This window comes from Oncorhynchus mykiss, unplaced genomic scaffold (assembly GCF_013265735.2).
Source record: "Oncorhynchus mykiss isolate Arlee unplaced genomic scaffold, USDA_OmykA_1.1 un_scaffold_173, whole genome shotgun sequence".
Lineage (NCBI taxonomy): Eukaryota > Metazoa > Chordata > Actinopteri > Salmoniformes > Salmonidae > Oncorhynchus > Oncorhynchus mykiss.
The window spans coordinates 275,165-326,482 of record NW_023493670.1 but is presented as its reverse complement, the minus strand read 5'-3'; the positions used below and the strand labels follow the sequence as shown (position 1 = coordinate 326,482).

The following is a 51,318-nucleotide window of genomic DNA, read 5'->3' as shown; positions in this document are numbered from 1 at the left end:
AGTAATTATGACAACTTCCGGAGGACGTCCTCCAACCTATCAGAGCTCTTGCAGCATGAACTGACATGATGTCCAACCAATGAAAGGATCAGATAATGTATCTAGTACTGAAAGCATAAGCTACAGCTAGCTAGCACTGCAGTGCATAACATGTGGTGAGTAGTTGACTAAAAGAGAGAAAAATACAATAGTTGAACAGTTTTGAACAAATTATTTTATTCCAAAATGAAGGAGAAGCGAGAGAGAGATATTTTGTCATTTATTTTCCACTTTCAGTTTCACTTACTTAGCTAGCAAATGCAGCTATCTAGTTTAGTCTACTCAAACACTTGGCTCAAACAAAGGGATGCTATGTTAGCTAGCTGGCTATGACTATCCAACACAACACTAGAACTCTTCCAAGTCAAGGCTAGCCTTTGGTTTTACTAATTTATTGCCACTGGGACCCGCCAAGGTAAGTGCTAAACTGCTTACTGACTGTACACTGTAACGTTACTGCATGATTGTAGCAGGTTTACTCACGAGTTAGTTATTTTAGCTCTGTTGACTATGATGTTATTTTAGCTAATATGTTGACAACAATGTAAGCTGTGTGTAGCAGTTATGAAATGGTTTGGCTTGGAAAGGTTTTTTCTCCTGGTGACATACAGCTGATGTGTTGTGCATTGAAGTACAGAAACAAAGGGAGAAGGTGATAAGAGGAGAGCACATAGATGCAAGAAGGAATACAACGTGTCTGTAATGAAAGTGAACTGTGTTTATGCATGATCAGGGGTGTATTCATTCCGCCGATTCTGTTGACAAACGTTTAAATGGAACAAAACGGGGATAAACATACCTGAATTTGTCCAGTGATATCTCTATTTTAGCTAGATGCAGGCGAGAGTGTGCAAGGCAGTATTGAATGTGTCACTGTCTGTCTATGTGTCACTGTCTGTCATCGCAAAATGTTATCTCGACCTGTGTGAACCTACATTCTAAACTTTCATTCATAGGCTAGGTTGCTACCTCATGATGGGTATAGGGACAATTAGAGTATCATGTAGTAGCCTAAACCTATTGCTGTTACATTGAACAGGGTGAGTGAAATATGAATGACAGTCGTCCAATATGCTGTAATAGAATTAAGGCCATGCTCATGAAAAAACAAATCGTCCTGCCTCATCTTAAACGGCACTGACCTCCACTGTTTGGGTGGTGGACCACTCTTGGTACACATGGGAAACTGTTGAGCTGAAAAACCCAGCAGCGTTGCAGTTCTTGACACAAACCGGTGCGCCTGGCACCTACTACCATACCCCGTGCAAAGTAACTTAAATATTTTGTCTTCCCCATTAACTCTCTAAATGGCACACATGCACAATCCATGTCTCATGTCTCAAGGCTTAAAAATCATTATTTAACCTGTCTCCCCCCTTCATCTACACGGATTGAAGTGGATTTAACTAGTGACATCAGTAAGGGATCATAGCTTTAGCCTGGATTCACCTGGTCTGTCTAAGTCATGGAAGGAGCAGCTGTTCTTAATGTTTTGTCTACCCAGTGTAAAGCACTACAGATAATCAAGTGCTATTTGCATGTGATGCATTTGTTCTGTTGTTTACAGGATGATTTGTATCTTATAGAGCGTGGCTTTAAGGGAATAGTATGGTCACATGTAGATAAAAAAGAATGTGAAAAATTAACAGAGAAAATGTATATCAACACACTACCTATTCATATAAGTATTTATTAATCATCTACATATTCATATTGAGCTTCTACGTCTGTGTACAGGAACTTATTATTTGGAAGAGAAAATGTATCAGCTTATTGTTAAATAATTATGACGTTCTTTCCGATACAAAAAGTGTTGTAACTATTGTTTCCAAACTGCGTTACCCACTCCAGTCAGCAGATGGCGATGAGCGTCTTTCAGGTGATGATTCTTCCGTGACGTATAATGGACTGGCCGGGACCCTTCTTCAGGAACAACAAGGCGCCAACTCTTCCAACCACGTCGGTAGCTTGCTAGCCAACATAAAAGTGAAAGATTGACGCTTTAGACCATGTTAATGTACATTATCTAATCTCAGTGTTTTAAACACAGTTCTGTTGACGTATTAACTGGTTAACTGTAACCTAATTTGCAAACTTGTTAAAGATTGATGCTGAGCCTAGCACTAGGCTAGTCGCTAATGCTAACTAGCTAGCTAACATCCCTGACCATGAGCTCATTAAAGTACTCATCCCCTGCTAAAGAAGAGGAGGTCTGCTGTTTGGAGAAAGAAGTTCTGGCGCTGAACATTGAAGAAGAGGATGAGGTTACAGTGAAAGAAGAGAAAGAAGCTTTTAGAATGAAAAAGGAGGAAGATGAGGCTGTTATAGTGAAGGAAGAAGATGCTGTTATAGTGGAAGAACATTTCAGAATGAAAAAGGAGGAAGAGGAGACTGTTATAGTGAAGGAAGAAGATGCTGTTATAGTGAAAGAACATTTCAGAATGAAAAAGGAGGAAGAGGAGACTGTTATAGTGATAGAAGAGAAAGAACCGTTTAGAGAGGAACAGGATGATATCTCAATAAAGGTGAAGGAGGAAGACGTTTTTGGAGTGAAAGAGGAAGAGACAGAATATCAGATTAACACCAGTGAGTACTGTCTTCAACAGGGACACAAACTATGCCGTTGTTGAACTAATGTGTGGTTTTAAAGTGGCATTCTACTGAAGTTCTACACTTGAATATGTTGTTCAGTACTGTAGGAATTGTTAAAGGGTCAATCTGCCATTGGTTCATATATTTTAGGGACTTTTCAATTAGATGTATTGAATTCTCCATGTTGTCTATATTAAAGTTCCCCTCATCTAGTATAACAGGCTTTTAAAATTCAATATTGAAGCATATGTTCTACTTAAAATATCAAAGGGAGTTTACTACTCATTTTGATGTTCTCGTTCACACAGGAGAGAGACATGACTATGGTGGATCCTCTGGGGAGCCTCAACAACATCCTGATGCTGACGAGGCAGAGAAGAGTCTCTCCAGATCAGAACACCAGATGGTACAGCTTGGTCTGGACGAGCAAACAGCTTTCTCTCGCTTGTGGGCTGGGTTTCTGTAAAGCACTTTATGACAACAGTGACATCAGCATCCATAATGATGTGCGTCTGTGTCCCCTCTTTATGGTTAGCAGGACAACACTTGCCCTTCCTCCCTCCCGGAGTCCCTGTATCGTGCCTCTCCCGGTAGCACCTTACTGCTGGGTATGAAGAGGTTGTCTGTGCTGCTGGTGGACTGCAGGAAAACAACAGGGCTGAGTGGAACTGTGAGAGGAGGAGAAGAGAAGAAAGGATCAGATTTGACACATCAAAGTAAGTGCTGTAGTTTAGTTTGAACAAATACAATAGATCTGCCCACTGGTATCTGTTACCAGGATAACCAGCAGAGTTATGTTAGTTGACAGGAAGTTAGAGTAGTGTATATGGATGTAATGAATATCATAACACTGAAAAAGGATTCTGCCAATGAAAAGAGAGAAACCAATAGACCATATAAAACCTTGATGAAAGTCAGCTTTGGAGAGAAAGTTTCTAGATGATCCAATGTAAGGTGCTTGTTTTACAAAAACTTTTCCTTAAAACATTATGGATGTTACATTGCCTGTCCCAGTCAACGCGGCTATCTTTACAAGACTGTAGAACAGGCAAACTAAACTCAAGACTTTGGTCATTAATTAACTAGTACTGAAGAAAAACTGTGATCAGGCTGCCTACTCAAGCAAAAGCTTCAAACTGTAACCAGTGCCGGCAACCTGGTTCAGGTTATCAATCAACCTACCAGGGTAGTGACAAACAGTAGAGGAATGAAATCATCAACATGTTTTGATCATGTCTTTACTAATGCTGCAGAAATGGGTTTTAAAGCAGTATCCAGATCCACCAGATGTAGTGATCACAATATAGGAGCCATGTCTAGGAAAACCACCGTTCCAAAGGCTGGGACTAATATTGTGTATAAGAGGTCATACATTTTTTTGTAGTGATTCCTATGTTGTTGATGTAAATAATATTTGTTGGTCCGTGGTGTGTAATGATGAGCAACCAGACACTGCCCTTGACACATTTGAAACTGCTTATCCCAGTTACTAATAAGCATGCACCCATTAAGAAAATGACTGTAAAAACGGTTGAATCCACATGAATTGATGAGGAATTTAAAAAATGGTATGATGAAGAGGGAGGCAAAAGAGATGGCATATAGGTCTGGCTGAATAACTGATTGGCAAACCTATTGCAAATTGAGACATCATTTGACTAAACTGAGTAAAAAGAAGAAAGTACACAATGAAACAAAGATAAAATACATGAAGAATGATTGTAAAAAATCTTTGGAGAATCTTCAATGAAATGTTGTGCAAATAAAATCAACAATGACAAGTCACTGGTGTCTGACAACGAGGATGGAAAATTGAGGATAATAGCGGCCGATATTGCCATTCTTATTTGCCTTGTCTTTAATTTAAGCCTACTAGAAAGTGTGTGCCCTCAGGCCTGGAGGGAAGCTAAAGTCATTCCACTACCCAAGAATAGTAAAGCTCCCTTTACTGGCTTAAATAGCCAACCAATCAGCCTGTTACCGACCCTTACAATTTTGGAAAAAAAGTATTTGACCAGATACAATGCTATTTTACAGTAAACAAATATAGACTTTTAGCTTATAGGGAAGTTCATTCAACAAGCACAGCACTTGCAAATGACTGATTGGCTGAGCGAAATTGATGATAAAAATGGCTTTACACCCCCTGCTATATTGTGGATAAAGAGTTTTTCTTTTAAAATGTAACCTTTATTTAACTAGGCAAGTCAGTTAAGAACAAATTAATTTTTTTCAATGATGGCCTAGGACTGCCTTGTTCAGGGGCAGAACGACAGAGTTTTACCTTGTCAACTCGGGGATTCAATCCAGCAATCTCTCGGTTACTGGCCTACCGCTCTAACCACTAGGCTACCTGCCGCCCCAGAGCTACCTGTCTAACGGAACACAAAGAGTGTTCTTTAATGGAAGCCTGTACAACAAAATCCAGGTAGAATCAGGAATTCCCCAGGGCAGCTGTTTGGCATTCACTTTTTTTCAATCTTTACCAACAACATGCCAGTGACATTTGAGTAAAGCCAGTGTGTCTATATATGCGGATGACTCAACATTGTACACGTCAGCTACTACAGCGACTGAAATGACTGCAACATTTAACATAGAGCTGCAGTTAGTTTCAGAATGGGTGGCAAGGAATACATATTTCTGATTACCTTAAGTTACATGGCCTACTACGCTAATTCTGTAGCGGTATTGTTAGAGGGGGGTAAATATGAAGATTTTGTTGGGGCGCCAGGCAGGTATTAACCCTAGTTATTAAAGTTAGTTATTACCTATTATAACATTATTATTATTATTATTATTAAATATTATTAAAACTGAAAGGATGAGAGTAGAATAGATAGAGTAGCGCTTCCAGACACATTCTAAACACGATGGAGACTTAAAGGAGGACTGTAGCATCTAATGATGAAACATTATGGAGTCTTAAAGGAGGACTGTAGCATCTAATGATGAAACATTATGGAGACTTAAAGGAGGACTGTAGCATCTAATGATGAAACATTATGGAGTCTTAAAGGAGGACTGTAGCATCTAATGATGAAACATTATGGAGTCTTAAAGGAGGACTGTAGCATCTAATGATGAAACATTATGGAGTCTTAAAGGAGGACTGTAGCATCATGAGGTAGTCACCGGGAATGAATTTCAATTAATTGCCTTTTTAGAAGTTAAGTTGTGGAATTTCTTTCCCTATAACCTGTTTGGGATAGGGGGCAGTATTTTCACGTCCGGATGAAAAGCGTTCCCAAAGTAAACTACCTGCTACTCAGGCCCAGAAGCTAGGATATGCATATAATTGGTAGGTTTGGATAGAAAACACTCTAAAGTTTCTAAAACTGTAAAAATAATGTCTGTGAGTTTAACATAACTTATTTGGCAGGTGAAACCCCGTGGACAAACCATCCAGGAGGAACTTTTTGTTGTTGAGGTGACTCTGTTTTCAAATGGTTTTGTGTGGCACTTGGTTGCAGTTCCTATTGCTTCCACTAGATGTCAACAGTCTTTAGAAATTGGTTGATGTTTTTCTTTAGAGAAATGAAGAAGTTCGGCTATTCAGAACGAGGGTCCAGCCTAGTGCTCTCTAATGTTTTGATGCGCACTCCAGGTCACGCGCTTCACGTTGTTTTTATCCGGTATTGAACACAGTTTATCCCATCTTAAATTTTCTCGATTATTTATGTTTTAAAATACCTAAAGTTAGATTAGGAAAGTTGTTTGAAATGTTTGGACAGCGTTTACAGGTAACTTATTAGATGTTTTGTAGTCATGCTGGGCGAGTTGGAACCAGTGTTTTTTTTAATCAAATGCAACAAATAAATGGACATTTTGGAAATATAACAACAGAATTAATCGAACAAAAGGACCATTTGTGATGTTTATGGGACATATTGGAGTGCCAACAGAAGAAGCTCTTCAAAGGTAAGGCACAAATTATATTGTTATTTCTGAGGTTTGTGTCGCGCCTGGCGGGTTGAAATATGATTGTTGTATGTTTGTTTGATGGGGTGCTGTCCTCAGATAATTGCATGGTTTGCTTTTCGCCGCAAAGCCTTTCTGAAATCTGACACGGTGGCTAGATTAACAAGAAGTTAAGCTTTGCACTTGTGAATGTATGAAAGTTAAAGTTCAAATAAATAAATATTTTGCACTCTGCAATTTCACCGGATGTTGTCAACGTTCCACTAGCAGGTTTTAATGTGTTTTAACCTTTTGGAACTACTCCTCCCGTTTCCGGGAGAATTGTCATCAACTACACTAATTAGCATAACGCAACAGACAAACATTCTTACTAGAAAATATTCATATTCATGAAATCACAAGTGAAATATAGTGAAACACAGCTTAGCCTTTTGTTAATCACCCTGTCATCTCAGATTTTGAAATTATGCTTTACAGCCAAAGCAAGACAAGCATTTGTGTAAGTTTATCGATAGCCTAGCATAGCATTATGTCCAGCTAGCAGCAGGGAGCTTGGTCACGAAAATCAGAAAAGCAATCCAATTAAATCGTTTACCTTTGAGCTTCGGATGTTTTCACTTGCGAGACTCCCAGTTAGACAGCAAATGTTAATTTTGTTCCATAAAGATTATTTTTTTATAGCCAAAATACCTCCGTTTATTCTTCACGTTTTGTTGAGAAATCCACCGGAAGTTGTGATCACGACAACGCCGAAAAAAAACTCCAAATTAGATCCATAATATCGACAGAAACATGGCAAATGTTTTTTATAATCAATCCTCAAGGTGTTTTTCAAATATCTATTCGATAATATATCAATGGCCGCCTTTGTCTATTACGCACAAATCACTCTGAGAGCCACCACCTGACCACTGACGCAATGTTGTCGTTCACGCTCATTTTTCAAAATAAAAGCCTGAAACTATGTCTAGTGACTGAAGACACATTAGGGAAGCCATATAAAAAGGAATCTGGTTGATATCCCTTTCAATGGTAAATAGGGATGCATAGGAATGCAGAGGCTTCAAAATAAGAGTCACTTCCTGATTGGATTTTTCTCAGGCTTTCGCCTGCAATATCAGTTCTGTTATATTCACAGACAATATTGAGTGTTTTCTATCCTAAGCTGTCAATTATATGCATATTCTAGCACCTGGTCCTGAGAAATAGCCCGTTTACTTTGGGAACGTTATTTTTCCATAAATTAAAATAGTGCCCCCTAGTTTCAAGAGTTAATGTGCCATAACAGGTTTTAATGTGTTTGAGCCAATCAGTTGTGTTGTGACAAGGTATGGGGGTATACAGAAGATAGCCCTATTGGGTAAAAGGTGAAGTCCATATTATGTCAAGAACAGCTCAAATAAGCAAAGAGAAGCAACAGTCCATCATTACTTTAAGGACCACCACAAGAATGGAAGACCCAGAGTTACTTCTGATGCATAAGTTCATTAGAGTTACCAGACTTAGAAATTGCAACCCAAATAAATGCTTCACAAAGTTCAAGCAAGAGACACATCTCAACATCATCGGTTCAGAGGAGACTGCGTGAATCAGGCCTTCATGGTCGAATTGCTGCAAGGAAACCACTACTAAAGGACACCAATAAGAAGAAGAGACTTGCTTGGGCCAAGAAACACGAGCAATGGACATTAGACCGGTGGATATCTGTCCTTGGGTCTGATGAGTCCAAATTTGAGATTTTTGGATCCGAGCGTCATGTCTTTGTGAGACGAGGAGTAGATGAACAGTTTATCTCCGCATGTGTGGTTCCCACCGTGAAGCATGGAGGAGGAGATGTGATGGTGTGCGGGTGCTTTGCTATTGACAATGTCAGTGATTTATTTATTCAAGTCACACTTAACCAGCATGGCTTCCACAGCATTCTACAGCTATATGCCATCCCATCTGGTTTGGGCTTAGTCCCACTGTCATTTGTTTTTCAACAGGACAATGACCCAACACACTTCCAGGTTGTGTAAGAGCTATTTGATTAAGTAGAAGAGTGATGGAGTGCTGCATCAGATGACCTGGCCTACACAATCCCCCGACCTCAACCAAATCAAGATGGTTTGGGATGAGTTGGATCGCAGAGGTGAAGGGAAAGCGGCCTACAAGTTCTCAACATATGTGGGAATGCCTACAAGACTGTTGGAAAAGGATTCCAGGTGAAGCTGGTTGAGAGAAAGCAAGGGTGGCAACTTTTGAAGAATAAAATCTATATTTTGATTTAACACTTGTGGTTACTACATGATTCCATGTGTTTTTTAATCATTTTGATGTCTTTATTATTCTACAATGTAGAAAATAGTAAAAATAAAGAAAAACCCTTGAATGAGTAGGTAAGTCCAACCTTTTGACTGGTACTGTACATTACATTTCCTAACAGCTCCAGTGGACATTCCTGCAATCAGCATGCCAATTGCCCGCTCCCTCAGAGACCTGTGGCATTGTTGTGTGAACAAACTGCACATTTTCGAGTAGCCTTTTATTATCCCCAGCACAAGGTGCACCTGTGTAATAAGCAAGCTGTTCAATCAGCTTCTTGATATGCCACACCTGTCAGGTGGATGGATTATCTTGGCAAAGAATAAATGTTGACTAACAGTGATGCTCATGAAACATCCAACACTTTACATGTTGCGTTTATATTTTTGTTTTTTGTTGTTACTATCAGTTTTAGGAACATTTACCCAAAATATGACATCAGCGATAATCAAAATGTTGAAAATCTGTGAATGTATAAATAAGAAATTGGTCGAGCAATGTGTCGAACCCTTTCAACAACGGGGAGATGTTACTGATGTTCTTTGTATCTTCGACGTAAAAACAAGTTTTGGACTTCCACACAAAATGACTTCTTTAGTTATTTTATGTTTAAGGAAGTGTGTAGGTCACATTCTGTATCATACAGCTATGCATGTTATATATTTAGAACCACCTGTTCAATTGGAATCCAGCGACGTCTGTGTCTTCGGTGTCCTAGAACTGTCCAGGTTTTTGTGTTCTGACTTGTAAAACAGGATGAATAAAATAAGTAATGTAAACATATCAGTAATTACCAGGAAGCTCTACATTTGTTTTAAAATCACACTAAGATTTTTAAAACTGGCCTCGGGTTATTGAGAGATCTGATTTAGGATTTACCCTCGTAGCAAGGTTTCTTTATCATGTCGTTTCATTTGGGTCTCTATTTAAAAATAACACTATCTTTGGCAGGAGAAAGACCAGACTCAGAGGAACCAGAGCCAGGGACGTCCAAACCAGCAAGACGACACCAGTGCTCCCAGTGTGAAAAGAGTTTTAAACAGAAAGCACAACTGAAAAAACATAAGAGAATACACACAGGGGAGAAGCCTTACCACTGCTCCCAATGTGGAACGTCTTTCGTCCATTCGGCGGTGCTGAAACGGCATGAGAGAATACACACAGGAGAGAAGCCTTACCACTGCTCCCAATGTGGAAAGTGTTTCAACCATTCGGGGATGCTGAAACAACACGAGAGAATACACACAGGAGAAAAGCCGTACCACTGCTCCCAATGTGGAAAGTGTTTCACCCGGTCGGGGATGCTGAAACAACACGAGAGAATACACACAGGAGAGAAGCCGTACCACTGCTCCCAATGTGGAAAGTTTTTCAACCAGAGTGGACACCTGAAACAACATGAGAAAATACACACAGGAGAGAAGCCTTACCACTGCTCCCAATGTGGAAAGTGTTTCAACCATTCGGGGGACCTGAAACTACATGAGAGAATACACACAGGAGAGAAGCCTTACCACTGCTCCCAATGTGGAAAGTGTTTCACCCGGTCGGGGATGCTGAAAGAACATGAGAGAATACACACAGGAGAGAAGCCGTACCACTGCTCCCAATGTGGAAAGTTTTTCAACCAGAGTGGACACCTGAAACTACATGAGAGAATACACACGGGAGAGAAGCCTTACCATTGCTCCCAATGTGGAAAGTGTTTCAACCATTCGGGGGACCTGAAACGACATGAGAGAATACACACAGGAGAGAAGCCGTACCACTCCTCCCAGGGTGCAAACCATTTGCCCATTTAGGAAGCCTGAAAGAACACATTAGACTGCACACAAAGGAGAAGGCTTAGAAAAGCTCAGACTGTGGGAAAACATATTACTCATAAGTCGCTTAAACGTCATTAGAGAATCCACACAGGAGAGAGAAATTACTTCTCTTAGCGTGTATGTTGATATTTCACATCACATTGACTTAAAAATCATCGGAGAACATACACAGTGCTCCCGTTGTCTTATATTGTTGACTGACAATGTGTTTACCTGTCTTTACCATATGAAATTAAATGGTACAGGGTATACTCAAACATATATTTGTTTGTTTCTATTAGAAAACATGAAGTGAATATGGAGTCTTTCAGTTTGAATATAAAGGAGATCAGGTTCCTTGTTTTAAATTGTCCTTTTTTAAAACTCTGTGTGTTTATCTGGGTGTGTCATTCCTCCAGCACTACAGATAATCAAGTGATATTTGGATGTGATGCATTAGTTCCATTGTTGACATTTGCATTGTTGGCCCACTGATGATTTAATGAAATGAAAATGTTCAGACTCTGTAATGGAAAATGTTAATTGTTTGTGTGTCCACATAACTGAGTATGTGACTAACCTTGTGAAACTGTCCTATTATAAGCTCCTGTTCTTGGGAGTATCATTCTGTGTTGCAAACCAATTTGCACCTGTGTCCTTGTATGAATAAAGTCCAGCCCAGGAACAGGAAACTATAAAGATATGTGCTCATCACCCAATGCTTCAGGAATTCAGACTGTCTACACTGCGCTGTGTAACTCTGTTATTCTCTCTGAGCTCAGAAATAAAGAATCTTGGTTTGACTTGGACTCCAGCAGATCCTTATTTTATAATATCCACCACAACTCTCCCACAGATTGCTGTTTATCATTGTCTCAATGAAGAGTTCCTCTTTCGACTTTCCTGGGGGCATTTACAACGCTCCCACTGGTTGAATAAACATTGTTACCCGATTGATGAGATTATTATGGATGAGAGCAATTATTTTATTTGTCAAATTGCAACCAAGCATCGGTCATCATGTCACCCTCAAAATGTATTGGAATGGAGCATCAAGCTCATTACATGTAGTTTCACTACCCTGTGAAGTTCATAACTTATTTCATCTGTAGCCTAATAAACTACATGGTTTTCCAAGTTTTAGAGGGAGGACCACACAACATATCATCACGTGACTCCAAGTTAACTAAGACATGATGGTTATTATATGAATATTTGTACATAAAGGAGTTTCCATCACCATTTCTCACTAAAACGTTTTTACTGACACAACCCACCATGTCAAACGAACTAACATATCGTCTGTCACCATTTATAAAAATGTTCAGGCATATCCTGTTTCCATCAGCCCAGTCATTACTTTTGAAATGGTTGGATCAATATCCACCTTCATGATGTGGATGAAGCCTGATTTGGAATGTCTGAGTAGTTCTATATGATGTCATAATTCACCCCTCTGATAATCAAGTGATATTTGGAATGTCTGAGTAGTTCTATATGATGTCATAATACACCCCTCTGATAGTGATACATTTGTTACTTACAGAGCACCACTGCCCCTGACCAGCTGAATGCAGGTGGGCTCTCCTGTCAACATGGGGCTCCTGCTGCAGGTAGCCTAGCGGTTAACAGTGTTGGGCCAGTAACTGAAAGATCCCTTGTTTGAATCCCAGAGAGGACTAGGTGGAAAATCTGTCAATGTGCCCTTGAGGGCTGCAACAGGAGCCTCATGTTGACAGGAGAGCCCACCTGCACTCAGCTGGCCAGGTGTCTTAACAGGAACAAGCTTTGGCACACCTGTATTTTTCTCCCATTCTTCTCTGCAGATCCTCTCAACCTCTGTCAGGTTGGATGGGGAGCGTCGCTGCACAGCTATTTTCAGGTCTCTCCAGAGATGTTTGATCGGGTTCAAGTCCAGGCTCTGGCTGGGCCACACAAGGACATTCAGAGACTTGTCCCGAAGCCACTTCTGCGTTGTCCTTTGTCTGTGTTCTTAGGGTTGTTGTCCTGTTGGAAGGTGAACCTTTGCCCCAGTCTGAGGTCCTGAGTGCTCTGGAGCAGGTTTTCATCAATTATCTCTCTGTACTTTATTTTTATTTAATTTATTTATTATTGAACCTTTATTTAACTTGGCAAGTCAGTTAAGAACAAATTCTTATTTACAACGGTGGCCAACCAAAAGGCAAAAGGCCTCCTACGGTGGCTGGGATTCAAAACAAGAATACATCCCTAACCAAGGCCCTTCTTCAGTGGCTTCTTCCTTGCTGAGCGGCCTTTCAGGTTATGTTGATATAGGACTCATTTTTACTATGGATATAGATATTTTTGTACCTGTTTCCTCCAGCATCTTCACAAGGTCCTTTGCTGTTGTTCTGGGACTGGTTTACACTTTTCGCAACAACGTATGTTGATCTCTCGGAGACAGAACAAGTCTCCTTCCTGAGCGGTATGACGGCTGTGTGGTCCCATGGTGTTTATACTTGCATATACTATAGTTTGTCAACAAGACATTTGTGGAGTGGTTGAAAACCGAGTTTTAATGACTCCAACCTAAGTGTATGTAAACATCCCTTGTATAGCCTTCACTCTGTACTGGTACCCCCTGTATATAGCCTCCACATTGACTCTGTACTGGTAACCCCTGTATATAGCCTCCACATTGACTCTGTACTGGTACCCCCTGTATATAGCCTCCACATTGACTCTGTACTGGTACCCCCTGTATATAGCCTCCACATTGACTCTGTACTGGTAACCCCTGTATATAGCCTCCACATTGACTCTGTACTGGTACCCCCTGTATATAGTCTCCACATTGACTCGGTACTGGTACCTCCTGTATATAGCCTCCACATTGACTCTGTACTGGTACCCCCTGTATATAGTCTCCACATTGACTCGGTACTGGTACCTCCTGTATATAGCCTCCACATTGACTCTGTACTGGTACCCCCTGTATATAGTCTCCACATTGACTCGGTACTGGTACCCCCTGTATATTGTCTCCACATTGACTCTGTACTGGTACCTCCTGTATATTGACTCTGTACTGGTACCTCCTGTATATAGCCTCCACATTGACACTGTACTGGTACCCCCTGTATATAACCTCCACATTGACTCTGTACTGGTACCTCCGGTATATAGCCTCCACATTGACACTGTACTGGTACCCCCTGTATATAGTCTCCACATTGACTCGGTACTGGTACCTCCTGTATATAGCCTCCACATTGACTCGGTACTGGTACCCCCTGTATATAGTCTCCACATTGACTCGGTACTGGTACCTCCTGTATATAGCCTCCACATTGACTCTGTACTGGTACCCCCTGTATATAGTCTCCACATTGACTCGGTACTGGTACCCCCTGTATATTGTCTCCACATTGACTCTGTACTGGTACCTCCTGTATATTGACTCTGTACTGGTACCTCCTGTATATAGCCTCCACATTGACACTGTACTGGTACCCCCTGTATATAACCTCCACATTGACTCTGTACTGGTACCTCCGGTATATAGCCTCCACATTGACACTGTACTGGTACCCCCTGTATATAGCCTCCACATTGACTCTGTACTGGTACCTCCTGTATATAGCCTCCACATTGACTCTGTACTGGTACCCCCTGTATATTGACTCTGTACCGTAACACACTGTATATAGCCTCCACATTGACTCTGTACTGGTACCCCCTGTATATTGACTCTGTACTGGTACCTCCTGTATATTGACTCTGTACTGGTACCTCCTGTATATTGACTCTGTACTGGTACCTCCTGTATATAGCCTCCACATTGACTCTGTACTGGTACCTCCTGTATATAGCCTCCACATTGACTCTGTACTGGTACCTCCTGTATATAGCCTCCACATTGACTCTGTACTGGTACCCCCTGTATACAGCCTCCACATTGACTCTGTACTGGTACCCCCTGTATATTGACTCTGTACTGGTACCTCCTGTATATTGACTCTGTACTGGTACCTCCTGTATATTACCTCTGTACTGGTACCTCCTGTATATAGCCTCCACATTGACTCTGTACTGGTACCTCCTGTATATAGCCTCCACATTGACTCTGTACTGGTACCTCCTGTATATAGCCTCCACATTGACTCTGTACTGGTAACTCCTGTATATAGCCTCCACATTGACTCTGTACTGGTACCTCCTGTATATAGCCTCCACATTGACTCTGTACTGGTACCTCCTGTATATAGCCTCCACATTGACTCTGTACTGGTAACTCCTGTATATAGCCTCCACATTGACTCTGTACTGGTACCTCCTGTATATTGACTCTGTACTGGTACCCCCTGTACATTGACTCTGTACTGGTACCTCCTGTATATAGCCTCCACATTGACTCTGTACTGGTACCCCCTGTATATAGCCTCCACATTGACTCTGTACTGGTACCCCCTGTATATTGACTCTGTACTGGTACCTCCTGTATATTGACTCTGTACTGGTACCCCCTGTACATTGACTCTGTACTGGTACCTCCTGTATATAGCCTCCACATTGACTCTGTACTGGTACCCCCTGTATATAGCCTCCACATTGACTCTGTACTGGTACCCCCTGTATATTGACTCTGTACTGGTACCTCCTGTATATTGACTCTGTACTGGTACCTCCTGTATATTGACTCTGTACTGGTACCTCCTGTATATTGACTCTGTACTGGTACCTCCTGTATATTGACTCTGTACTGGTACCTCCTGTATATTGACTCTGTACTGGTACCTCCTGTATATTGACTCTGTACTGGTACCTCCTGTATATAGCCTCCACATTGACACTGTAGTGGTACCTCCTCTATATATATCCTCTGATTGAGAACCAATCTAGGCAACCATAGACTTACCTAGACACCTAACATGAACACAACCCCATAAATCTAATAAACCCCTAGACAAGACGAAACACATAAATCACCCATGTCACACCCTGGCCTAACCAAAATAATAAAGAAAACAAAGATAACTAAGGACAGGGCGTGACAGTACCCCCCCCCCCCAAAGGTGCGGACTCCCGGCCGCACACCTAAACCCATAGGAGAGGGTGTGGGTGGGCGTCTGTCCACTGTGGCGGGACGTGGACGCCACTCTACCATAGTCTTAGTCCGCTTTCTTAGCGTCATTTGAGTGGCGACCCTCGACGCCGACCTTGGCCTAGTAACCCTAACAAAGGGCCCACCTGGACTGAGGGCTGCCTCATTACTGAGGAAGCTCAGGACCGAGGGGTACCTCAGGCCTTAGCTACCCCTCGGTACTGAGCTACTTTTTAAAACGTTTTATTTTGGGAATATTTTCTTAACCCTTATTTTTCTTATCTACGTTGTTGGTTAAGGGCTTGTCAGTAAGCATTTCACGTTACGATCTACACCTGTTGTATTCAGCGCATGTGACAAATAATATTTGATTGTAACTAAATATGAAGTATGTCAGTTTCAATGTTACGGTCTTTGATACAATTATATTTCTGAAACTCAGGCTGTGTGTGTTTATCTGCGTCATTCCTTGATCATTCCTTGTGGTCCTGTAGCTCAGTTGGTGGAGTATAGTGCTTGTTAAACCAGGGTAGTGGGTTTGATTCCTGGGACCACCCATATGTAAAGTGTTTGTACACATGACTGCAAATCCCTTTGGATAAAAGTGTCTGCTAAATTGCAGATGTATCCACTGATTATACCAAACATTTGGAACACCTTCCTAATATGGAGTTGGACCCTCCCCTTTTCCCCTCAGAACAGCCTCAATTCGTCGGGGCATGGACTCTACAAGGTGTCGAAAGCATTCCACAGGGATGCTGGCCCATTTTGACTCCAATGCTTCCCACAAATGTGTCAAATTGGCTGGGTGTCTTTTGGGTGCAGTGGGGTCTCCTCAGAGGAGGAAGGGGAGAACCATCGTCCTCAGTTATTTTCAGAAAAATAAAAATTGTTAAATATTTAAAAGTGGTCCTTTTTAGATAAAACTATACTAAATATAATCACGTCACCAAATAATTTATTAAAACATACTATTTTGCATCCTCCATCCTCCTCTGGGTACATTGACTTCAATACAAAACCTAGGAGGCTCATGGTTCTCAAGCCCTTCCATAGACTTACACAGTAATTATGACAACTTCCGGAGGACGTCCTCCAACCTATCAGAGCTCTTGCAGCATGAACTGACATGATGTCCAACCAATGAAAGGATCAAAGAATGTATCTAGTACTGAAAGCATAAGCTACAGCTAGCTAGCACTGCAGTGCATAACATGTGGTGAGTAGTTGACTAAAAGAGAGAAAAATACAATAGTTGAACAGTTTTGAACAAATTATTTTATTCCAAAATGAAGGAGAAGCGAGAGAGAGATATTTCGTCATTTATTTTCCACTTTCAGTTTCACTTACTTAGCTAGCAAATGTAGCTATCTAGTTTAGTCTACTCAAACACTTGGCTCAAACAGAGGCATGCTATGTTAGCTAGCTGGCTATGACTATCCAACACAACACTGTAACTTTTCCAAGTCAAGGCAAGCTTTTGGTTTTACTAATTTATTGCCACTAGGACCCGCCAAGGTAAGTGTTAAACTGCTTACTGACTGTACACTGTGACGTTACTGCATGATTGTAGCAGGTTTACTAACGAGTTAGTTCTATTAGCTCTGTTGACTATGATGTTACTTTAGCTAATATGGTGACAACAATGTAAGCTGTGTGTAGCAGTTATGAAATGGTTTGGCTTGGAAAGGTTTTTTCTCCTGGTGACATACAGCTGATGTGTTGTGCATTGAAGTACAGAAACAAAGGGAGAAGGTGATAAGAGGAGAGCACATAGATGCAAGAAGGAATACAACGTGTCTGTAATGAAAGTGAACTGTGTTTATGCATGATCAGGGGTGTATTCATTCCACCGATTCTGTTGACAAACGTTTAAATGTAACAAAACGGGGATAAACATACCTGAATTTGTCCAGTGATATCTCTATTTCAGCTAGATGCAGGCGAGAGTGTGCAAGGCAGTATTGAATGTGTCACTGTCTGTCTATGTGTCACTGTCTGTCATCGCAAAATGTTCTCTCGACCTGTGTGAACCTACATTCTAAACTTTCATTCATAAGCTAGGTTGCTACCTCATGATGGGTATAGGGACACTTAGAGTATCATGTAGTAGCCTAAACCTATTGCTGTTACATTGAACAGGGTGAGTGAAATATGAATGACAGTCGTCCAATATGCTGTAATAGAATTAAGGCCATGCTCATGAAAAAACAAATCGCCCTGCCTCATCTTAAACGGCACTAACCTCCACTGTTTGGGTGGTGGACCACTCTTGGTACACATGGGAAACTGTTGAGCTGAAAAACCCAGCAGCGTTGCGGTTCTTGACACAAACCGGTGCGCCTGGCACCCACTACCATACCCCGTGCAAAGTAACTTAAATATTTTGTCTTCCCCATTAACTCTCCAAATGGCACACATGCACAATCCATGTCTCATGTCTCAAGGCTTAAAAATCCTTGTTTAACCTGTCTCCCCCCTTCATCTACACGGATTGAAGTGGATTTAACTAGTGACATCAGTAAAGGATCATAGCTTTAGCCTGGATTCACCTAGTCTTTCTAAGTCATGGAAGGAGCAGCTGTTCTTAATGTTTTGTCTACCCAGTGTAAAGCACTACAGATAATCAAGTGCTATTTGCATGTGATGCATTTGTTCTGTTGTTTACAGGATGATTTGTATCTTATAGAGCGTGGCTTTAAGGGAAGAGTATGGTCACATCTAGACAAAAACGATTGTGAAAAATGAACAGAGAAAATGTGTATTAACACACTACCTATTCATAGAAGTATTTATTCATAATCTACATATTCATATTACGCTTCTACGTCTGTGTACAGGAAAGTAGTAGTTGTATGACGAAAGAGAAAATATATCAGCTTATTGTTAAATAATTATGACGTTCTTTCCAATACAAAAAGTGTAGTAACTATTGTTTCCAAACTGCGTTACCCACTCCAGCCAGCAGATGGCGACGAGCGTCTTTCAGGTGATGCTTCTTTCGTGACGTATAATGGACTGGACGGACGCTTCTTCAGGAACAACAAGGCGCCAACTCTTTCAACCACGTCGGTAGCTTGCTAGCCAACATAAAACTGAAAGATTAACGTTTTAGACCATGCTAATGTACATTATCTAATCTCAGTGTTTTAAACGATTTTCGGTTAACGTATCAACTGGTTCAATTTGCAAACGTGTTAAAGATTGATACTGAGCCTAGCACTAGGCTAGACGCTAATGCTAGCTAGCTAGCTAACATCCCTGACCATGAGCTCACTAAACTACTCCTCCCTTACTAATGAAGAGGGAGTCTGCTGTATGGAGAAAGAATCTTTCAGAATAAAAAAGGAGGAAGAGGAGGCTGTTATAGTGAAAGAAGAGAAAGAACCGTTTAGAGAGGAAGATGATGCTTTCTCAATAAAGGTGAAGGAGGAAGACGTTTTGGGAGTGAAAGAGGAAGAGACAGAATATCAGATTAACACCAGTGAGTACTGTCTTTAACAGGGACACAAACTATGCCGTTGTTGAACTAATGTGTGGTTTTAAAGGGGCATTCTACTGAAGTTCTACACTTGAATATGTTGTTCAGTACTATATAAATTGTTAAACGGTCAATCTGCCATTGGTTCATATATTTTAGGGACTTTTCAATTAGATGTATTGAATTTTCCATGTGGCCTATATTTAAGTTCCCCTCATCTAATATAACAGGTTGTTAAAATTCTATATTGGTGCATATTTTCTACTTAAAATAACAAAGGCCACCCATTTTGTGGAACGACCCTTTTACATCTGCATCACAAACAATATTTTAGGAAATCATGATGAAAGTGGCCATTTTAGACATATGCATGCCTCTTGTAAGACTCTATGATTGCAATAGATGGTCATAAGTTTACCATCTGTTTGATGTTCTCATTCACACAGGAGAGACACATGACTATCGTGGATCCTCTGGGGAGCCTCAACAACATCCTGATGCTGACGAGGAAGAGAAGAGTCTCTCCAGATCAGAACACCAGATGGTACAGCTTGGTCTGGTCTAGCATACAGCTTGGTCTGGTCTAGCATACAGCTTTCTCTATTGGGGTCTGGGCTGGGTTTCTGTAGAGCACTTCATGACAACAGTGACATCAGCATCCATAATGATGTGCGTCTGTGTCCCCTCTTTATGGTTACCAGGACAACGCTAGCCCTTCCACCCTCTCGGAGTCCCCGTGTCATGCCTCTCCTGTTAGCACCTTGCTGCTGGTGGACTGCAGGAAAACAATGGGGCTGAGTGGAACTGTGGGAGGAGGAGAAGAGAGGAAAGGATCAGATTTGACTCAAAGTAAGTGCTGTAGTTTAGTTTGAACAAATACAATAGATATATTCATTGGTATCTGTTACCACGACAACCAGCAGAGTTCTGTTAGTTGACAGGAAGATAGACTGGTGGATATGGATGTTATGAATATCATAACACTGAACAAGGATTCTGCCAATGAAAAGAGAGAAATCAGTAGACCATATAAAACCTTGATGAAAGTCAGCTTTAGAGAGGAACCAATAGACCATATAAAACCTTGATTAAAGTCAGCTTTGGAGAGAAAGTTTCAAGATGATCCAATGTAAGGTGCTTGTTTTACAAAAACTTTTTCTCAAAACATTATGGATGTTACATTGCCTGTCCCACTCAACCCCCCTATCTTTACTAGACTGTAGAACAAGCAAACTAAACTCAAGACACTGTTAATTAATAAACTAATACTGGAGGAAAGCTGTGATCAGGCTGCCTACTCAAGAGAAAGCTTCGAACTGTAACCAGTGGCTGCAACCTGGTTCAGGTTATCAATCAACCTACCAGGGTAGTTACAAACAGTACAGAAATTGAATCAACATATTTTGATCATATCTTTACTATTGCTGCAGAAATGTGTTTGAAAGCAGTATCCAAATTCATCGGCTGTTGTGATCACAATATAGTAGTCATATCTAGGACAACCAAAGTTCCAAAAGGCTGGGCCTAATGTTCTATATAAGAGGTCATACAATTGTTTGTGGTGATTCCTATGTTGTTGATGTTATTAGGTTGTTTATTTTCACAGTAATTAACTCACGGACACTAGAGAAGCTTTAACCAAGTTTAATTATTCCCAAAGGTTCTGTACATCTGTAATTCAGACAACCCAACATTTGTTCCATCCAGATATATATCCCACTTAAGACACTCCTCCTTCTCTCCAATCCTTACATCTTATGGTTCCACAGGAAGAGAGTTAAGAGGGTAACAGGATACCAGACCTTTATCTCCCTGATGAGAATCTGTCCTGACCTCAACCTCTCCTTCATCTAATCCACAGATGTTCGTCTGCCTCCCCTGTTTCACACTTTGCTCTCCTCTCGTCCACCCAACACATTCCAAAGCCACCTGTCTTTCTTCAGAGAACCATTAACTTCTGACATAACAGCCAGTCTCTTTCACTTCCTATCACTTCTTTAATGTCTCCATGTTCAAAGTTTGGCCGATTCCAACAATGAAAACAATATTTGTTGGTCCGTGGTGTGTAATGACGAGCAACCAGACGCTGCCCTTGACACGTTTATGAAATTGCTTATCCCAGTTACTAATAAGCAAGCACCCATTAAGAAAATGACTAAAAACTGTTAAATCCACGTGGATTGATGAGGAATTTAAAAATGGTATGATGAAGAGGGAGGCAAAAGAGATGGCATATAGGTCTGGCTGAATAACTGATTGGCAAACCTATTGCAAATTGAGAAATCATGTGACTAAACTGAATAAAAAGAAGAAACTACACTATGAAACAAGCTTTGGAACACCTTCAATTGAATTTTGGGTCAAAAAATCAACAATGGCATGGTGTCTGACAACGTGGATGGAAAATGATTGAGGATAATAGCGGCCGATATTGCCAGTTCTATTCGCATTATCTTCAATTTAAGCCCACTAGAAAGTGTGTTCCCTAGTGAGACAGCATAGGATAACACAGCATTATCGGCATAATTCATCGTTCAGCTTTGTCTCCTAAAACATGTTATTTTCTCAAACTCAGAACCATAAACCAATCCTCCAGGCATATATCAAATCCATCCTATCTTGACAAGATCACAGAGACACACTGACTGGCACACAGACATTGTGGAGCCAAGAGATACACGCTTGACCTCTCCCCTCTCTCCGGCCCAAACAACTTAGTCTTGACATAGAACAGATACTGCAACCCCGCCACAGTATTATACAAAAATAACATTCTGATGAGAAGTAACTTACAAACATATGATGAATATAAAACATCTTACCTATGTTACCAACCAATTCTGATTATTCCCCAACACCTGTCTAACAGAACACAGTGTTCTTTAATGGAAGCCTGTACAACAAAATCAAGGTAGAATCAGGAATTCCCCAGGGCAGCTGTTTGGCACCTTCTTTTTTCAATCTTTACCAACAACATGCCAGTGACATTTTAAGTAAAGCCAGTGTGTCTATGTATGCGGATGACTCAACACTGTACACGTCAGCTACTACAGCGACTGAAATGACTGCAACATTTAACATAGAGCTGCAGTTAGTTTCAGAATGGGTGGCAAGGAATAAGTTAGTCCTAAATATTTCTGATTACCTTAAATTACATGGCCTACTACGCTAATTCTGTAGCGGTGGGGGGTAAATATGAAGATTTTGTTGGTGCGCCAGGCAGGTATTAACCCTAGTTATTAAAGTTAGTTATTACCTATTATAACATTGTTATTATTATTATTAAATATTATTAAATCCGAAAGGATGAGAGTAGAATAGATAGTGATGCTTCCAGACACATTCTAAACATGGTGGAGACTTAGAGGACTGTAGCATCTAATGATGAAGCATTATGGAGTCTTAAAGGAGGACTGTAGCATCATGAGGTAGTCACCGGGAATTCATTTCAATTAACATGTGTGCCTTTTTTAGAAGTTGAGTTGTGGAATTTCTTTCCTTATAACCTGTTTGGGATAGGGGGCAGTATTTTAACGTCTGGATGAAAAGCGTTCCCAAAGTTAACTACCTGCTACCTGCCCAGAAGCTAGGATATGCATATAATTGGTAGGTTTGGATAGAAAACACTCTAAAGTTTCTAAAACTGTTAAAATAATGTCTGTGTGTATATCATAACTTATTTGGCAGGTGAAACCCCGAGGACAAACCATCCAGGAGGAATTTTTTGTTGTTGAGGTGACTCTGTTTTCAAATGGTTTTGTGTGGCACTTGGTTGCAGTTCCTATTGCTTCCACTAGATGTCAACAGTCTTTAGAAATTGGTTGATGTTTTTCTTTACAGAAATGAAGAAGTTCGGCTATTCAGAACGAGGGTCCAGCCTAGTGCTCTCTAATGTTTTGATGCGCGCTCCAGGTCACGCGCTTCACGTTGTTTTTATCCGGTATTGAACACAGTTTATCCCATCTTAAATTTTCTCGATTATTTACGTTTTAAAATACCTAAAGTTGGATTAGGAAAGTTGTTTCAAATGTTTGGACAGCATTTACAGGTATCGTATTAGATATTTTGTAGTCATGCTGGGCGAGTTGAAACCAGTGTTTTTTTTTAAATCAAACGCGCCAAATAAATGGACATTTTGGAGATATAACAACGGAATTAATCGAACAAAAGGACCATTTGTGATGTTTATGGGACATTTTTATTTATTTATTTTTATTTTACCTTTATTTAACCAGGTAGGCAAGTTGAGAACAAGTTCTCATTTACAATTGCGACCTGACATATTGGAGTGCCAACAGAAGAAGCTCTTCAAAGGTAAGGCACAAATTATATCATTATTTCTGAGGTTTGTGTCGTGCCTGGCGGGTTGAAATATGATTGTCATGTGTTTGTTTGATGGGGTGCTGTCCTCAGATAATCGCATGGTTCGCTTTTGCCGTAAAGCCTTTTTGAAATCTGACACGGTGGCTAGATTAACAAGAAGTTAAGCTTTGCACTTGTGAATGCATGAAAGTTAAATATTTCTAATAAATTAAAAAATACTTTGGACTCTGCAATTTCACAGGATGTTGTCAACGTTCCGCTAGCAGGTTTTAATGTGTTTTAACCTTTTGGTACTACTCCTCCCGGATCCGGGAGAATTGTCATCAACTACACTAATTAGCATAACGCAACGGACAAAAAATCTTACTAGAAAATATTCATATTCATGAAATCACAAGTGAAATATAGTGAAACACAGCTTAGCCTTTTGTTAATCACCCTGTCATCTCAGATTTTGAAATTATGCTTTACAGCCAAAGCAAGACAAGCATTTGTGTAAGTTTATCGATAGCCTAGCATAGTATAATGTCCAGCTAGCAGCAGGGAGCTTGGTCACGAAAATCAGAAAAGCAATCAAATTCAATCGTTTACCTTTGATGAGCTTCGGATGTTTTCACCCACGAGACTCCCAGTGAGACAGCAAATGTTAATTTTGTTCCATAAAGATGATTTTTTATAGCCAAAATACCTCTGTTTATTCTTCACGTTTTGTTGAGAAAAAAACTCCAAATTAGATCCATAATACCGACAGAAACATGGCAAACCTTTTTTATAATCAATCCTCAAGGTGTTTTTCAAATATCTATTTGATAATATATCAACCAGGACAATTGGCTTTTCACGAGGAGCGAGAGGCACAATGGCCGCCTTTGTCTATTACGCACAAATCAATCTGAGAGCCACCACCTGACCACTGACACAATGTTGTCGTTCACGCTCATTTTTCAAAATAAAAACCTGAAACTATGTCTAGTGACTGTAGACACATTAGGGAAGCTATAGAAAAAGGAATCTGGTTGATATCCCTTTCAATGGTCAATAGGGATGCATAGGAACGCAGAGGTTTCAAAATGAGAGTCACTTCCTGATTGGATTTTTCTCAGGCTTTCGCCTCCAATATCAGTTCTGTTATATTCACAGACAATATTTTTACAGTGTTGGAAACGTTTGTGTTTTCTATCCTAAGCTGTCAATTATATGCATATTCTAGCACCTGGTCCTGAGAAATAGCCCGTTTGAACGTTATTTTTCCAAAAATGAAAATAGTGCCCCCTAGTTTCAAGAGTTAATGTGCTATAACAGGTTTTAATGTATTTGAGCCAATCAGTTGTGTTGTGACATGGTAGGGGGGTATACAGAAGATTGCCCTATTGGGTAAAAGACGAAGTCCATATTATGTCAAGAACAGCTCAAATAAGCAAAGAGAAGCAACAGTCCATCATTACTTTAAGGACCACCACACGAATGGAAGACCCAGAGTTACTTCTGATGCATAAGTTCATTAGAGTTACCAGACTTAGAAATTGCAGCCCAAATAAATGCTTCACAAAGTTCAAGCAACAGACGCATCTCAACATCATCGGTTCAGAGGAGACTGCGTGAAGCAGGCCTTCATGGTCGAATTGCTGCAAGGAAACCACTACTAAAGGACACCGATAAGAAGAAGAGACTTACTTGGGCGAAGAAACATGAGCAATGGACATTAGTGGTGGATATCTGTCTGATGAGTCCAAATTTGAGTATTTGGTTCCGAGCGTCATGTCTTTTTGAGACGAGGAGTAGATGAACAGATTATCTCCGCATGTGTGGTTCCCACCGTGAAGCATGGAGGAGGAGATGTGATGGTGTGCGGGTGCTTTGCTATTGACAATGTCAGTGATTTAATTATTCAAGTCACACTTAACCAGCATGACTACCACAGCATTCTGCAGCTATATGCCATCCCATCTGGTTTGGGATTAGTCCCACTGTCATTTGTTTTTCAACAGGACAATGACCCAACACACCTCCAGGTTGTGTAAGAGCTATTTGACCAAGATGGAGTGCTGCATCAGATGACCTGGCCTCGACCTCACCCAAATCGAGATGGTTTGGGATTAGTTGGATCGCAGAGTGAAGGAAAAGCAGCTTACAAGTTCTCAGCATATATGGGAACTCCTACAAGACTGTTGGAAAAGGATTCCAGGTGAAGCTGGTTGAGAGAAAGCAAGGGTGGCAACTTTTGAAGAATAAAATATATACTTTATTCTAACACTTGTGGTTACTACATGATTCCATGTGTTTTTTAATAATTTTGACGTCTTCTCCATTATTTTACTATGTAGAAAATAGTAAAAATGAAGAAAACCCCTTGAATGAGTAGGTGAGTCCAACCTTTTGACTGGTACTGTACATTCAATTCCGTAACAGCTCCAGTGGACATTCCTGCAGTCAGCATGCCAATTGCCCGCTCCCTCAGAGATCTGTGGCATTGTTGTGTGACCAAACGGCACATTTTCGAGTAGCCTTTTATTACCCCCAGCACAGGGTGCACCTGTGAAACAATCACGCTGTTCAATCAGCTTCTTGATATGCCACACCTGTCAGGTGGATGGATTATCTTGGCAAAGAATAAATGTTGACTAACAGGGATGTAAAAAATTCTGCAATCTTTTTTTTCAGCTCATGAAACATCCAACACTTTACATGTTGCGTTTATATTTTTGTTTATTGTAGTTACTATCAGTTTTAGGAACATTTACCCAAATATTTCACCTTATTTTTTACTTTACCCAAAATATGACCTCAGCGATAATCAAAATGTTGAAAATCTGTGAATGTCTAAATAAGAAATTGGTCCAATTAAACAGCAATGTGTCGAACCCTTTCAACAACGGGGAGATGTTACTGATGTGCTTTGTATCTGCGACGTAAAAACAAGTTTGACTTCCACACAAAATGACTTCTTTAGTTATTTTATGTTTAAGGAAGTGTGTAGGTCACATTATGTATCATACAGCTATGAATGTTATATATTTAGAACCACCTGTTCAATTGGAATCCAGTGACGTCTGTGTCTTCAGTGTCCTAGAACTGTCTAGGTTTTTGTGTTCTGACTTGTAAAACAGGATGAATAAAATAAGTAATGCAAACATATCAGTAATTACCAGGAAGCTCTACATTTGTTTTAAAATCACACTAAGATTGTTAAAACTGGCCTCAGGTTATTGAGAGATCTGATTTAGGATGCAAGGTTGTTTTATCATGTGGTTTCATTCGGGTCTCTATTTAAAAATAACACTGTCTTTGGCAGGAGAAAGACCAGACTCAGAGGAACCAGAGCCAGGGACGTCCAAACCAGCAAGACGACACCAGTGCTCCCACTGTGGAAAGAGTTGTAACCAGAAAGCACAACTGAAAGCTCATGAGAGAATACACACAGGAGAGAAGCCTTACCACTGCTCCCAATGTGGAAAGTGTTTCAACCAGAGAGGAGACCTGAAACAACATGAGAGAATACACACAGGAGAGAAGCCTTTTCACTGCTCCCAGTGTGGAAAGTGTTTCAACCATTCAGGGAAGCTGAAACGGCATGAGAGAATACACACAGGAGAGAAGCCTTACCACTGCTCCCAATGTGGAAATTGTTTCGCCAGTTCGGGGGTGTTGAAACAACACGAGAGAATACACACAGGAGAGAAGCCTTACCACTGCTCCCAATGTGGAAAGTGTTACGCCCGGTCGGGGATGCTGAAAGAACATGAGAGAATACACACAGGAGAGAAGCCTTACCACTGCTCCCAATGTGGAAAGTGTTTCAACTATTTGGGGATGCTGAAAGAACATGAGAGAATACACACAGGAGAGAAGCCTTACCACTGCTCCCAATGTGGAAAGTGTTTCAACCATTCAGGCAAGCTGAAACGGCATGAGAGAATACACACAGGAGAGAAGCCTTACCACTGCTCCCAATGTGGAAAGTGTTTCATCAGTTCGGAGGTGCTGAAACGGCATGAGAGAATACACACAGGAGAGAAGCCTTACCACTGCTCCCAATGTGGAAAGTGTTTCAACCATTCGGGGATGCTGAAGGAACATGAGAGAATACACACAGGAGAGAAGCCGTACCACTGCTCCCAATGTGGAAAGTGTTTCACCCTGAGAGGACACCTGAAACAACACGAGAAAATACACACAGGAGAGAAGCCTTACCACTGCTCCCAATGTGGAAAGTGTTTCGTCCGTTTGGGGGACCTGAAACTACATGAGAGAATACACACAGGAGAAAAGCCTTACCACTGCTCCCAATGTGGAAAGTGTTTCACCCGGTCGGGGATGCTGAAACGACATGAGAGAATACACACAGGAGAGAAGCCTTACCACTGCTCCCAATGTGGAAAGTGTTTCACCCGGTCGGGGATGCTGAAACAACATGAGAGAATACACACAGGAGAGAAGCCTTACCACTCCTCCCAGGGTGCAAACCATTTGCCCATTTAGGAAGCCTGAAAGAACACATTAGACTGCACACAGAGGAGAAGGGTTATAAAAGCTCAGACTGTGGGAAAACACATTACTCATAAGTCACTTAAACGTCATTAGAGATTCCACACAGGAGAGAGAAATTACTTCTCTTAGCGTGTATGTTGATATTTCACATCACATTGACTTAAAATTCATCAGAGAACATACACAGTGCTCCCGTTGTCTTATATTGTTGACTGACATTGTTTATCTGTCTTTACCAGATTAAATTAAATGGTACAGGGTATACTCAAACATATATTTGTTTGTTTTTATTAGAAAACATGAAGTGAATATGGAGTCTGTCAGTTTGAATATAAAGAAGATCAGGTTCCTTCTTTTAAACTCTTTGTGTGTGTTTATCTGGGTGTGTCATTCCTCCAGCACTACAGATAATCAAGTGATATTTGGATGTGATGCATTTGTTCCATTGTTGACATTTGCATTGTTGGCCCACTGATGATTTAATGAAATGAAAATGTTCAGACTCTGTAATGGAAAATGTTAATTGTTTGTGTGTCCACATAACTGAGTATGTGACTAACCTTGTGAAACTGTCCTATTATAAGCTCCTGTTTTTGGGACTATCATCCTGTGTTGCAAACCAATTTGCACCTGTGTCCTTGTATGAATAAAGTCCCGCCCAGGAACAGGAAACTATAAAGATATTTGCTAATCACTCAATGCTTCAGGAATTCAGACTGTCTACACTGCGCTGTGTAACTCTGTTATTCTCTCTGAGCTCAGAAATAAAGAATCTTGGTTTGACTTGGACTCCAGCAGATCCTTAGTTTATAATATCCACCACAACTCGCCCATGGATTGCTGTTTATTATTGTCTCAATGAAGAGTTCCTCTTTCCACTTTCCTGGGGGCATTTACAAGCCTCCCACTGGTTGAATAAACGTTGTTACCCAAATTATGAGATTATTATTTTATTTGTCAAATGGCAACCAAGCATCGATCATCATGTCACCAGAATAAGAACCTCAAAATGTATTGGAAAGGAGCATCAAGCTCATCACATGTAGTTTCACCACCCTGTGAAGTTCATAACTTATTTCATCTGTAGCCTAATAAACTACATAGGTTCCCAAGTCATAGTGGGAGGACCTGACAACATATCATCATGTGACTCCAAGTTAACTAAGATATGATGGTTATTATATAAATAATAACAAGTAGTTCTATCTGATGTCATAATTCACCCCTCTGATAATCAAGTGATATTTGGAATGTCTGAGTAGTTCTGAGTAGTTCTATATGATGTCATAATTCACCCCTCTGATAATCAAGTGATATTTGGAATGTCTGAGTAGTTCTATATGATGTCATAATACACCCCTCTGATAGTGATACATTTGTTCCATTGTTTCCATGTCAGTTGGTTTCCCACTCTGATGATTTATATCTGACAGAGGGGCTTTAAATTAATAGTATGGTGACATCTTAGTGTGTCTTGAAATAGGATTATTAATCATAAACTCCTACAGCAACAATACACTGCAGCTTTGACATCAAGAAGAGAACGGGCTGATGGGTGGTGGTGCTACTCTATAGGTAAGGCTGTCCAATATGAATGTTCAATACTTCCACATTATAGGTTGATCAGTAGCCATTTAGTGGCTGGGATGTCCTCCACCGAGTCCACAGTCCTCTCCACCATAAACACCATCTGTTGTCTGCACAAGAACAAAAGTTAAAAGGCGTGTAGACGTTCTATAGTCACTGTTCAGCTTTAACTATGGAGTGACCCCATGAAATGGGATATCAGCCAACTCAGTGACAACCACAGAACACAACTATGTATAATTTACACAAATATATTATATTTGCATCTTAGCATCTTAGTTCTTATTGAAGGACTTTGAATGTGGTACATCACCTCCATAACCAACCTATTGTGTGTATTGAACATTCATATTGGACTGTAGCAGCTGGCTGACTGATTTTTAAAAATGTAACCTTTATTTAACTATGCAAGTCAGTTAAGAACAAACTCTTATTTGTAATGACTGTCTACCAGTAGACTAAAGGTCTCCTGCAGGGGCGGGCTGGTGTTAAAAAATACAAATATAGGACAAAACACACAACAAGAGAGACCTAAGACACCACAACACTACATAAAGAGAGACCTAAGACACCACAACACTACATAAAGAGAGACCTAAGACACCACAACACTACATAAAGAGAGACCTAAGACACCACAACACTACATAAAGAGAGACCTAAGACACCACAACACTACATAAAGAGAGACCTAAGACACCACAACACTACATAAAGAGAGACCTTTGACACCACAACACTACATAAAGAGAGACCTAAGACACCACAACACTACATAAAGAGAGACCTAAGACACCACAACACTACATAAAGAGAGACCTTTGACACCACAACACTACATAAAGAGAGACCTAAGACACCACAACACTACATAAAGAGAGACCTAAGACACCACAACACTACATAAAGAGAGACCTAAGACACCACAACACTACATAAAGAGAGACCTAAGACACCACAACACTACATAAAGAGAGACCTTTGACACCACAACACTACATAAAGAGAGACCTAAGACACCACAACTGTTGGGGGTAGTGGAGGACCAGGATTGGTTAACACTGCTCTACACTCTCCTAGATAATGTGTTACTGTTGGGGGTAGTGGAGGACCAGGATTGGTTAACACTGCTCTACACTCTCCTAGATAATGTGTTACTGTTGGGGGTAGTGGAGGACCAGGATTGGTTAACACTGCTCTACACTCTCCTAGATAATGTGTTACTGGTGTAGAGAGGAGTAGGCAGGATGCAGTTGCAGGTTTGGAACTACTGAATTTATTTCAGCACCATAGATCAGAGCGGGACGAAACCCCAATGCTGTTGTGCTCAAAATATATCTTGATTATCAAAAAGGCACAGGGCGAACTACATAAAGTACTCAGGAAATAGTAGGAGCGATTCCTCTCAGGAAGACAAGTGACATTTACAATGACCGATTAAAGACAAATGACAGAGGGAGTATCTATCTATACAGTGATAGAGTGGGGATTGGAACCAGGTGTGTGTAATGATGACGAGACAAGTTCGGAGTTGATGAGTGAAGGGTGTTTGACAGCAGTAGGTTCGGCAGCAGCTAGAAGGCCGGCAACACTGAATGCCTGAGCTGGGCAGGAGGGGGAGCCAAAGCGAAGTCTGGTGTGACATAATGAGAGAAAATCAATAGAATATTTAATATATTTAGTCAAATTCGGTTTTCTACATTTAGTTTTTCCAGGTTTCTGATTTGTCCCCGTTTTTCCGTTTTTCGCTCTCAAAATTACATTGTTAATAGAAAAACAACAAAAGGAGACCACTTTTGAAGTCTGAGAAAAATCTAAAACATTTTCATTTTTGTGTGTAGATACCCTTTAATTCAAGCGGCACCAGCAAGAGCCTTGCTTGGTTTGTAGTGTCTCTGTAGCACACATGTGATTGCAGAGTCTGCTGAACAAATCACAACTGGATTAATGCAAATAGTCATGATATCATTCTGCCAGGTAGGAACAGACTACTTTGTAGTTAACATTTAATTGACAAGGTTTTTTGGGAATCTTTTCCATCAACCAAAAGATGGTTGTCATTAGCATCATCGCTAACAGCTACACATAGTGGATCATTAGCATCATCGCTAACAGCTACACATAGTGGATCATTAGCATCATCGCTAACAGCTACACATAGTGGTAGACAAATGCACTCAGACAGGGGCATTTCCTGGCTGTTTCCTCTTCAGAAAGTTGAAGGAAAATACAAATCACTGAGGTGAATTTAACAACGACTTGCAGGCAGTGGGTTCAGAATAACTGATGAGAAAAAATGAATACAAATTATACCAGGGCACTTTAGAGACTGGAAGGGTAAAGGGGCATGTGCTCTACACAGGTAGAGACACATCTGTCCATGTTACCTTTTGCAAAGTGGGCACTGCTTCATGTGGAAACACCACCACTCACCTAAATAGCCCACATGCCGCTGAGTGAGAAGTTTTTTTAAATTGTTTTTGGGCAGAATTATGTGAGGTGTTAATATTTGTTGTTAGTGATGAGCCTTGGTCCATTTAGCTCGGAATATGCCACCCTCGTCAATCTGTCACCTAATCCTGCCTAATGGGCAGGGCATCCCTGGAGGAAAGTATTGGCTGTAAGAAGTAAGAGAACATAACATCTGGTTGTTTTTAAATGACTTCTTTTGACATTGCTTTATTTTTGTTCCGATCTGTGTTGCTCACTCCAGTCAGCAGATGACGATGTGAGTTTTTCAGGTGATGCTTCTTGCGTGACGTATAATCTAGTGGACGGAACAGGAGGCTTCTTCAACAGAGACAAAAGGCTTCCGTTTCAACCAATGCGGTGGTTTGCTAGCGAACATAGATCCGCAGCGTTTAAGCTCTTTAGTCTAATCTTGTGTATATTAATCTTAGTGTTTGGAACACAATTCTGTTTACGCATCTACTTGTTAATTTAAACGTAGTTTGCTTCTTAAATTAGCGAATGTGTTAACTTGATACTGCACAAGGCTAATCGCCCGGAGCATGAGGTCACGAAACTAGACGGAGAAAGATCTGGTGAAAGGAGAGGAAGAAGCTTTCAGAATGGAAGAGGAGGCTATCACATTGAAACAAGAGGATGATATTACAGGGAAAGAGGAAGATGGGAAAGAGGTTGTCAGAGTGGAAAATGAGAAGGTAGAATCTTTCAGAATCAAAAAGGATGAAGATCCCGTAACATTGAAGAAAGAGAATATAGTGAAAGAAGAGGAAGAACCTTTCAGAATCAAAAATGAGGAAGATGCCGTAACATTGAAGGAGGAGAATGTAGCGAAAGAAGCGGAAGAACCTTTTGGAGTAAAAGAGGAAGAGGAGGATATCTCAATAAAAGAGGAGGAAGATGTTTTAGGAGTGAAAAAGGAGGAGGAGTCAGAATATCCGATTTCCATCCGTGAGTACTGTCTTAAAAACAGGGGCACAAACGATGCCGTTGTTGAACTAATGTGGTTTTAAATGGGGGATTCTACTGAAGTTCTACACTTGAATATGTTGTTCAGTACTGCCATTGGTACATATATATTTTTTAAATTAGATGTATTTTATTCTCCATGTGGTCTATATTAAAGCTCACTTCATCTTGTATAACAGGATTCTACAATCCAATTCTGGTGCATAATTTCTACTTAAAATATCAAAGGGATGTAAAAGCCACCCACTTCATGGAACGACCCTTTTACACTTGCATCACAAACAGTATTTTTTTTTAAAGGCATAAATTTAGGCCCTTTTTAGACATATTAATGGCTCTGGTAAGACCCTATGATCGCAATAGAAGATCATAGGTTGACTGTCTGTTTGATGTTGTCATTCACACAGGAGAGAGACATGACGATCCTGGATCCTCTGGGGAGCCTCAACAACATCCTGATGCTGACGAGGCAGAGAAGAGTCTCTCCAGATCAGAACACCAGATGGTACAGCTTGGTCTGGTCTAGCATACAGCTTGGTCTGTCTGGTCTAGCATATAGCTTGGCCTGGTCTAGCATACAGCTTGCTCTATCTGGGTCTGGGCTGTGTTTCTGTAAAGCAGTTTATGACAACAGTGACATCAGCATCCATAATGATATGTGTCTGTGTCCCCTCTTTGTGGTTACCAGGACAACGCTAGCCCTTCCTCCCTCCCGGAGTCCCTGTGTCGTGCCTCTCCTGGTAGCTCCTTAATGCTGGGTATGAAGAGGTTGTCTGTGCTGCTGGTGGACTGCAGGAAAACAACGGGGCTGAGTGGAACTGTGAGAGGACGACAAGAGAAGAAAGGATCAGATTTGACACATCAAAGTAAGTGCTGTAATTTAGTTTGAACAAATACAATAGATCTGCCCACTGGAATCTGTTACCAGGACAACCAGCAGAGTTATGTTAGTTGACAGGAAGATAGACTGGTATCTGTTACCCGGACAACCAGCAGAGTTCTGTTTGTTTACAGGAAGATAGACTGGTATCTGTTACCTGGACAACCAGCAGAGTTCTGTTTGTTGACAGGAAGATAGACTTGTATATTTCCACCACAGTAGACAGTTCTGTTAGTTGACATGTAAAACCTTGATGTAAGTTGTTTTAGAGAGAAACCAATAGACCATATACAACCTTGATGAAAGTTAGCTTTAGAGAGAAACCAATATACCATATACAACCTTGATGAAAGTTAGCTTTAGAGAGAAACCAATAGACCATATACAACCTTGATGAAAGTTAGCTTTAGAGAGAAACCAATAGACCATATAAAACCTTGATGAAAGTTCGCTTTAGAGAGAAAGTTTCAAGATGATCTGATGTAAGGTGCATGTTTTACAAAACCCTTTTCCTAAAAACATTCTGGATGTTACATTGCCTGTCCCAGTCAACCCCCCTGTCTTTACTAGACTGTAGAACAGGAACTTGTCGGCCCTGCATTAAGGATCAAATTGTGATAAATAGAAATGTTTACCAGTTCCATTTAAGGACCAAACAACTGACAGCTGTGCCAAATAAATGTCAAAATAGTTGGCAAGAGATTTTCATTGTACTGATTCCATGACACATGGTTTATGAATCGACACACAAAATGACGGCGGATTCAAAGCTTCAATTATTATACAAAATTCTTGCAACCAATATAATGTTATATATGGGGATACAATCTTCCCAGCTCTGCAGATTTTGCTGCGAGAAGGCAGTCATTAGATAATTTATTTTGGTACTGTCCATATGTAGCTCGTTTTTGGTCACAGGTCCAGGAATGGCTGAAGAATTGCAACATTTACCCAGAACTAACGCTGCAGATGGCAATACTGGGTGATTTGAAAAGTCCTATTCAATCAATAATATTATAATTATTTTAACAAAAATGTTTATCTTTCATTTACAATCTGTAGAAACTATGAGAATCGAAAAGTTTAGTACTTTTGTGAAGCATCACAGCACAGTTAAAATATATATATATGGCAAATATAAATCCCATATGGATGTTAAGAGACAGATGGGAGGGGTTGAATGGAGCTGAAGGGTGGGACTGGATGGTGTTTAGAGACAGATGGGAGGGGTTGAATGGAGCTGAAGGGACTGGATGGTGTTTAGAGATGGGAGGGGTTGAATGGAGCTGAAGGGACTGGATGGTGTTAAGAGACAGATGGGAGGGGTTGAATGGAGCTGAAGGGACTGGATGGTGTTAAGAGATGGGAGGGGTTGAATGGAGCTGAAGGGTGGGACTGGATGGTGTTAAGAGATGGGAGGGGTTGAATGGAGCTTAAGGGACTGGATGGTGTTAAGAGACAGATGGGAGGGGTTGAATGGAGCTGAAGGGACTGGATGGTGTTAGGAGATGGGAGGGGTTGAATGGAGCTGAAGGGTGAGACTGGATGGTGTTTAGAGACAGATGGGAGGGGTTGAATGGAGCTGAAGGGACTGGATGGTGTTAAGAGATGGGAGGGGTTGAATGGAGCTGAAGGGTGGGACTGGATGGTGTTAAGAGATGGGAGGGGTTGAATGGAGCTGAAGGGACTGGATGGTGTTTAGAGACAGATGGGAGGGGTTGAATGGAGCTGAAGGGACTGGATGGTGTTAAGAGATGGGAGGGGTTGAATGGAGCTGAAGGGACTGGATGGTGTTTAGAGACAGATGGGAGGGGTTGAACTACAGAGATACAGTAACTAATAGTACAGGTAGATGCTATAAAACTACAGAGATACATGAACTAATAGTACAGGTAGACAGCTATAAAAACTACAGAGATACATGAACTAATAGTACAGGTAGATGCTATAAAAACTACAGAGATACAGTAACTAATAGTACAGATAGACAGCTATAAAAACTACAGAGATACATGAACTAATAGTACAGGTAGACAGCTATAAAAACTACAGAGATACATGAACTAATAGTACAGGTAGATGCTATAAAAACTACAGAGATACAGTAACTAATAGTACAGGTAGATGCTATAAAAACTACAGAGATACAGTAACTAATAGTACAGATAGACAGCTATAAAAACTACAGAGATACATGAACTAATAGTACAGGTAGACAGCTATAAAAACTACAGAGATACAGTAACTAATAGTACAGGTAGACAGCTATAAAAACTACAGAGATACATGAACTAATAGTACAGGTAGATGCTATAAAAACTACAGAGATACATGAACTAATAGTACAGGTAGACAGCTATAAAAACTACAGAGATACATGAACTAATAGTACAGGTAGATGCTATATAAACTACAGAGATACATGAACTAATAGTACAGGTAGATGCTATAAAAACTACAGAGATACAGTAACTAATAGTACAGGTAGACAGCTATAAAAACTACAGAGATACAGTAACTAATAGTACAGGTAGATGCTATAAAAACTACAGAGATACATGAACTAATAGTACAGGTAGACAGCTATAAAAACTACAGAGATACAGTAACTAATAGTACAGGTAGACAGCTATAAAAACTACAGAGATACATGAACTAATAGTACAGGTAGATGCTATAAAAACTACAGAGATACATGAACTAATAGTACAGGTAGATGCTATAAAAACTACAGAGATACATTAACTAATAGTACAGGTAGATGCTATAAAAACTACAGAGATACAGTAACTAATAGTACAGATAGACAGCTATAAAAACTATAGAGATACAGTAACTAATAGTACAGGTAGATGCTATAAAAACTACAGAGATACATGAACTAATAGTACAGGTAGACAGCTATAAAAACTACAGAGATACAGTAACTAATAGTACAGGTAGATGCTATATAAACTACAGAGATACAGTAACTAATAGTACAGGTAGATGCTATATAAACTACAGAGATACAGTAACTAATAGTACAGGTAGACAGCTATAAAAACTACAGAGATACAGTAACTAATAGTACAGGTAGATGCTATATAAACTACAGAGATACATGAACTAATAGTACAGGTAGACAGCTATAAAAACTACAGAGATACATGAACTAATAGTACAGGTAGATGCGATAAAACTACAGAGATACAGTAACTAATAGTACAGATAGACAGCTATAAAAACTACAGAGATACAGTAACTAATAGTACAGGTAGATGCTATAAAAACTACAGAGATACAGTAACTAATAGTACAGGTAGATGCTATAAAAACTACAGAGATACATTAACTAATAGTACAGATAGACAGCTATAAAAACTACAGAGATACATGAACTAATAGTACAGGTAGACAGCTATAAAAACTACAGAGATACAGTAACTAATAGTACAGGTAGATGCTATATAAACTACAGAGATACATGAACTAATAGTACAGGTAGACAGCTATAAAAACTACAGAGATACATGAACTAATAGTACAGGTAGATGCGATAAAACTACAGAGATACAGTAACTAATAGTACAGATAGACAGCTATAAAAACTACAGAGATACAGTAACTAATAGTACAGGTAGATGCTATAAAAACTACAGAGATACAGTAACTAATAGTACAGGTAGATGCTATAAAAACTACAGAGATACATTAACTAATAGTACAGATAGACAGCTATAAAAACTACAGAGATACATGAACTAATAGTACAGGTAGACAGCTATAAAAACTACAGAGATACAGTAACTAATAGTACAGGTAGACAGCTATAAAAACTACAGAGATACAGTAACTAATAGTACAGGTAGACAGCTATAAAAACTACAGAGATACATGAACTAATAGTACAGGTAGATGCTATAAAAACTACAGAGATACATTAACTAATAGTACAGGTAGATGCTATAAAAACTACAGAGATACAGTAACTAATAGTACAGGTAGATGCTATAAAAACTACAGAGATACAGTAACTAATAGTACAGGTAGACAGCTATAAAAACTACAGAGATACAGTAACTAATAGTACAGGTAGATGCTATAAAAACTACAGAGATACAGTAACTAATAGTACAGGTAGACAGCTATAAAAACTACAGAGATACATGAACTAATAGTACAGGTAGACAGCTATAAAAACTACAGAGATACATGAACTAATAGTACAGATAGATGCTATAAAAACTACAGAGATACAAAATGAGAGGGAAAAGAACTAGAGGAACTTATTCCAGAACTAATGTAAAATATTACAAAAATGAAAGCCAACTGGGTGGAATATGGGTGAATATGGGTGAAAATGCACCGACTTCTTCCTTAATCTGAACCTAAAATAACCTGCGAAACTCTTTACTAAAAGTCTTAGTCATTTATGATTCTCCAAATTATATTTTAAAAGACGACGCTAAATATTTCAAGCAAATGTTCTCTAATCTGTCTCACCCTCTGAATGATGAGGAATCCTTTCAACAAAAAAGAAGAACCGTGCGAAGGCCAAATTACAGAGGAATACCTTTTTGAGGCTATTAACCTGTTGCGTCGACCAAACCCGGATCCGGGATTCTATTTACAGACCTAAGCTCATTACCATAACGCAACGTTAACTATTCATGAAAATCGCAAATGAAATGAAATAAATATGCCATCTCTCAAGCTTAGCCTTTTGTAAACAACACTGTCATCTCAGATTTTCAAAATATGCTTCTCAACCATAGGAAAACAATCATTTGTGTAAAAGTGGCTAGCTAGCGTAGCATTTAGCGTTAGCATTAGCATCCAGCACGCAAGATTTCAACAAAAACATAAAAGCCTTCAAATAAAATAATTTACCTTTGAAGAACTTCGGATGTTTTCAATGAGGAGACTCTGTTAGATAGCAGATGCTCAGTTTTTCCAAAAAAGATTCTTTGTGTATTAGAAATAGCTCCGTTTTGTACATCACATTTGGCTACCAAAAAAAAAACGAAAATTCAGTCCTCAAAACGCGAACTTTTTTCCAAATTAACTCCATAATATCGACTGAAAACATGGCAAACGTTGTTTAGAATCAATCCTCAAGGTGTTTTTCACATATCTCTTCAATGATATATCGTTCGTGGAAGCATGGTTTCTCCCCTCAATCAAATGGAAAAGTACAAGCAGCTGGCGTTTGCGCACCGAATTCCATGCAGGACACCAGGCGGACACTTGGAAAATGTAGTCTCTTATGGTCAATCTTCCAATGATATGCCTACAAATACGTCACAATGCTGCAAACACCTTGGGGAAACGACAGAAAGTGTAGGCTCATTCCTTGCGCAATCACAGCCATATAAGGAGACAATGGAAAACAGAGCTTCAGAGATTCTGCTCATTTCCTGGTTGACGCATCATCTTGGTTTCGCCTGTAGAATGAGTTCTGGGGCACTTACAGACAATATCTTTTCTGATTCTGAAACTTCAGAGTGTTTTCTTTCAAAAACTGTCAAGAATATGCATAGTCGAGCATCTTTTCGTGACAAAATATTGCGCTTAAAACGGGAACGTTTTTTATCCAAAAATGAAATAGTGCCCCTAGAGATCCAACAGGTTAAATCCTTTCAGTCTGGAAAAACCACAGGGCTTGATGGCATACCGGTAGATGTATATCAAGCCTTTTTTGATTTACTGAAAGCTCCATTATTAGTTTGTTTTAACTACACCTATAGAAATTGTAGTCTGTCAGGTACTCAGCTGGAAGGTCTGATTTCACTATTATTAAAACAAGACCCACATGGCAAATATAAAGATCCAATCTATCTAAAAAAAAAATGAAGGCCCCTTAAACTTCAACGTTGTGATGCAAAAAATACTAGCGAAATGCATAGTACTCAGAATTTAAAAGGTTTTACCAGGTATTGTTCATCCTGATCAGACAGGTTTTTTACATGGACGATACATTGGAGATAAACTACTAGAAATAATAGAAAACATGAAACATTGAAGAAGCCAGGCCTGGTATTTTTTGCAAATTTTGAAATTGCCTTTGATAAAGTAAGACTGGATTGTATTTATAAATGCCAGGATTTTTGGGGGAGGGGATCATTCTCTTATAAAATGGGTAAAAAATAATGTTTCGCAACCCCAGGTGTAAATGAGTAAATAGCTGCTACTTCTCAGAGTTTTGAATTGTCAAGAGGAGGTAAACAAGGGTGTCCGCTGTCACCATATCCATTCGTTATGGCCATCGAATTGCTCGCTATTAAAATCAGATCCAATAACACCATTAGAGGATTAGAAATCCAAGGCTTAATAACAAAGATGTTTTCCGATGAATCAAATCAAATCACAAATCACATTTTATTTGTCACATACACATGGTTAGCAGATGTTAATGCGAGTGTAGCGAAATGCTTGTGCTTCTAGTTCCGACAATGCAGTAATAACCAACAAGTAATCTAACAATTCCAAAACTACTGTCTTGTACACAGTGTAAGGGGATAAAGAATATGTACATAAGGATATATGAATGAGTGATGATACAGTAGATGGTATCGAGTACAGTATATACATATGAGATGAGTATGTAAACAAAGTGGCATAGTTAAAGTGGCTAGTGATACATGTATTACATAAGGATACAGTCGATGATACAGTATATACGTATGCATATGGGATGAATAATGTAGGGTAAGTAACATTATATAAGGTAGCATTGTTTAAAGTGGCTAGTGATATATTTACATCATTTCCCATCAATTCCCATTATTAAAGTGGCTGGAGTTGAGTCAGTGTCAGTGTGTTGGCAGCAGCCACTCAATGTTAGTGGTGGCTGTTTAACAGTCTGATGGCCTTGAGATAGAAGCTGTTTTTCAGACTCAATTTTATGTTAAGTCTGCAAGCTAGATCCCTGAAATGTCTCATTGAAGATCTCGATAACTTTTATGGGCTCTCTGGACTTAACCTTTTAGGGATAGTGGGCAGCATTTTCACATTGGATGAATTGCGTGCCCATAGTGAACTGCCTCCTACTCTGTCCCAGATGCTAATATATGCATATTATTATTACTATTGGATAGAAAACACTCTGAAGTTTCTAAAACTGTTTGAATTATTAGTATAACATAACTCACAGGGCAGGCAAACTTCCAAACAGGAAGTGGAAATTCTGGGGCTGGTTGATTTTCAACTCATCGCCTATTCAAATAAGATATGGATCTGTTTGCACTACCTACGCCTTCCACTAGATGTCAACGGTCAGTAGAACGTGGAATGAAGCCTCTAGTGTGATGTGGGACCGGATGGCAGCTATTTGAGTCACTGGTCTGGCAGAATGCCAGTTCCTGGTTACGCGCAGTACTCATGATATCGTCTTGCATTCCATTACTCTGTAGACAAAAACGAATGGTTGGAATGTTATTGGATATATATGATAATAACATCCTGAAGATTGATTCTCTACTTAGTTTGACCAGTTTATTCGACCTGGAATATAACTTTTTGCCCGAGTTCGCCTGGACCAGCGACAGCTTTTGGACATGTGAACTAAACGTGCTAGCAAAAGTAGCTAATTGGACAGTAGTAATGGATATTATCGAACAAAACAACGATTCATTGTGGAACTAGGATTCCTTGCACTGCATTCTGATGAAAGATCATCAAAGGTAAGGGAATATTTATCATGTAATTTCGTATTTCTGTTGACTCCAACATGGTGGAGAAATATATTTACTTCTGAGCGCCGTCTCAGATTATTGCATGGTATGCTTTTTTCGTAACGTTTAAAAAAAAAATCTGACACAGCGGTTGCATTAAGAACCAGTGTATCTTTAATTATATGTAAAACATGTATCTTTCGTCAAAGTTTATGATGAGTACTTCTGTTATATGACGTGGCTCTCTGTAATTACTCCGGATATTTTGGAGGCATTTCTTAACATGGCGCCAATGTAAACCGAGATTTGTAGATATAAATATGCATATTATTGAACAAAACATAAATGTATTGTGTAACATCATGTCATATGAGTGTCATCTGATGAAGATTATCAAAGGTTAGGGATTAATTTTATCTCTAATTCTGCTTTTGTGACTATCTTTGGCTGGGAAAAATGGCTGTGTTTTTTGGATTTGGTGGTGATCTGACATAAATATTGTAAAAAGTACTCTTCACTGACGAGTCGCGGTTTTGTCTCACCAGGGGTGAGCTTGTTGCCACCAGCCATACTGCTCGTTCTGTGCATGATGTCCTGCAAGACAGGAATGCCACCAGTGTTCTGCCATGGCCAGCAAAGATTCCGGATCTCAATTCTATTGAGCACGTCGAGGACCTGTTTGATCGGAGGATGAGGGCTAAAGCCATTCCCCCCAGAAATGTCCTGGAACTTGCAGGTGCCTTGGTGGAAGAGTGGGGTAACATCTCACAGCAAGAACTGGCAAATCTAGTGCAGTCCATGAGGAGGAGATGCACTGCATTACTTAATGCAGCTGGTGGCCACACCAGATACTGACTGCTACTTTTGATTTTGAACCCCCCTTTGTTCAGGGACACATTATTACATTTGTGTTAGTCACATGTCTGTGAAACTTGTTTAGTTTGTCTGTTGTTGAATCTTGTGTAAATATTTGTATGAACATATGTTCAGTTTGCTGAAAATAAACGCAGTTGACAGTGAGAGGATGTTTCTTTTTTTGCTGAGTATATTTATAGTTACTATCAGTTTTAGGATCATCTACCCAAAATATTTATTCTTATTTTTTACTTTACCCAAAATGTCATGACATCAGTCATAGTCAACATTTTGAAAACCTGTGACCGTCTAAATAAGAAATTGGTAGGTCGGATTCTGTATCGTACAGCTATGGAAGTTATATATTTAGAACCACCTGCTCGAGTGGATTCCAGCGACATCTGTGTCTTGGGTGTCCGGGAATTGTTTATTTTTTGTGTTCTGACTTGTAAAACAGGATGAATAAAATAAGTAATGTAAACATAGCAGTAATTACCGGGAAGCTCTACATTTGTTTTAAAATCACACCAAGATTGTTAAAACTGGCCTCAGATTATTGAGGGATCTAATTAGGATTTACCCTTGTAGTAAGGATATTTTATCATGTGGAGGTTTAATTCAGGTCTCTATTTAAATAAACACTCTGTCTTTGACAGGAGAAAGACCAGACTCCCAGGAACCAGAGCCAGAGACGTCCAAACCAACAAGACGACACCACTGCTCGCACTGTGGAAAGGGTTTTAAACAGTTACGGGACCTGAAACAACATGAGAGAATACATACAGGAGAAAAGCCGTACCACTGTGCCCAGTGTGGAAAGAATTTTAACCACAAAGGATACCTGAAACAACATGAGAGAATACACACAGGGGAGAAGCCTTACCACTGTTCCCAGTGTGGAAAGAGCTATAACCAGAGAGGATACCTGAAAAAACATGAGAGAATTCATACAGGGAGGAGTTTTAACCAGAAAGGACACCTGATGCAACATGAGAGAATACACCCATGGGAGAAGCCATACCACTGCTCACAGTGTGCAAAGAGGTTTACAAGGTTAGGGGGCCTGAAAATACATGAGACAATGCATACGGGAGAAAAGCCGTACCACTGCTCCCAGTGTGGAAAGGGTTGTAACCACTTAAGTGGCCTGAAAAGACATGAGAGAATACACACAGGGGAGAAGCCTTACCACTGCTCCCAGTGTGGAAAAAGTTTTGCCCAGTTATGTAACCTGAAAACACACGAGAGAATACACACAGGGGTGAAGCCTTACCACTGCTCCCAGTGTGACAAGAGTTTTAAGGAGTTAGGTAACCTGAGAAGACATGAGATAAACCACACAGGAGGTAAGGATGTAGACGGTTGAACAGTAGGACATAGGACAGATGTAGGCCTCTGAACACAAGGACGTAGGACAGGAGAATGCCCAATAAATGGTGGGGCAGTAGGATAGTAGTCCTTCTTTCGTTCTTAATGCGTTTGAGCCAATCGGTTGTAATGTGACAAGGTAAGGGTGGTATACAGAAGATAGCCCTATTTGTTAAAAATATGAATTTAATATTAGGGCAAGAACAGCTCAAATAAGCAAAGAGAAACAACAGTCCATCATTACTTTAAGACATGAAGTAAGTCGATCCGTTTCTTCATGTGCAAAACCATCAAGCGCTCTGATGACCGCCAAAGGAAAGGAAGACCCAGAGTTACTTCTGCTGCAGAGGATAAGTTCATTAGAGTTACCAGCCTCAGAAATTGCAGCCCAAATAAATGTTTCACAGAGTTCAAGTAAGAGACACATCTAAAAATCAGCTGTTCAGAGGAGACTGCGTGAATCAGTCCTTCATGGTCGAATTGCTGCAAAGAAACCACTTCTAAAGGGTCACCACTAAGAATAAGAGACTTGCTTGGGCCAGGAAACACGAGCAATGGACATTAGACCGGTAGATATCTGTCCTTTGGTCTATTGAGTCCAAATTTGAGATTTTTGGTTCCAACTGCCATGACTTTATGAGATGCAGAGTAGGTTCATCTCCACGTGTGGTTCCCACCGTGAAGCATGGAGGAGGAGGTGTGATGGTGCTTTGCTGTTGACACTGTCAGTGATTTTATTTCAAGTTAATGGCACACTTAACCAGCATGGCTACCACAGCATTCTGCAGCGATATCCATCTGTTTTGGGCTTAGTGGGACTGTTATGGATACCATTATCCTGTGTGTGTGTGTATCCTGTGTGTGTTTCTTTTCTCTCTGTCTCCCCTCACAGGTGAACATCATCACTCCCCAATCAGTCAACAATCAATCATCAATCAGACACACCTCCTCCTGTTTCCTACCCTATCACAGTTCCTTCCCCATGGTTTAAAAACCCCATCATTTGTTTGCTCAGGAGCTCAATCTCTTTGTAATGCCATGTTGGTAGATCTCTGTTCTATATAGATTTCTAGCTCAATCTCTTTGTAAATCTCATGTTGGTAGATCTCTGTTCTTTGTAGATTTCAGGCTCTCAATCTCTTTGTAAATGCCATGTTTGTAGATCTCTGTGTTTCACTCGCTCTCTGTGTATTAATTAACCTCTCTTTTGTTTGAGCACCTCCATAGCACTTTGTCATCACCTGTGAGTATTGTTTTGGTTATGGTGTTTGTTGCTGGTGGGAAAAGGGGAAACCAAGACAAGTCGCCCATGGGCATACACTACCCGTAGGTAAACTTTGTTAAACACACTAGTTAGAACTGGGCGGACCACCCACTGTATTTTTGGTTAGTTAGTTAGCTGCTGTTAAAGTAGGCTAGTCTAGCTTAGGGGTGTTTTTGCATATTTATTGTTTCTTTCCTTGGGTCCAGCTCAGCCCCTTTTCCTGCTCCCCCCATTACCGTGTGTTTATCAAATAAACCCTGAGTTTGACGGTATTATTTCAGTTGTCGTGGTTATTTCGTTCACTTTTACTTTGTCACTATTATAATTTACATGAGTTATGTTACGGGTCTCACTACCATCCCCCCTAGACTGTCGGGCCAAAAGGGATTCGTAACAGGGACTATCATTTGTTTTTCAACAGGACAATGACCCAACACACCTCCAGGCTGTGTAAGGGCTGTTTGACCAAGAAGGAGAGTGATGGAGTGCTGCATCAGATGACCTGGCCTCCACAATCACCCGATGTCGATCAAAATGTGATGGTTTGGGATGAATTGGACCGAGGTTAGGAAAAGTGGCCAACATCAGCATGTATTGGAACTCCAACAAGACTGTTGGAAAAGGATTCCAGGTGAAGCTGGTTGAGAGAAAGCCAAGAGTGTGCAAAGCTGTCATCAAGGCAAAGGGTGGCAATTTTGAAGAATCTAAAATTTATTTTGATTTTTTTAACACTTTTTTTTAGTTACTACATGATTTAGCGTGTTATTACATATGCCTTCACTATTATTCTACAATGTAGAAAAGAGTAAAATAAAGAAAAACCCTTGAATGAGTATGCGTGTCCAATCTTTTGACTGGTGCTGTACATTAAATCCCCTGGCAAACACTCCAGTGGACATTCCTGCAGTCAGCATGGCAATTGCCCGCTCCCTATGTGACATCTGTGGTGTTGTGTTGTGACAAAACAGCACATTTTTGTGGCCTTTTATTGTCCCCAGCACAAGGTGCACCTGTGTAATGATAATGCTGTTTAATCAGCTTCTTGATATGCCACACCTGTCAGGTGGATGGATTATCTTGGCAAAGGATAAATGTTCACTAACAGGGATCCCATTGTGGAAAGAGTTTTAGCCGGTTAGGAAGCCTGAAAGATTGTGACCGAATACACACAGGGGAGATGTGGAAAGAGTTTGAACATGTTAGGAAGTTTAATGAGAGAATACACACAGGGAGAAGTGTCACGGTGTTGACTTTTGCCCGTCGTCTGCAGCATAGGCCTCTATCCCGTCCTCTGGCTGGGCAGAGTACTTTAGGATTTTTGTCACTTCGGTGTAACAAGGGCCTTGCCGTGCGGCCCTACCAACTCTTCTATGTATTCGTAATGGCCCTTCGCGTGAGTTGGGTTTGTACCTTCGTTCACGTTGTCACTCCCTTATTTGCCGGTCGGGTATGGGGCCTTGGATAGATGAGTACTTTATGTTTATAGACTCTTCCTATACTCCCTTACCTTGGGTCTTCTTCTCTTATATATCAATACCTAATAACTCATATTCTGTTAGTTATTATGCTCGTCAGCTAGTAGTCACTGGGAAACTAGTATTGTTATATGTATTGACTTCTCCAAAGATATATTATTGTCCACACAGTGAAATATTCTTTAGTGCAATCACTTTAACCTATAACCAGGGTCACTTTCTGTTCAGTGAGAGTGTCAAAGGCGTTTGCTCTCCAGATCGTTAATCTGGCCTAGTTGTCAAAGTTTCAAGCTTTTATTAAGTCACTCTGTTTTTGTCTTATACACATTATTACAATTCAATGGTTCTACAGTTTCCTAATACATCAATAATGCTCAATCAATCCTCAATGCGCTATACTATGCCAAGTCATATTTGCAAAGGTAAAAAGCTTAACACACTTCTTTATGACTCTTTAAACAAAGCAAACACCCATATATTTACCTTGAAGCTCTATTCCACTGGTCCTTCCACTGGTCCTTCCCCTGGTCTCTATGAGAGTAGTAATATTTACCTTGAAGCTCTATTCCCCTGGTCCTTCCACTGGTCCTTCCCCTGGTCTCTATGAGAGTAGTAATATTTACCTTGAAGCTCTATTCCCTTGGTCCTTCCCCTGGTCTCTATAAGAGTAGTAATATTTACCTTGAAGCTCTATTCCCCTGGTCTCTATGAGAGTAGTAATATTTACCTTGAAGCTCTATTCCCTTGGACCTTCCCGAAACTGGTCTCTATAAGAGTAGTAATATTTACCTTGAAGCTCTATTCCCTTGGTCCTTCCCGAAACTGGTCTCTATAAGAGTAGTAATATTTACCTTGAAGCTCTATTCCCTTGGTCCTTCCCGAAACTGGTCTCTATGAGAGTAGTAATATTTACCTTGAAGCTCTATTCCCTTGGTCCTTCCCGAAACTGGTCTCTATAAGAGTAGTAATATTTACCTTGAAGCTCTATTCCCCTGGTCCTTCCCGAAACTGGTCTCTATAAGAGTAGTAATATTTACCTTGAAGCTCTATTCCCCTGGTCCTTCCCCTGGTCTCTATAAGAGTAGTAATATTTACCTTGAAGCTCTATTCCCCTGGTCCTTCCCCTGGTCTCTATAAGAGTAGTAATATTTACCTTGAAGCTCTATTCCCCTGGTCCTTCCCCTGGTCTCTATAAGAGTAGTAATATTTACCTTGAAGCTCTATTCCCCTTGGTCTCTATAAGAGTAGTAATATTGACCTTGAAGCTCTATTCCCCTTGGTCTCTATAAGAGTAGTAATATTTACCTTGAAGCTCTATTCCCCTGGTCCTTCCCCTGGTCTCTATAAGAGTAGTAATATTTACCTTGAAGCTCTATTCCCCTGGTCCTTCCCCTGGTCTCTATAAGAGTAGTAATATTTACCTTGAAGCTCTATTCCCCTGGTCCTTCCCCTGGTCTCTATAAGAGTAGTAATATTTACCTTGAAGCTCTATTCCCCTGGTCTCTATAAGAGTAGTAATATTTACCTTGAAGCTCTATTCCCCTGGTCCTTCCCCTGGTCTCTATAAGAGTAGTAATATTTACCTTGAAGCTCTATTCCCCTGGTCCTTCCCCTGGTCTCTATAAGAGTAGTAATATTTACCTTGAAGCTCTATTCCCCTGGTCCTTCCCCTGGTCTCTATAAGAGTAGTAATATTTACCTTGAAGCTCTATTCCCCTGGTCCTTCCCCTGGTCTCAATAAGAGTAGTAATATTTACCTTGAAGCTCTATTCCCCTGGTCCTTCCCCTGGTCTCTATAAGAGTAGTAATATTTACCTTGAAGCTCTATTCCCCTGGTCCTTCCCCTGGTCTCTATAAGAGTAGTAATATTTACCTTGAAGCTCTATTCCCCTGGTCCTTCCCCTGGTCTCTATAAGAGTAGTAATATTTACCTTGAAGCTCTATTCCCCTGGTCCTTCCCCTGGTCTCTATAAGAGTAGTAATATTTACCTTGAAGCTCTATTCCCCTGGTCCTTCCCCTGGTCTCTATAAGAGTAGTAATATTTACCTTGAAGCTCTATTCCCCTGGTCCTTCCCCTGGTCTCTATAAGAGTAGTAATATTTACCTTGAAGCTCTATTCCCCTGGTCTCTATAAGAGTAGTAATATTTACCTTGAAGCTCTATTCCCCTGGTCCTTCCCCTGGTCTCTATAAGAGTAGTAATATTTACCTTGAAGCTCTATTCCCCTGGTCCTTCCCCTGGTCTCTATAAGAGTAGTAATATTTACCTTGAAGCTCTATTCCCCTGGTCCTTCCCCTGGTCTCTATAAGAGTAGTAATATTTACCTTGAAGCTCTATTCCCCTGGTCCTTCCCCTGGTCTCAATAAGAGTAGTAATATTTACCTTGAAGCTCTATTCCCCTGGTCCTTCCCCTGGTCTCTATAAGAGTAGTAATATTTACCTTGAAGCTCTATTCCCCTGGTCCTTCCCCTGGTCTCTATAAGAGTAGTAATATTTACCTTGAAGCTCTATTCCCCTGGTCCTTCCCCTGGTCTCTATAAGAGTAGTAATATTTACCTTGAAGCTCTATTCCCCTGGTCCTTCCCCTGGTCTCTATAAGAGTAGTAATATTTACCTTGAAGCTCTATTCCCCTGGTCCTTCCCCTGGTCTCTATAAGAGTAGTAATATTTACCTTGAAGCTCTATTCCCCTGGTCCTTCCCCTGGTCTCTATAAGAGTAGTAATATTTACCTTGAAGCTCTATTCCCCTGGTCCTTCCCCTGGTCTCTATAAGAGTAGTAATATTTACCTTGAAGCTCTATTCCCCTGGTCCTTCCCCTGGTCTCTATAAGAGTAGTAATATTTACCTTGAAGCTCTATTCCCCTGGTCCTTCCCCTGGTCTCTATAAGAGTAGTAATATTTACCTTGAAGCTCTATTCCCCTGGTCCTTCCCCTGGTCTCTATAAGAGTAGTAATATTTACCTTGAAGCTCTATTCCCCTGGTCCTTCCCCTGGTCTCTATAAGAGTAGTAATATTTACCTTGAAGCTCTATTCCCCTGGTCCTTCCCCTGGTCTCTATAAGAGTAGTAATATTTACCTTGAAGCTCTATTCCCCTGGTCCTTCCCCTGGTCTCTATAAGAGTAGTAATATTTACCTTGAAGCTCTATTCCCCTGGTCCTTCCCCTGGTCTCTATAAGAGTAGTAATATTTACCTTGAAGCTCTATTCCCCTGGTCCTTCCCCTGGTCTCTATAAGAGTAGTAATATTTACCTTGAAGCTCTATTCCCCTGGTCCTTCCCCTGGTCTCTATAAGAGTAGTAATATTTACCTTGAAGCTCTATTCCCTTGGTCCTTCCACTGGTCTCTATAAGAGTAGTAATATTTACCTTGAAGCTCTATTCCCCTGGTCCTTCCCCTGGTCTCTATAAGAGTAGTAATATTTACCTTGAAGCTCTATTCCCTTGGTCCTTCCACTGGTCTCTATAAGAGTAGTAATATTTACCTTGAAGCTCTATTCCCCTGGTCCTTCCCCTGGTCTCTATAAGAGTAGTAATATTTACCTTGAAGCTCTATTCCCTTGGTCCTTCCACTGGTCTCTATAAGAGTAGTAATATTTACCTTGAAGCTCTATTCCCCTGGTCTCTATAAGAGTAGTAATATTTACCTTGAAGCTCTATTCCCTTGGTCCTTCCACTGGTCTCTATAAGAGTAGTAATATTTACCTTGAAGCTCTATTCCCCTGGTCCTTCCCCTGGTCTCTATAAGAGTAGTAATATTTACCTTGAAGCTCTATTCCCCTGGTCTCTATAAGAGTAGTAATATTTACCTTGAAGCTCTATTCCCCTGGTCCTTCCCCTGGTCTCTATAAGAGTAGTAATATTTACCTTGAAGCTCTATTCCCCTGGTCCTTCCCCTGGTCTCTATAAGAGTAGTAATATTTACCTTGAAGCTCTATTCCCCTGGTCTCTATAAGAGTAGTAATATTTACCTTGAAGCTCTATTCCCCTGGTCTCTATAAGAGTAGTAATATTTACCTTGAAGCTCTATTCCCCTGGTCTCTATAAGAGTAGTAATATTTACCTTGAAGCTCTATTCCCTTGGTCCTTCCCCTGGTCTATAAGAGTAGTAATATTTGTGCAGCCTCTGCTGTTTATACGACTATAATCTTCTTATTTAGTCTGAATGTCCTATGGTTTTTACTGCCTACTGTTTAGATATTGATTCCTTTTTATCGACTCTTGGCTACTACGAGGCTTTAACTATTTCTGGGCTTTTTCCAATCTTGCCGAACTGCGATTGTTACTGACGCACCAAAGATGGAACGTTGTCGCTATCAAGAGTTCTCCACGCCTCGCGCTGTTGAGGGGTGAAGTCCTCTCGTACACAAACTTGTTCACTTATTCTTTTTATAAGGTGTGAGATTCCAGTGTACAACACAATTCTTTAAGATATACCAGTCAATAGTTTAGCTCGCGCCTTGAGATCAAAGTAGTCAATACAAACAGAGTATAGTACAAGTAATTTACCTTGTCTGATGATTCTCTATGATATCCAACTCATATGGGTTGAGGATCATGTCTAGGCACTGATCTCTCCTCCTTTTATACCTCTTTTAGACACTCAGTTTGGGGGAAGATGTTCGGGAGTAGAATCTATCTCAACACAGTGTGCCATTACATTACGTATTAAGTAGCACTTAGTCCAATGTTAGTTCCTTCAGCACTGATGCCCATAGTTATTCATCTGTTGGGGCGTTGTCTTGGTAGGTTGGTTCATACCACTCGTCCTCAGTCTCCCT

The 51,318-nt window shown here is 40.2% G+C and overlaps 3 protein-coding genes across 5 annotated transcripts; all 3 read left to right on the top strand.

Annotated features, from left to right (window-relative positions):
• Window positions 1–1,916: 1,916 nt before the first annotated feature.
• On the top strand, window positions 1,917–3,198 carry LOC118947622 (protein MNN4-like). Its single transcript, XM_036972560.1, has 2 exons — window positions 1,917–2,625; window positions 2,940–3,198. Exons 1-2 carry the CDS (start codon window positions 2,208–2,210, stop codon window positions 3,095–3,097), a joined length of 576 nt encoding a protein of 191 aa, XP_036828455.1. The 5' UTR covers window positions 1,917–2,207; the 3' UTR covers window positions 3,098–3,198.
• A 15,533-nt stretch (window positions 3,199–18,731) lies between these two features.
• Window positions 18,732–28,952, top strand: LOC118947619 (zinc finger protein 2 homolog). Of its 2 annotated transcripts, none has more exons than XM_036972555.1 (4): window positions 18,732–19,210; window positions 19,654–19,751; window positions 19,909–20,056; window positions 26,823–28,952. In XM_036972555.1, exons 1-4 carry the CDS (start codon window positions 18,994–18,996, stop codon window positions 28,007–28,009), a joined length of 1,650 nt encoding a protein of 549 aa, XP_036828450.1. In that variant the 5' UTR covers window positions 18,732–18,993; the 3' UTR covers window positions 28,010–28,952. The 2 variants fall into 2 exon arrangements, with proteins under 2 accessions (XP_036828450.1, XP_036828451.1); XM_036972556.1 differs by lacking the exon at window positions 26,823–28,952 and adding an exon at window positions 25,519–25,563 and having other exon boundaries at window positions 18,737–19,210.
• A 3,209-nt stretch (window positions 28,953–32,161) lies between these two features.
• LOC118947620 (zinc finger protein 436-like) lies at window positions 32,162–44,200 on the top strand. 2 transcript variants are annotated; one of them, XM_036972557.1, is made up of 4 exons: window positions 32,162–33,022; window positions 33,448–33,545; window positions 33,729–33,906; window positions 43,087–44,200. In XM_036972557.1, exons 1-4 carry the CDS (start codon window positions 32,677–32,679, stop codon window positions 43,794–43,796), a joined length of 1,332 nt encoding a protein of 443 aa, XP_036828452.1. In that variant the 5' UTR covers window positions 32,162–32,676; the 3' UTR covers window positions 43,797–44,200. The 2 variants fall into 2 exon arrangements, with proteins under 2 accessions (XP_036828452.1, XP_036828453.1); XM_036972558.1 differs by lacking the exon at window positions 43,087–44,200 and adding an exon at window positions 42,121–42,377 and having other exon boundaries at window positions 32,313–33,022.
• The last annotated feature ends 7,118 nt before the right edge of the window (window positions 44,201–51,318 follow it).

Bases quoted from the DNA above. Each gene is read 5' to 3' on its own strand.
- LOC118947619 (XM_036972555.1), top strand. From the start codon at position 18,994: ATGAGCTCACTAAACTACTCCTCCCTTACTAATGAAGAGGGAGTCTGC. The intron at 19,211-19,653 runs GTGAGTACTGTC...TCATTCACACAG, and splicing joins AGAATATCAGATTAACACCA to GAGAGACACATGACTATCGT. The intron at 19,752-19,908 runs GTACAGCTTGGT...TATGGTTACCAG, and splicing joins CCAGATCAGAACACCAGATG to GACAACGCTAGCCCTTCCAC.
- LOC118947620 (XM_036972557.1), top strand. From the start codon at position 32,677: ATGGAAGAGGAGGCTATCACATTGAAACAAGAGGATGATATTACAGGG. The intron at 33,023-33,447 runs GTGAGTACTGTC...TCATTCACACAG, and splicing joins AGAATATCCGATTTCCATCC to GAGAGAGACATGACGATCCT. The intron at 33,546-33,728 runs GTACAGCTTGGT...TGTGGTTACCAG, and splicing joins CCAGATCAGAACACCAGATG to GACAACGCTAGCCCTTCCTC.
- LOC118947622 (XM_036972560.1), top strand. From the start codon at position 2,208: ATGAGCTCATTAAAGTACTCATCCCCTGCTAAAGAAGAGGAGGTCTGC. The intron at 2,626-2,939 runs GTGAGTACTGTC...TCGTTCACACAG, and splicing joins AGAATATCAGATTAACACCA to GAGAGAGACATGACTATGGT.